The 72,089-nt window shown below is 45.5% G+C and overlaps 1 protein-coding gene across 1 annotated transcript; it reads left to right on the plus strand.

Moving 5' to 3' along the window:
* Positions 1-18,381: 18,381 nt before the first annotated feature.
* LOC101396000 (stimulated by retinoic acid gene 6 protein-like) lies at positions 18,382-56,308 on the plus strand (the record flags this gene model as incomplete). The annotated part of the gene is made up of 18 exons (XM_087419485.1): positions 18,382-18,471; positions 20,270-20,370; positions 21,287-21,417; positions 25,050-25,170; positions 27,042-27,087; positions 29,378-29,506; positions 30,366-30,436; positions 31,797-31,908; positions 37,761-37,914; positions 42,654-42,729; positions 44,914-44,995; positions 45,338-45,386; positions 45,853-45,970; positions 47,083-47,202; positions 48,464-48,627; positions 49,351-49,497; positions 50,187-51,405; positions 55,254-56,308. Coding segments are annotated over 17 exons (1,860 nt in total), but the record flags the coding sequence as incomplete, so codon positions are not given.
* Positions 56,309-72,089: the final 15,781 nt, after the last annotated feature.

Below are 72,089 nucleotides of genomic sequence, written 5' to 3' on the forward strand. Positions count from 1 at the left end.
TATTATATGATTTAGATTTTTCTCAATCAGTACCTTTAAACTTCATCATTGCTTCATTTGAATTGCAACTGAAAAAAATCACTTGTGTTAATTTTAAGTTAACACATATTATTCTAGCTTGTCTGTCTTTACCCACTTCTATCTTTTTATTTATTACTGTTATTTTTATATTATAGTATACTCCTAAAAATTTATTTTCCAGTGGTGGTGATAGGGGGTATGTTTTTCTCATGAGAAATTTTTAGATTTAGTTTTAACAGAAAGTGCAACAAATTCTTTATTGTATATGTTATTTGGAAAACAGTAATAACACATGTTCTGTAAATGTATGTGTAAAAACTGATTCTTCTTAGTACTCTTGGATTATTTTAAATTTTTTGGCATACATACATTGTTAGAAATGCATTTATTTTCTAAGGGAAGAGTGATTGCATAATTCAATATAATTTATGAAATAGTTTCATTATTTTCCCCCACTCTGGAGTGGGAGATGGAAAGGACTCAAGATGACGCATCAAAAAAGGATAATTAAGAAAAAATAATCAACAGATGGACAGGAAGCCCATAACTGAGTGCTTGATATTTCTGTCTCATTGTGCTCCGCTCATGAAAAATGTGCATTTAAAGGAATATTAGTGATTTTAATTTAGGGTAAATCTACTTCAGATAACTGAATTTTAGAACAGAAAAGTTGTTTTAAAATGATCTAATATAATCCTCTGTTGTACAAATAAGTAGATTGAAGCCTAGAGAAATGAGGTTGACTTGCCCAAGATAGCAGAAGGTAACTAAGTTCTGGGTCCCTTGATAACTGTCATTGGTTTTTCTTTAATAATATATGTCCATTTCTTTTCACAACATTGGGAGGTAGACAAACAGATATATAGGTGGGTAGGTAGTGTTGATGAACAGAAGTTTGACTGAGTGGGTTTGGAGATGTCATTGGCTTTATTCAGTGATTCATGAATCGGACAGTATCCCACCTAGTGGGTAGAAGGGCTCTCCGAGGAGCTGCACAAAGTGGAAGGTGTTATCAGCAAAAGAAAGAAAAAGATTGTTTCAGGAAGAGTCATCTTTCTTTGGGTGAAGGGCAGCAGGGGTCTTATCAGGCAGATCACCTCACAGGTGTTGATCAGGAATTTCCAGACTGATCCTTTTAAGGTCACATTCCTGGAGGAGTTGACATTACAATTAAGTCTTGGTTTGCTGTCCTAGGGGCACATGACTCCACCTGTGCCCTGTTGCTTTTTTTTTTAACAGTAGATATTTTTTATTAGGTCCTTCTGTGCAGTTTTAGAATGTAAAATTCAGAGGGGTTTAGGGACTGAAATAAGTCATGACTTGTCTTAAAATTCTTAGGGAAGCATATTTATTAATTTTAATATGTATAAGTTGTGCCTAATAGGTGCAAGGCACTGTTCTGTTTTCAGAAAATAAGTAGTGCTATGTAGGAAATAAATAGGATGATGTCATTTTTAGAAGGTGATGTGGTGGGAAGTGAGGTGCTTCTTGAAACCAAGTAGTCAGGTAAAGCATTTGTGAGGAGGTCATATTTGAAATCTGTAAGCTTAAACCAGCTGTTCAAGGAGCCGGTTAAGAGCATTTCAGACAGAAGAAACAGAAAGTTCAAAGGTCGCAGGCAAAAAGAAGCTTGTGTTCACCACGGAGAAGGAAGGCTAAGGTGACCGGAGCACACTGACCCAGACGGGAAGGTGAGAGGAGGCAGAGGTGGAGGCCCGGGGCTTTGTAGACCAGGCTAAGGAGTCTGCATTTTCTTCTAATAGCAACGGAATGGACCTTGTGGAGAAGACAGGATTAGAGAGAGGTCAGAGTAAAGTAAGGGGAAGTCTATTGTATGTTTTAGGCAAAAGATGATGGTGGCTTTGACTGGAGAGTGGTTGTAGAAATGTAAATATTTATATTGAAATTATGCATTTTCCTTCTTTAGAAAAGTCTAAGAGAATTAAAAGTAAGGAGGACTTGTTTTCTATTTTGCACCACCAATATCTAGCACATTGCCATACTCACAATAATGTGCAATAAATGTTGGTTGAGCTCAGTTATAAATATTCTCCATTTTAGAATTGGATGTAGATTTGTCATTAACTAATGCTCTGAGGTTTGGAAGCATTTAATTGTTTTTCCAAGTTGTTTTATGTTAAGGAGACACAACCAGCAACCACCCTGGAGCTAACTAAGCCTCCCTACAAGAGCTATGCCCATGACCTTGCCTTATTTTTAATATGAAGTGTACCATAATCTGCAGTGTACCCGCCTTTCCCTTTTGAATATTCATTCCCCAACATAAATAAAAGTTCCTGCTTCCCTTCGTTTGGGGACTCCATGGCTTTGGAAATGATTCCTCATGGCCTCCTATTTGCTGCAAATACACTTTACTTTGTGAGACAACTTCCACTGGTGTGGAGTCTCATTTAACTCACCAGTAGGTGAGCCCACTTGGTTCGGTATCAGGTTTCAAAATGGACCGAGAGATTATCCCGTTAGAATTTTTATTTTTGTTCAGGAAGATGCATACCATGATTCCCATATCAGTTCTTCACCAACTTACTGGTTATGGATATTCTTAGGGTATTTATATCGACAGATTGAGTAAATAACAACACTTCCTCAGCTTAAAAATAAATGTTTAAATAAAAAAAAAAGAAAGAGAAACTCCATGCTGCTTTTCAGGGACATCCTCCCTAGTAAGTTCAGGCTTTCAAATGGTTAGGGCTGTCTAAAGAGAAAATGGACTGCTCCAGAGGTAGTGAGCTCCCTGTCAGAGGAGGAGTTAAAGGATGAGTGTTGGCAAGGAGCGTGGAGGGAATCAAAGCTTCAAGCATTGGGTGAGAAGATCTTTAGTTCCCTCCAACTGAGCCATTCCCGTGATACAGTGCCTGACCCCGAGACCCACGGTGGACAAGGCATGGTTGTGATTAGCAAATAAATGTATACAGGGATGATTGCCTGCTTTTTATAAACACTGAGGGAGCAGTACTGAATGATGTCATTATTATGAGATTAATGTGTGCTTAACACAGGTCGGGATACACAATGGCAGAGGCACATTTACACGTGATCCACCCACCTTTTAAGTAGCGGGGAGAGCATTTTGTAAACATGACTGAGACTAAAGCACAAGACTCATTTTCCAACCCTGAGCCTGTGGTACCTGGGTGGAGAAGACATTCCAAAGCTTTGAAGGTGATCAGCATCCATTTCCTTTAAAACTGCCCATAGCCCATAGCCCAGTGACCTCTGGTTTCCAGTGCCAGTTAACACTGTGGGCAACACCTTTAGCCCATAGGATTATGGGAAAAAGTGCAGCTGAATCCTCCTGGTGGGGAAGGGGGTTGAGGCCCCTCTGTTGTCAGCAGGTGGTAAGCTCCCGTGGTGTGAATTTCTGCCTCCTCCGCAGTGCCCACTTAGAGTGGACGCGTGCACACTCAGCAGCTGCTGAAGTGGGTGTGAATGTCCAGATCCATTCCCTCCTCCTGTGACTCCAGAGAAGAAGGGCAGGCATTCCCCGCCCTCTGGGAGCTCCCCGTGCAGAGGAAGAGGAGAGGAGCTAACGTAAATGGCCATGGACTTGAATCTCAAGAACAGTCAGGCTATTCATGGAAGGCCCTCCTCCAGGCTGAGGGAATATGAATCCCTGTCTCCAGGCCTCTGGTGGGCTGTTCCAGAGCAGAGGGAGAGGAAGCCCCAAGAATGAGGGGTGGGAGTTATAGGGGGGCAGATTTCAATCCGATCCTGTGTAAGAGGGAACATGGCAAGACGTGGAGCCCTGCAAAGATGGGAACTCAGATGCTGAGTAGCCGAAAAGAATGATAGAGGTTTGCCCTCCTGCCGTAAACAACTATAAAACAACTGTTTGCAGTCACGGGGCAGTATTTTCCAACTCGAGGCTGTGGTCCTTGAGACGGGAAGCACACAGTGTGAGTACAGGCGTTCTCCCTGGGGAGGTGCCCCAGGACAGAGTGCAGGCAGGCGGAGCCCAGGCGGTCGTAGCCGCCTCCTGGACAGAAGAGGCCGAGATCAGAGTTCAGGCGAGGGCAGCTGGGATTTGGGGGGAGGCAGACACAAAAGAGGCAGGAGCCACAGAGAGGAAACCCCAGAGTCTGTAGAGAGTCTCCTTTGACCTTTGGCTGACCCTGTACTGCGCAAGTGCAGGGTGAGACCTGGAGGCCGTGAGCTGAGCAAAGATTCGGGGCTCAGACAGTGCTGATGGGATGCTGGAGTTCAGACTCATCCAGAAGGGGGTGCTCCAGCCCCACAGGACCCCTTCTCCAGGCTTAGCCACACCAGCCAAGCAGCCCCAACAGTGCAGAGGTCTGAGTTTCATCTTATGTGCTTCTAAGATTAGATAATCCTGTCCTTTCCCTTTGTTTTCCTAGCCCTGCTGCTGGTAGCTGCTTCCTGCAGTTGCTACCTTCAAGTTACCTAGTTAACAATTCTTTATATTAAATTTCTTTTTTCACTTGATTAAACTCTGAGTGATATATCAACTAGTATCAGGAGTGGTCCCAGGAAACAATCCTCAAAGGTGGGTCACAATCAGAGAACTAGAGAACTTAACTAGAAATAAGTGCTAATACTAATATAAATTATTGACTAAAATAATAAATTTATTTCTTGTAGCTACAGGGTCTGTATTACTGAAAATGACACATAAAACATAACTGTGTAGGTTGCATAATTAAAATGTAAGTCGAATTCACAGCCTTGCCAATTTCTTGTGTGAAAGTTAAGGCATCGATTAGGAAGGAGTGGGAACCTGAGACGTAGAATGGAGACATCTGGGTGGACTCAGATGACGCTGAGAATCTTGAGCCTCAGAGTTATTCTGAGCCTCCCTTGCTGGGGGAAGCTGTTTGCCAGTTATTTCTGAGAAGATTCACTTTCCCTTGTTTAAGGACCTTGTGATGAGGTCTCTCAGGGCAGTTACCTTGCAAGGGATAACTTTTCTCCTCAAGACCTACCCCAGCCACCTCTTGTGGCCACTCACAGTTGGCACCAGAGCTTCACATGCTTGAGCAGGACAAGGACAAAGTCTGATCTGGGAAGATATAGCTTCTATCCCAAAAGAATGGCAAGATTTTGCTAAATTACATTGCAGCAAGTTGGGGAATATGTGCAGGAATGGATTCTAAGGTGTTAGACCAAGGAGGACAGAATATAACTCTGTATTGAGTTGAATTTATTGATACAGGTATGCTTACCTGAGATTCTGGGTTAATGTGTTGGTCTGTGCAGCTGGAGGTGACTCCACATTTTACTCAGCTGTTTAAGTGAAACAGACTCAGTAATGACCTACAGTTCATCATGGTGAGAAGCCAGGACTTCCCTAGTGTGTTTTCAAGGAAGGAATCAAAAGGCTTAGGGGAGATGTTGGAATAGATTTATTATGGACAACCTGCACATCCACCCACCCTCTGCATTCCCCGAGGGGCCCAGAAGACACTGCCTTCCCTGTGACATTGGGAAATTCATCAGTGAGGGAGAACTAGTGTCCTTGAAGAGCTCTGTGGTGCTCTCCTCTGTTGGCCACATACGATGATGAGAGATGCCACCATTGGGATGGGCTCCCTGAGTCCACAGGGGATGATGGGGTTCCAGAAGAGCAGAGGCCACGTGGCAGCACTTAAGTGCCAAAGACATACAGGGCACATGATGGGCAGCAGCAGGATGAAGTGGACATTGCAGTGTTTTGGCCCACAGGGATCTTTGGCATTAGCTAGTCGTCGCAGTGTCCCTAGGAATGAAATAGTGAACATCCTACTAAAATGTTACTTGCTCTGTACAACAGGACAAACTCCAGGTCTGGTGTCCAAAAGCTGATTTCAATCCCCACAGTGGAAGACCAGGGTCTCTTTATCCAGTTTTCAGACCTAGTCTAGCAGGGGAGGCCAGGTACCCTTGAAATTCTATAAATCCTCCTGTAAGCCCTCCCCAGGGGACCTCTGACCATTTATTAGAGTGGTCCACTGTAGCCCACAGTCAAAGGGGGCTTACAGCGATCAGGGCCCACATTCAAATCACAGTGAGCCCCCCTGGTTACTTCCTCAGGTCCTGAATAGAAGAGACACACTTGACAACGGCCGAATCCCGGCATCAGTTCTGTGACCCATGGAGTAAGAGGCAGAGCCAAGTGGAAGCCCTTGGAACCTTCCTTTCCTATCGAGAGAGTTAAACAGTTGCCATCAGTTTCCTCTTAAATAATTGAAAGATAAGTCACCTTGCCAGAGCGAGGATTCATTTTCGTAGAAGACAGTGCAGCCTAGTCTCCTGGGAGGAAAGCATCTCCTGCTTTCCACACGCCTTTGGCCGTTCTCCTTTCAAAGCAGTGGTGTGTCCTTGCTGTGCTGAGGAGCACGTGCTCTCTCCAGCGCCAGTGTCCACGCGAAAGCAGAGCAGTTTCCTCTTATTCTCCAGCGTCTCCCCTGTCGGGGGGATGGTTCTCTGTTCATCTTGCTGCATCACATCCCTAATTGGTGGATTCGTGGATTCATTTTTCATTCAGCAGCTCCTAGAGGGCCCATTACTGCATGCCAGGCTGTGCAGGGGCCCAGGGGATGGATGAGCAAGCCAGGCGCTGTGAGCTCAAGACAGCGGCCTCAGCAAGGCAGATAGGCAGCAATTTTAGTGCAGAAAACGCTACTACAGAAAAGTGCTGGGGAAAACAGTCAAGGAGGCTTTCCGGAAAGGGTGCCTCCTAAACTGAGTCTTGAAGAGCCAGTAGGTGCTGCCTGGAAGGAGGGTGGGGAGAGGGAACAGTGCGTTGTCTGAAGGCAGGAGGACCAGAGAGAACATGGCACAGTCAGGAGCACGGAGAAGCTCAGCCCAGCAGCAGTGCTGCGTGTGGGTGTGGAAGGGCAGGAGGAGAGGCCCGGAGGTCAGTGAGGGCCAGACCACAGGCCTTCCCCGGCCAGCTGAGAAGCCTGGACACGTGGAATCCAGGCTTAGCCCTAGGAGCTCAGACCTGCACTGCCATCTGACAGACTGACACAGTAAAGGTGGAGGCGAAGGGGACAGCACAGACCCTCCGGGGAGCCAGAGGACATGTCTTTGAGGAAAGTTCCTCTAGGTTCTTCGTTGGTCCCATCAGCATCTTTTCCCAGGGCCTCCACCAAAATGCAGTTTGCATTGTGGCCACCTGTGCACATTGCCACCTTGTGGACAATGCAGGGATTACAGAGCTAGCAATGACATTGTCCTCATTCATTAGTTCAATGTATATTTCCTAATAATTCAAATGAGCCCAGTACTGGGATAAGGCACTCTGGGTCAGGAGAAGAGAACAGAAATGCATGCAGATAATCACCGAATGCTCAGAGCTGTGGGTCTGCCTGAAGCACTGGGGGTGGTGAGGGAGATCAGGGAAGGCTTCACAGAGGTGACATCTGAGCTGGGTCAGGTGGGGAGAAAGGGTGTTTAGAGACCACTTCTGACATCTGTACTTTCCAGGGGGGCGACTGCAGCACAGGATAGGCGGGAACTTGCTCAAAGTCACAGATCCCTTCAAGGCAGAGCTGGGGTGAGGACTCAGGTCTCTGGGTGTCCCAGCCCAGGACTCCTTTTCCTGTGCATGGTTGGCCTTCAGTTTAAATGGGTCCCCCTCCTGCTGCTCTGGAAATGGCCTTTGCAGGGTCTGATCTGCTGCTCCTGGTGGTCCCTGTGCAGCCCCACACCAGCAGTCTGTCCCGGCCCACCTTCTGCTGCCGCACTCTGTGCCCTCACTCTCTGCATTCCATCTGTGATAAATCGCATAACACCAAAACCCTCCCCAGAGAGGCCACTGTACTCAAGCCAGGATCTTGGCCAGCCTGGGAAGAGGGCACAGGTGTGTCCCTAGAGCATGTGTCCTCAGGGACTAGCATCCTTCTTGGCACACAGGTACCACCCGTGAATATTTGTGACTTGCATGGCTGGGTGAGGGTAGAGGAGGTGGATGGCAGCTGAGCGGTCAGTCCAGATCTCCTATGGACTTATCCAGAGTTGAGTCTAGTCTGGGAAGGTAAATTGCATTCTGGTCACGAAGGTCACTGAATACCCAGCTAAGGAGTTTGTCTTTATTCTGCCAGCAGGGGAAGCCAGGCCTGTCTGTGACAGAGAAGGGACAGGATGGGAATATAGGTTAGTTTCACTCTTTTTCAAAGTGAGAAAAATTATCCCTAGTCAAGGGTCATACTGCTCCAGAAAGCCATCGATATTACTTAATGAAGAAATTGCACTAGGTCTTCCAGAGATCTGGGTTCTTTCTAAATTTAATAATTAAGCCACATGTCTATAGAATAAATAGAGCCTGTGATAAGCTCCTAACACTGAGGAAATAAGCACGGCCTCTGTGATGCTCTGCTGAATTTCCTTCCATTGTGTCACCAGAACTCTGAGCCCTGATAAATACAGGGCTCAAATCAGTCACCTGGGTTCTAGTGTCGTCAGTCATCTCTTTCCTCACTCTCTGCCAACTGCAGCACATGGCTCCTGGAAAGAGGTCTCTAGAGGAGTGCTATAGGGCTCTGTTCTACTCAATATTTTTATCAATAACCTCGATGAACTCAGCAAAAGCATTCAAATACCCCAAAGCTTCAAAAAGGAATTACTGGACATTGGATTGAAGAAGCAGTATTCAAAAAGGCTTTCATAGATTAAAATGGTAGAGAGCAATCAAATGTTGAAATGTTTTATGGAGAAATGTTAAGTTCTTCATTTAGATTCAACACTAAAATGAGGAAGCACGAGAGAGGGAAGATGAAATCTGTCACACAGGATGGCCTCCAGGTTCAGAGAAGCCATGTTTGGAGCATGGTCACCACTTATTACTGTGGGTGAAATTTTCCCAAACTTCAGCATTTTAGAACAAATGTCTTAGCTTTTCTTCCTCTTTAAGGTGGCTGCCTTCCCGATCCTCCCCAGGGCGGTCAGTGGAAATTCATCAATGACTCTTCCTTAATCGTGTGAAGAGAGCAATTGTAGAATTGTGAGGGAAACCGCCATGATAATCCAAGAATTGAAAATATCCCTTTGAAGCTGGGCTCTGGAGCCAGGAAGCACCTGGCAGATGGGCATTCCCAGAAGAGAGAACATCTCCATGAGCCTGGAAGGAGAAAAGCTTTGCAGTTCTTTTTTCTGAACGATGTGGCATGGATGCACCAAGAACTGCTTCTTCCAAGGAAGGAGAGGGCCTGGTGTCAGAGAAATCACGTTTACAGTGTTTCTGTGTCTCTAGGCATCCAGTAAGAGTTGTGTTGTACCCGATCTTCACCTTTCTCTGTCTTTTTCATTTCTCTCATGATTTTCAATTTTGAGAACAAGCATCTGTGGGGTGTCCCTGTACCCCAGAAGATGTGCTGAATCAGATCTAGTGGTGGCTCCCAAGCCCCTCCTACCTCGCAGGGGAGCTGATACTCGACACAGTTAACCTGTGATGTGATTGTGTTCTCCACATGCTAGTCAGTACCCTGCAGAGGACAGGCACCCAAGAATAGCTAACGTTCATTGAGTGCTTACTGCATGTCTGTACCTAAGTGTTGATGTGCATTAGGTCATTTCAACCTCACATGTCCATGAAGTAGGTATAACTCAGCTAAAACTGAGGATCAGAGAGGTTAACAATGTAACTTGCCCAAAATTACACAGCTAGTAAATGGTGGAGCTGGCCCCAAAGTCCACACTGTGAACCAGCGCACCAGACTGCCTCTCTATCATTTGTTAAATGAACAGATAAAGAAGGCCTAAACATGTGCCATAAAAGAGATGCAGACCACGCCAAGAGAGATCAGACTACACCATGGTGATCAGGAGACGCTGCATGCCAGATATTATGCTTGAGGTAGGACTTAATGAACAGAAACGATGGAGATGAGCAGCAGAGGGAGGAGGTGTTGTAGACAGGAATAAGGGGGTCCAGGCGGACAAGCACAAATGGCCTGAATTTGTCAGTTATGGTGCCTGTTCCCTGCCTCCATGACCCTCTCCCGCTCACCACAGCTGATTAAACCAGGGGTGTTATGGACTGAACTGTGTCCCCTCAAAATTCGTATGTTGAAGCCCCAACCCCCACTATCTTAGAATGTGACTGTATTTGGAGATGGGGGCCTTTAAAGAGATAATTAAGTTACAATGAGGCCATTAGTGTGGGCCCTAGTCCAATCTGACTGGTGTTCTTTTTGTTTTTTTTTTATAATTTATTTATTTTCCCCAAAGCCCCAGTAGATAGTTGTATGTCATAGCTGCACATCCTTCTAGTTGCTGTATGTGGGACGCGGCCTCAGCATGGCCAGAGAAGCGGTGCGTCGGTGCGCGCCCGGGATCTGAACCCGGGCCGCCAACAGCAGAGTGCGCGCACTTAACTGCTAAGCCACGGGGCCGGCCCTGACTGGTGTTCTTATAAGAAAAGGCGATTAGGACATACAGAGAGACACACCAGGGATGCACATGCACGGAGGAAAGGCCACGTGAGGTCACAGTGAGAAGGCAGCCCTCTGCAAAGCAAGGAGAGAGGCTTAAGGGGAAACCAAACCTGCTGACACCTTGATCTTGGACTTCCAGCTTCCAGAACTGTGACAAAATATATGTCTGTTGTTTAAGTCACCCAGTGTGTGGTATTTTGTTATGGCAGTCCTAACAAACTAGTACAAGGGGCATGTGATTGAGCCAAAGATAGAAAGGCATAGACAGACTGGCCAGTCACCTACCTGGGGGAAAAGATAAACTGGGACAAATCTTTTCTCTTAGCAATTAGAACTGAAGGAAACTTTGGACAGGGGCCAGTGATCGTTGTGGGTAGAAGTTGAAAGGGTACCATGAATTAAGAGTCAGGACAGTGGTGAGTTGAAGCCATGAGAGAGCAGAAACCATTAGGAAGCAAAGGGGCTGAGCCACAGTGAGAACAGATTGAAGCAAAAATGCCCGTAGGGAGAGAGACAAGAGACAGAGAGACCCCTTGGCCACGAGAGGGGAGGGACCGTCCTCAAGAGTGGCTCCAGGTTCCACCACCTTCCCAGGCTGGGTCCCAGCCCTTGCAGGGGAGTAATAAGAAACCCCTTCAACTTAGGCAACTTGAGTGGATCTCTGTTTCTTGTTCTCGTTCTCTAAAGATCCAGAATAGCAATGAAAGCTTATGTTTAGGGATGAATAAGCAACTTTAAAAACCCCGTAGATGTGTGTAGAAAACGAGTGGAGATTAGGCTAGAAAAGAGGGTTGAAGCAACTTCTTGGAAGGCTTGGAACGCCAGGGTCGGGAGTGTAGACCATGGGAGGATGTTCAGCAAGGGCACAACATATCTGAGCTGTGCCTTCGGGAGATGTCTGAATGCATGGGGCATGAAGGCTGGAGGCTGCAGGGCCATTCGAGGGCCAGTCAGGAGGTGAAGAGGGCTGGATCTGGGGCTGTAGCAGTGTGAATGGAAAAGAAGGTGTGTTGACTATGAGAAGGACTAGCTGCTGTAACAAACTCCAAAGTATATAATGGCTGTAGCAGAGTAGAAGTTTATTCCTTATCTTGTAAAGCCTCAAACAGCTATTCCTAGTCTCAAGTGTTGATCAGGGACTCAGGCTCCTTCCATGTTGTGGCTGCACCATTCTGAACACCAACACCAGGCTGGCAGAAAGGAAAAGAGGAAGTGAAGAAGACACACTCACATCCTGAGCCCTCAGACACCAAAGTGAAGGGATGGATAGGAACCATTGGGAGGCATAATGAATGGAGTGAGAGAAGGGGAGGAGCCACAGACGACTTGTGGGTGAGAAGAGTATGGCGGTGCCATTAACTGGCCTGGGAGCTGACAGATGCAGTGAATTGACAGACAAGGACACCTGGGGTCTAGTTCCCATTCGGCCCTGAAGATCATTTGGAAACAGGGTGGCCATTTAGAATCCATGGGCTATTCTGGTAACTGGGAAATCGTATCACGTTCTCCATCACATGGGCGAGGTTCAGTTTTAAACTTGTTTCCAGCCTCTTCTCTCAGCAAATGGGTGACCTTGTTTCCAACGAGAATCTTGAAGCCAGTGGTCCTAGCTTCCTAGTTTATTGCCTTGAGGCAGAGTCCTAATTTATTGCCTGTAATAATTTTTACAGCCAGCCAAAGAGGGCTCAGCTGCTGGGCAAAGCTCAGACAGCTCAGGGGGCCAGTGCCCACAGCAGGGGCTGAAAAGAGACGGCAAGAGCCCAGGAGAGGGGAAATTGGAGGGAGGTGCCTGCTTCTGCAGCATGAGAAGGGGAGGAAGAACAGAAGAAAGGCCAGCAGTGTTCTGAAACAAGGAAGAAGGCCACCCGCTTGCTTTCATGTCTCTGGTCAATGTTTGACTGGATGTTTGCCTTTTCTCTGAGTTTTTTCGTGTTGTGAAGAGAACTGGGCAGTACACCAGAATATCAGAAGCAGTCATAATCAAGAGGCCAGAGAAGCCCAAGGAACAATCCAGAGAAGCAGACTGCTCACTGGGGCTGCCAGCTGTGCTTTTCCACCAAGATGCTTTCCACAAACACAAGGTGAGTTATAAGAGTCAGATGTAAGACAAGTCGTGCTGGACAGCCACGTGTTCCTGGCAGCTGCCCTCTTTGAGGCTGCTGATTAATGGAACTGGGAGAAAGGCATGGTTTAGCTAATTAGTAGGCAAGCTGGCACGGAGGAAGGAACCATCCAGAGGTTCCTGGGTCAGTGAACAGATTTCCGTTTGTCTTTAGATTGGAGCCACAGAATGGAGTGAGAAGAGCCCAGATGTGGTGTCAGAGGACCGGGGTTTGAATCCTGACACTGCAATTTATGTCAAATTTTAAAGCCTCAGTTTCCTCATTTATAAATCAAGTATAATAACCCCTGTCTTAACTAACCCACAGGTTTGTGAAGATCATATGAGATCAAGAATGTGAAAGGACTTTGAGATCCTGCCCAGATGTTAGGAATTAAGAATTCTCACTCAAACATTTAAATGTTTAAGATCTAAGAACTGAGAAGGCTACTCGAAAATATGCAACAAATAGCACCATCGCTTTCTGGTGTCCTAGTGTATCTGTTTAGATTGTCAGGGATGCTACAGAGGACGCAAGAGAGAAAAGGACTCATGAGAACAGAGACAGGCTTGGAAAAGGAGATCCCTGGGAAGGAGGGGAAGGAAGGAGGAAGCCTGAGAGCGGTGGATGGAAAAGGACATGTGACAGGAAATAGACCAGAGGGTGGCTTGAAGGACAAGTGGAGGGCGAGGGGAGTCAGCTGGGTAGGTGAGGAACGTGAACCAGAGAGCCTGCGAGAGTTTGTCTCTGTCTCCCCTCTCTCCAGCTGGGCTCCTTGCACTAGGAGGGAACCGCTAAGAGGGAGCAGGGGAGTGATGTGGACTTTTAGGAAGGTCCCTCTGGTCAAAGGGTGGAGAGCGGATTGGGCGGGCAATGCTGGAAGTAGGAGACCTGGCGGGCCTCAACTTCCTGAGGGAGGGCTCCATGGGATTTAACCGACATTCCCTGAGCCTCTCTGTGCCAGGCACTAAGCTGGACTTGGGGATCAGAGATGAGTCAGCCACAGCCTGGAAGGTCGGGGACCTCCAGGAGCTGCGAGGAGCCATGGGAACTGACAGCTGGGGCTGGGAGGGTGGTGACAGGCAGGGGAGCTGGGCTCCCAGCCTCACCTCCTCCTGGGCAAGTTACGAAACCTCTCCTGGCTTCAGTTCCTCATTTTGAAAAGAAGATAATATCTACTTCACAAGATTCTTATAAAGATTAAACTGGATAATATAAAATAACAGAGTGCCTGGGACATAGTGACCCACAATAAAGTGACATCCATCAGTGAAAGCTTTAACTTATTACTCTAGAGCGATAACGTTAGGACCAAGGGAAGCAGAAGGATTGTGGGAACAGAGACCCCCCGCCCCCAGCAGGTGATCAACATGGGGTGTTGGAGAGAGGAGTGGGGAGTACAGACACCCTGTGCTCTAGATGCACCAGCCGGAGAGCACACCTCAGATTGGCCCTCATAGCTTTTTATTTTCAACTTTTTTATTTAATGAAAGATTTGTAATTTTTACCTGATCACAAAGCAAACCTTGCGTGTTTTCACTTTCTGCTGATTTCATGGACATCTTCCCTTCAGAATGGTGTTTTATTGCTTTGGGACAATGTTCCATCTTTTCTCTGATTACAAAAGCAAACATTTATTCATTCACCATGTGTTTACTGCTGTCTCCTTTGTGTCAGGCACTGTTCTAAGCACTGGAGATAGATACACAAATGTGAAGCAGTATATCTCTATGTACTGCACTTGGAACATCTAAAAACATCATAAAGAAAAAGGAAGTAGAATGACCTCTAATCCTACCACCAAGAAGGAACCACTATTCACAACTTGGGATCATGTTGTTTTATAGTCTTCTTTCTTCCACTTAACGGTAGATCATCAACACATTTCCAGGGCATCATCATTGGAGAACGATCTTCTCCATTTGGGGATGCTGTTTTGCTGCTGTCCTATAGATGCTGTTCACCCTTCAACAGATCTGTTCCACCAGCCTGGACACACCAGGAAGCAGTATGGGTCTCAAGAGACCAAGAAATGGGTCTCAGTGGCCTTCTAACTTGGGTTGACTCCAGGCACAATTCATCTGTTCACCACAGTGGCTGCTGGAGTGGAAGCATAGCCCAGGGGACCAGACTCCACAGTATGGACCCCTTATTTAGAGAGCTACACTGTCGACCCTCCTTGAGTTCACCTGCTGCGAGCTGCTGCCAGACTAACTCTCACCCAGCCCCTCCGCCAGGAGACAGGCCCAGCCGCGAGTCTGCGTAGGCAGAGTCACCCATAGAAAAGAGTCCAATGGGTCTGTAGATATTGACTTGAGAAATTTCCTTTCTTTATTAAATGAATTTCCTTTCTTTTATTGATTAAATGAAGAAATCAAGTTTAGTCTGATCCCATTTTTGCTTAAAACTGTATAGGTTATAAATAATTATGGGAGGAGAAAGGACTACTTTATACATTTGTAACTATTTTGAATGTTTTACAACAGCATATATTACATGTAAATGTTATACACACATATGAGGGAGAGAGAATGAGATGCCTCAACATTCTAGTACTTATCTTCTGGCACCTCTCCGATTATTTCCTTAGCATATATATATTTTTAAGAATTAAAAAATTTTTGATAGAGTTTTAATCAGCACGCCTGGCTCGTTTCAGCTCACTGGCATACCTGGGGGCAGAGATTACTTCAGTTTCTCTGACTTCTCTTTGTCTGTGATGACCAAGGTATAAAGGTATTGGCTACACTGAACTTTAAACTTCATTTTTATTTTTCTTGGTCTTGACAGATTTGGCATCCTTTGCCCGGCTGTGAGCAGAAAGTCCTTGATTTCTTCAATTTCTCGAGGCATGGCTAAGAGGCACACAGGAGAGCGCAGGGCCAGCACCTGGCCGTGGATTACCCCCTCCTCAGCTTATGTTTTTAGAAGCAGAACTCCTAGACGTGGAATTGCTGCATTTTAAAGGTTCTTGGTATATACTGCAAAATTAACCCTGAGAATGGTTGCACCAGTTTACACTCTGACCACCAGTCAATGAATACCAACCTGTGTTAACCTTTAATAATGCTTGGTAGTATTTTTAGTCATTCCCAATTTAATAGATAAGACAGCATTTCATCTTCATTTCTACTTTTATTACTAGTTGAAATTTTTAGAATTTATTGAATATTTTTATTTCTTTGTTGGTGGCTTACTATTCTTTGGACATTTTTCTTCTTGTGGTGTTTCTCTTTTAACTTTTATTTCATTTTTTCTCTTCCTGGTCATTTGTTGGAGTGATTGAGTTTTCTTTCTTTCATATACATTTTTAATATACTGGTTTACTTTCTATTTATATTCTTCCGGTAGTTAGCTGTGGATTTTTAATGTACTTATTTAGAATTATATTTTTCCTAGAAAGCCCAGAAAGAGAGAACAGGCTTCTCTGTCACCCTCCCAAACATGCCGAGCACTTGGCCATCGCTTTACTCCCCTCTGCGTCCACGCCGGGTCCTTCCCACTGCTCCCTCCTCTCATGTGGGATGTCGTCTGCTATTTTAGCTCCTAATTGGCATTTCAAACATTTCGTTTTACAGTAATTTCTTATCTAGATATTTAACAATGTTTTACTAATTTCTCTGTTGTTGCTTTTAAATCCTTCTCCTTCCTCCTAGATTCATTTTTCCTATTACTTGAGAATTTCCTCCAATATTTCTTTCAGAGGGTCTTTTTGAGTTCTTATCTTTGTAAAAATGTACGTAAACTTAAATATATCTGTTGAAATCCTGTGCTCAGGATTAACAGTAAGTTTGGCTAATTTCTTTGCTTATTGCTGCTTCTTGCATCCTTTACTTCTTCCTGGAGTTATTCTCCTCGTAGAGCATTTCCTCTGGTAGTTACCTCAGAGAGGTTCCATGTTAACTTCATTTCCTCAGGAGTGGGTTCCTCAGTCTGTTGAGTCTTGAGATCCATTTGTGGTGTGATCTTTCCTCGGATGTCTGCTGGCTCTTCATTGTGTGCTCGTCTTTGTGATGGAGCTTTCCACTGGGATGCTTGCTTCACGGCGGGGTGGTAGCTGCCCCACGGCTAGTATGAAGCCTGCTCTCCGTGCAGCGGGGTGCAGGTGGGATGTAGTGCTAGATGGGGTACCTCAGGAGCGGAGGTTCCTGGTCCCTCGCAGGTGCCACCTTGGCCGGGGGCACCACCTCCCTCTCCATGACCCATATATACTGCTCCCAGAGACATAAACCTCACTGCCCCTGGCCTGTCAGCAGGGGTGGAACATGTGGGTCTCTGTGGGACCCCAGTTCATCATTCTGTGGTCTGTTGGCAAGCCCGTCTGGCTCCAGCCTCTTGCACTGTGGGTGTAGAGCATATCTTGTGTGGCCCCGTAGTCTGTAGCCATGTTGGCTGATGCTTTTTCTCTTTGATCTAGTCCCAACTGCTCTCCATCATTGCAGGTCTTCTAGTAGTTTCTGTGTCCCCAATAGCTTCCCTTCTTGCTTTCAAATGTAGCTATGTTTTCTTTCTTTCTTTAAAGAAAAACACATCTTTCCTATCATTTTGAGGGTTTTATATGGGATGGGGAGACTGATGTATGTGTTCAGTTTACCTTCCTAAAAGCAGAAGTCTGACTTGTACAGTTCTATCACATTTCTGATAGCTTGAGTCCCCACCACTGCTAGGATGTTTCAGCCCCAGAGTTAGACATAACTGTGGAGTACTGGGATCTTAAAGAATTATGGGGGAATGTGCCACACTCAGGGGCTCCCCCGGAGAGTGCTCTTCCCTGAGACTTCTGAGGGAAATTCGGAGCTGGCCAAGGAAGGACGCCCAGGGAAGGGCTAGATGGATGCTGCAGGAGCGAGCAAAGATCGGGAGGTGGGAGAGAGCGTGCTCTGGTGGTGTAGTGGAAGTCAGAGCAGCGAGGATGAAGTGTGAGGGGAGCCCAGAAAGGAGGAGGTCCCTTTCAAAGAGAAGCCATGAAACTGCTGTCACATGTTTTAGACATGAGACCCCAGCAGCCCCTGCAGACTGTGAAGCCTGGAGAGGACAGAGTCCACAGTCTGTAGTCCAGATAACTACTGACCTGCCCCAACACCCCTGCAGTGGATCAGGAGTGAGCTGATGCTTCGTGACCTCTGATTATGGAAAACTGTGTCCAAAGGCTGATTTCCTGTGAAGTTATTGAAGCTTAAGTCTCAGGCCCCTCAATTGCACAGGACCCGACCGCGGCTCTGGGAGGGTGGCAGGCACATTAGTTAAGTGTTTACATGGTAATATGTTTTCCTTGAAATATGAAAAAGTGAGATATTTTTGTAGTTTTATTTAAAAAGGACATCCAGGGCCGGGCCCGTGGCTTACCGGTTAAGCGCGCGTGCTCCGCTGCTGGCAGCCCGGGTTCGGATCCCAGCCGTGCACCGATGCACCGCTTCTCCGGCCATGCTGAGGCTGCGTCCCACATACAGCAACTAGAAGGACGTGCAGCTATGACATACAACTATATACTGGGGCTTTGGGGGAAAATAAATAAATAAATAAAATTATAATAAAAAATAAATAAATAAAAAGGACATCCACATTATATAAGCTTTGGGCCCCACAGAACCTAAATCTGTCCTTGATGTGTCATTAAAGAAAGGGAGGAGTTAGATACAGTTAGCAGGGCAGTCGGATAGATAATCAAGCTGGAGAAAGAAATATGAAAGAAGATTAATTCACTTAAGGGAGACACGTCACAGGTGAGCAGCACTGGCCCTGAGAAAGCGAAATTTAAAAAGATCAGATGATCTCGGTGGGCCACAAGCCAAATTCCTGATGGTGGTGCTCACAGCTAAAGGGTCAATGACTGCAGCAGTGACTGATGATGTGAATGTGTTTTTTGGCCGTTTTTCAGGACCAGGCAGCTAAATGGCACCTGTGCCAGCTCAGTGGATATGGAGCTCTTTCTCCATTACTCTCTTCTCCCATCAGTAAGTAAAGGCAGGGGAGGGGTGAGGGGCAGAGGGAATGGGAGCTGGGCTGCTCCCCTACACAGGCTCCCAAAGAGGCCTGAATGGGTCAGGGGAGAGACATAAGCTGAGCTTCCTTCTAAATCTCATCTTGCTCTCTTACATTATGCACCAAAAACACAGGCAGAAGAAGGCTTTTAAGGGCCCAGGAGTCAGGGACACTGGCTTTTAGGGGAGTCAAAAAAGGCTTTTCTGAGGAAGCAGTGATGGAGCTGAGGTCTGTTGGAAGATGTAGTAAAGAGCATCTCAGGCAGAGGGGCGATCACGTGCAAAAGCTCTGTGAAGAGAGGAAGAATGGAGACTGAGGAACAGAGAGGGCCGCCATGGCTGGAGTGGAGAATGGAGGTAGAGGTGTCTGGGCAGGTGGGCAGGGCCAGGCCAGGTGGAGCCTGGTGGGGCTTTATTGAAAGTAAAATGGGAAGTAATTGGAGTGTTACCAGCATGAGAGTGGTGTAATCAGATTTATGTTTTGAAACGATCACTCTGGTTGCAAGGTGGAGATCAGCTTGGAGGTGGGCAAGAGAGGTGGCAGGAAGACCCATTAGGAATGCTTGCAGGGGTCCAGGTGAGAGGCGATTTTAGCTCATCTTAGATGGTGGTGGTCAACTGGAGATGTTTGAGAGGTAAAAACAATAGGACTGGGTAATGGGTTGTATAGAGAAGTTAAGGAGAGGGAGAGGTTGAGGATGACTTGGGTTTCTAACTTGCACAGCTGGAAGGATGGTGCTATCTGCCATTCACTAGTTAAGGAAAATGAGACGAGATCCAGGTTTGGGGTGAATGAAAGAATAGGGCAGGAAGGAAAATCATGAGTTCCATTTAAGACATACTGAATTTGAGAAGCTTCAAACACATAAAAAGGAAATGGCGACTATGTAGTTGGATGAACAGTTATGGAGCTCAGGGGTCAAGTCTGAGTTGGAGATTCATGTCTGTGAGTCTTCTTTGTATTGGTGGCCATTGACAGCATGGACATGGATGAGACCACCGAGGAAGAGAGGATCAGGTAATAAGAGGAGAGGTCCTTGGACTGAACTCCAAATCTAGTGATTGGGTAAAGAATGATCCAGCAAAGAAGACTGAGAAGTAATCGAGACAAACCAGAAAAGCATGGTTGATGGAAGCCTAGGGAGGAGAGTGTTTCTAGGAGGAGAAAGGGGTCAACACTGTGGAATGCAGCTGAGAGGTCAAGCCAGATTTGGGCTTAAAGTTTACATTGGATTGATCAACAAGATGGTTATTAGTGACTTTGGCCAGAACTGTTTCTGTGGAGTGATGAGGGTAGAAGCCAGGTTAGTGGGTTGAAGAGCAAGTGAGAGGTGAGGAAATGGAGACAGCAAGTGTAGACAATTCTCAAGAAGTTTCTAGTAAAGGGAAAGAGAAAAAAGGCATCAAGTATGTGAGAATATGACTGAATCCACGGGAGAAAAAGTAAAGAAGGATTTTTAACCTGACAGTATTATCCCCTTTTTACAGACGAGGAAACTGAGGTTCAGATAAGTTATGTCTCCCTTCCAGCCAGTATGTAGGAGAGACTAGATTTTAACCCATGTCTGTTCAGGGCAACGCAAAGGAAAGCCCAGTACAAAAGATTCTGGAAGCTCAAGGGTGTGTGCAGCCAGCTCCCTGAGTCTGGAGTTTGAGGATTCATAGACATTCTGAGTGCTCTGTTCACTGACACACTCTCTTTCAGAAAGGGCATCAAGGTCACGCCGAGGATCAATATTCCTACTGACACTCTCATCTTCTCTTCCTATAGCTTTTCATCATTTTGGTCTTGTCCTTTCTCCAAAGACGAGAGCACTGTAGACAGAGAGGTGACACTTCTTACCTCCTGGGGAACCACTTTGGAATCATCATGTGAGTTGAGCCAGGGTCGATCACTACTGCTTGGGGTACCCTGTGTTCGGGGCCAACACCAATTCTAAGGCCAGGATAACTCCCAGTTATCCTGTGACAGGGAACTCTGTCCCTCCTGCTCGCTTAGGTAGCCATCGTGCTGAGTGTGGGAAGGCCTTTCCCATAGTGAGCTGAGCCTCCTTGAGATGTTTTAAGCACATCTGGGTAGCCCTGGGTGTGGAGGGTGCAGTGGCTTGGAAGCCAATTCTGAACTCTCTGAGCTTTGGTTGGGTTTGGGCAGGGAGGGCAGGGCTGTCCATGGTGGGGTCCAGTGTTGGGGGGACTGGCATGACTTTCTAGAAAAGAATTGTAATCTAACTGGCTCATGTCCTCAGGGTCACAAATCCAAAAGACAAGACCAAGCATCTGATTGACCCATCCAAAGTCAGGTGGTCACCCATAGTCCAATCAGCTGTGGTCAAGAAGGGGCGATCACATAGAACTAGCAAAGCCAGTGATACCCAGACCTGCATTAGGGGGTTTGGCAAGAAGAACTCTCACAGACTGTGCTGGGTGCAGGGCAGGCGCCCCCAGACCTGATGGGACCTGCCCCGTGTTTTGGTCTCTTGAGTCATACTGCCTGTGTCTCTCATGGATGAATCTCATCCCGTTTTGCTTATTGTCATGGCTACTGGAGTCCTTGCTTGGGTTCCCCTAGACTTGGAGCTCCCCAAGGGCAAGAATTTTGTCTTCCTCACTTCAGTACCCTGAATCCATGCCTAGCCCCCAAATTGGCACAGAGGGCCTCAGGAAATGTCGGTTGAAATGAATAGTTTACTACCCAGTCATCCCTCCTCAGGGTGGGGTGGATACTTTGGAGATGAACTGTGGGAATGAGTCACCTCCTAGCCTCACAAGCTGTTTCTCTTCTTCACAGACCTCTGGACTTCGTGGGCACCTTTAGTAACCGATGGTCCTATGGAATCGCCTTTGGGGCCACAGCCAATAAGGTCATGTTCTTGTTCTCAGAAAGCTACCAGCCCCTGCAGGTGCCGCAGTGGGCTCAAGGTACAAGGGGTGCCTCACACCTGCTGAGAATCTCGCCGGGGAAATTCTTGCTCTTAGAGATTGCATGGCAAGGTTCTCTGGGATGAGGGGATAAGCGTTGTGAGCTGTCAATGTTCTTCCTGGCCTGTTACTTGCCCAAGGTCAAGGTCTAGCCCACCAAGTCTCAAAGCTTGTTTGTGGGGACTTGCTCCCAGTTAGATTCAGAGGTCCTTTAGACAGTAGAACAAAGACTCGGGAAGTAGACTCACCATCACCCACCCCAAAAATCTCTCCTGAGTCAGAGCCATGGCTGTCTTCTTGCTATCAATAAGCCCTCAGATACTTCCTCAAAGAACAATGACTACTTCTTTGGCCATTGGTCTGAGGCCTCTTCTTTCCCCATGCTTCATGCTCTCTCTGAAGGAACAACTCTAATCTACATGTTCAAATATCCCTAATACAATGACTCCCAAATGCTCTCTGTCCAGCCCAGTTCTTTCTCATGGACTCCAAGCCTGTATGAGCAAATGCCTACCAACATCTCATTAGTTTTCAGGGAAATGCAAATTAAACCAAAATAATACACCACTATACACCTGTTAGAAGTACACAATTTGATAAGTTTTGACAAATGTTTACATCTAGGAAATCATCACCACAATCCAGATAATAAACCCCAGAAGTTAACTTGTTCCCTTTGTAATCTCCCCTTCCCACCCCTATCCTGTCACCACCACCATCCCCAGGCAGTTGTATAAATGGAATCATACAGTATAAATGAATATACTCATTTTGGTGGGGACAGGAGGGACTGGTTTCTTTCACATAGCATTGTTATTTTGATATTCATACATGTTTAGCATGTATCGGAAATTCACTCCTTTTTCATTGCTGAGTAGTATTCCACTATATGGAGATACCACAGTTTGTTTATCCATTCACTTGTTGATCGGCATTTGATTTATTTCCAGTTTTTTGCTATTACAGATAAAGCTGTTGTGAACATTACAAGTCTTCATATATACTGTGTTTCCATTTTTCTTGAGTAAATAGCTATGAGTGGAATGACTGGATCATATAGATCATGTACTAAGTCATACTTTTTAAGAAACTGTCAAACTGTTTTCCAAAATGATTGTTCCATTTTAGATTACCACCATCAGTGTATGAGAGTTCTAGTTTCTCTATACCCTTGACAACACACGGTCAGTCTTTTTAATTTTGGCCATTCTAAGAGCTGTGTAGTGGTATCTTATTGTGGTATTAATTTGCATTTTTGTAATGACTAATGATATTGAGCATATTTTCATGTGCTTATTTGCTATCCCTATGCCTTTTTTGGTGAAGTGTCTGTTCAAATCATTTGCCTATTTTAAAAAATTGAGTTTTTTGTTTTCTTTTTATTGTGTTTTGAGAGTTCTTTATATAATCTGGATATAAATCCTTTATCAGATGTGTGAATTGCAAATATTTTCTCCAAGTCTGAGCGTGTATTTTTATTCTATCAATGGTTTCTTTTGAAGAGATGACACTTAAAATTTGATGAAATCCAATTTATTCATTTTTTTCTTTTATGGATTGTGCTTATAGTTTCATATAAGAAATCTTTGTCTAATCTAAGGGCACTTAGATTTTCTCCTATGTTTTTACCAGAAGTTTTATAGTCTTATGTTTTTCGCTTAAGTCTATGATACATTTTGAGTTAATTTTTTTGCATATAGTGTGAGGTGTGGATTGAAGTTCCTTTTTTTTTTGTGAGGAACATTAGCCCTGAGCTAACATCCATTGCTAATCCTCCTCTTGTTTTTGCTCAGGAAGATTGGCCCTGGGCTAACATCCGTGCCCATCTTCCTCTACTTTATATGGGACGCTGCCACAGCATGGCTTGACAAGCGGTGCGTCGGTCTGTGCCTGGGATCCAAAATCGAGAACCCTGGGCTGCCAAAGCAGAGTGCACACACTTAACAGCTATGCCACCGGGCCGGCTCCCTGAAGTTCCTTTTTTTTTTTTTTGCTTTTGGATATCCATTTGTTCCAGAACTATTTGTTACAAAAACCTGTCCTTTGCCCTAAATTGCCTTTGTACCTTTATCTAAAATCAATTGGGTACATTCGTCTGGGTCTATTTCTGGACTCTGTATTCTGTTCCATTGATCTACAATGTGTGAAGGTTCCAGTTTCTCCACATCCTAGCCAACACTTGTTATTTTCTGTTTTTTGTTTTTATTATTATAGCCATCTTAGTAGGTGTGAAGTAGTATCTAATTGTTGTCTTGATTTGCATTTCCCTGAAGACTAATGATGTTGAACACCTGGCTGGGCCAGAACGTCGTGTCTTACGTCAGGGTTCCCTCGTCTGTTTTCACAAAGTGGTTAAATGTATGTACCCTCAGTACCTCCTCATTCTTTCTGAGTCGGCTTCTTCCCTCCACTTTTGTCTGGACCCACTATTTCCCAGCTCCTAATGCTCCTATCTTTCTCATTGGAGCCTTTCTGCCAGCAGTGCACCACCACGTGGGGCTCTGTCCCGGGAGGGGACTTAGATACTTAATACAGTGAGTTCATGGCCCCAACAACTCCAGCACGTCAGACCTTACTAAGGTCTGCTTATTCTCACCTGTGAGTCATGGCCTTTAGCACCTTGCTCAGTTTCAGCTGTTATTTCGGCTTCAATTTCCTGTATCTGCCGGCAATTTTGGGTTCTTCTGTTCTCGGGCCTTCACATCCTGTTGTCTTCCCTCTGCTTCCTCTCACTCACATGTTGATATCAAATGGGTCTTGTCACCTACATTTGTTGTAGATGTTGTCTGTGGGTTTTTGGTTTCGCCATCTTAGTTGCTCTATCGGCTTCCATAGCAGGGAGAGTTCAGGTAAATTAAAAAATTATGCTGTTGAGGCTTCTGTCTTTACAGCAATTATTCCTTTGATATTGCCCTTTCCTGCCAATCTTCCACCACTCAGATTCACACCAATATTGACCAGACCCAACTGGCCATCTCCCATCCTTTGAGTGAGGAATGTCCTTCCTTCCCTGCTTCTCTCCATCTTACAAACTCCTGCTTATGTTTCATGGCCTTGCTAAATGTCACCACCTCCAGGAAGGAAGCCTTCCCTGATACCCAGACCCCAGGTAAGGTCAGTGGCTTCCTCTTCTTGTCCCCACAGCCGGTTGAATATGCCTCTGGTACAATACATATCACACTACTTACTTTCCTCTCCATCTTCTCTATGGGACTGTAATCATCTCAAAGTAAGAAACTTGTTCATTCCTCTTCTGTCCTTAGTGCCTGGCCCAGGACCCAGCTCAAAGCACACACTTAGTAAAGGTCACCTTGCCTGATTAGATTTTCCTGGATCCTGCTAGACCATCTCAGAGCTCGTCAGTGGCCAAATTACTATCATTGCCTTCTGTATAATGTGCACGATAGTTTACAAGAGGTACCTGGCATGGAGGAGGTCCCAGGCAGGGTCTGTTGCATGAAAGACATTCATGCATTCCTCCTTGTGCTGAGCTGGGGCTCGTCCACTCATCTCCTTGGGTGGGTCCTGAGGTTCATGACTGCGAGTCAGCACGAAGCCCCATAGCTTCCCTAGGACTCCCCTGAGCTTGTGAGAAGAGGGACTTACAGCCTCTCTGGCCCTGTCTCTCCCAGCCTTTGTGCTTCTGATCGGAGGTATCGAGGTCGGCCTGTCCCACTTCCCCTTCTTTGCCTGCCTTTCTTCGGAGTTCCGGCTAGTCAGCTCCATCCTTGGCTTCAGCTACTCTCTGATCTGGTAAGACAGACTCCGCCCGCCTGGCCTCCTGCAACTCCTTGGCCATGGCTGAACTCTGGACAAAGGGCTGGGGGTGACCTGAGAGCTCTTCTTGGAGGGCACCTTAGCCCAGAGCTGAGGCCCAGGGCAGGTGGGCAGAGTGACTGGTCCAAGGTTCCACTGCGGTCCCTCTTTGGGACTGCACTTGAGGCTTCAGAAGGTCAGGCCAGCATTCTGTCAGGTTCACACAAGGCCACTCATGATTAGAATATTCCCAGAGGAGCCGGCCCTGTGGCGTAGCGGTTAAGTGTGTGCGCTCCGCTGCTGGCGGCCTGGGTTTGGATCCTGAGCGCGCACCGACACACCACTTGTCAGGCCATGCTGTGCCGGCATCCCACATAAAGTGGAGGAAGATGGGCACGGATATTAGCCCAGGGCCAGTTTTCCTCAGCAAAAAGAGGAGGATTGGCGTGGGTGTTAGCTCAGGGCTGATCTTCCTCCCCCCGCCCCCAAAAAAATAAATAAAAAGAATATTCCCAGAAGTCAGGAATGTAGAGAAATTCATTTCCGTCAACTGCCAAGGGTCCCTTGGTGGAAGCAGGAGTCCCGTTGGATGCTGCTTCTCCGTCTGCCATGGCTTCCCTGGGAGCCCAGGAGGAAGTGCCTGTGCCTCGGCTTGGCCTTCAGGGCCACCACAGTCTGGCCTCTTCCTGTCTCTCCACCCCTAACAGTCTCTAGCACACATACAAGTCACATAAAACCCCTACATTCCTTCATCCATCCATGTATTCATTCAGCAAACGTGCTATTCCATCCCCACCGTAAGCCAGGGAGTATACTGGAAAATAAGACAAGCCCTTGTGGATCATGCATTCTGGCCTCTTGTCTGTGTTTTGCTGTTCCCCGTGTGGATCATCTTCCCCTACGTGGCCCAGTAATAGATATTTGTTCATCCTGCGTGGGTCGCTGCCCCCACACATGGTAGGCCTGATCCTCCTGTTGAGCTCTGCCCTCAGCGCTGGCACCAGACCCAGCAGAGAGCTGGCCCCCGGGCATATTTGCTGACTGAATAATCCCACCAACAATTCTGCTCTCCAGCCCGGAGGAGGCTCATTTCCCTGCCGGCATCCCAGTCGCTGGGCCGGCTCCCCCCACAGCATTTTCTATGGGGCAGGGTCCAGGCCCAGTGTGTGGGCCACTGCAGGGGGCTCACAAGCAACTGACACACCAATGGCTACATTTCCAAAGATTCTAAGTGGCTCGCTTTTTAAAAATTAAAAGAGAGTATTCAGGGTTAGACATGGAGCAATATCATCGTATGAGCCTCTAACAGACATTTTGACCAGGAGAGGAAAGGGTGGCGGGAATTGCTCAGCAGTTTGGGCACCTTGGGAGTGTGACCCAAGCTTGAACACGGCCAGGAAAGTGTGTGCAGTGGGGGTAAAGCCTTGACCCCATTCCTCAGGGCAGTGTTTTCACACACGGCCGCGTCCAGGCAGAAAGAGCCTCCGCCCCAGAGTCAAGAGACCTGGGTCTTGGTCCCAGCTCTGGGTGTGACTCTGGACAAATCCCTTCCCCTCTCTGGGCTTCAGTCTTCCCACCTGAGTGATGGGTGGTGGGGAGGATGAGATCTCTCAGGGTCTGCCTGCTCTGCCATGTGGATTCTGGGCTTGTGTCTGAAGTGAGGGCATGTTAAATGAATTCAGTGTGTGCCAACTTTGACACCAGCAGGGTGCCTGATCTGGGTGGGATGCACACGGAGGCCTGGGAACCAGCCCTCCCAAGGAGGATAGGGATGGGAGGCAGCTGCAGGCTGGTGGGATCTGGGCTATTTTCACAGGGACTGTGCTGGGAGGAACCCCAGTGCCCTAAGCCCTGTTTCTGTCCTGCAGGTTTGCTGTCACCCTCTATCACATCACACAGTGTCCCCATGGGCAGGTGAGTCCTCGCTGGGCTACACTTAGGGCATTCAGTCCTATTACCATGGCCAACTTGCTGCAGGTGAGTCCTCGCTGGGCTACACTTAGGGCATTCAGTCCTATTACCATGGCCAACTTGCTGTGTGCCTTTGCACAACCTTTGCCACTCTCTGGGCCTCAGCTTCCTCGTGTGTACAAAAGGGGATTTGGAGCCATTCATGATGCTTCCATTGTACAGCATCTTAGGTTCATCAAGGTGCTCGTTCACAGATGGATGTTCTCTCATTGGTTGCTCACAGCAGTCCCTCAACATGGGGAAGCTTTCAGCAAACCTATTTACAGGTGAGGAAACTGAGGCCCAAGCTTATTAAGTGACTCTTAAGAAGCAGCAGATTTGGGAGTTGAGACCAGGTCTGGCTGATTCCCAAGCTCATTTCTTTCACTCCTTCATGTAGCCTCAGTTTCTCTGTCTATAAAATGGGAGACTCAGACTAGATGAGCCACTTACAGCTTTGCTGTGCATTGTTCTCAGAATTGGGGAAAACTAGTTTGTCTATTTAGCCCTGTACCCCACGAAAAGGAGAAAGAAAAAAGAGGGATGTCATGCGGCACCTAGAAGGGTTACCAGGCAGGTGGGAGAGCACAAGGAGGCCACCTGGGCTAGGAGCCTACAAGGAGCCTTGCGGGAGCCTCTCCTGGCCTATAGTAACTGTGGAGGATTAAAGGGTGTGAGGAAGAGTCTGGGGCACTGGATTGTAAAATGAAGCTTAGAGGTGGGCCCTCCCTCTGCGTCTCTGCACTAGGATTGAGAGCATTCTGGCAGACCTCTGCCCAAACCTCCTTCATACTGCTTGCAGTGTGGGATTCCACATCACAGGAATTTTCGTTAGAGTCTTGGAGAGCTTCAGTCTTCCAGAGGTTCCTTTGAAATTTGAAATATTCATGGTTAATTGGAGGAGAGAGCAGGGTCTGACTCCTATGCTCAGAATCACTAACATTAAGAACTGCTATGTGCTAGGCACTGATCTAGGCTCAGTCCCAAAAATTAATCGTTGAGTCCTCAAGACACGTTGATGACAGTGTGGCAGTGCCATCCCCAGTTCACTGATAAGAGAAGGAGGCTCAGGGGGTATACAACTTACTAGTTAAAAATCATGGGACCGGAATCCAGACTAAGGAAATAATAAAGATTTGGTCTCATGATTTCAAATATATTCATGGAAACATTATTAATAAAAAGAGATACTGGAGAGTCTAAATGTCAAATATAAGGAGAAAGTTTAAATAGAGTTTGGTTCATCTAAATAATGCACTATTATGTGGCATTAAAAGTGGTATTTGCAAATAATTTTTAACCATGTGGGGAAATGATTATGATATATACAGACCTATATATTTGTTACAATCTCAGTTTATAATATATGAATATGGACACAGGTAAAGATGAAAGACACTGAAGTATTGACAGTGGTTATGTCTCAAAGCATATGTTGGAGAGGAGGATGAAGGGAAGACATGAGCCCCCACATCTCAGCATATCTCTGTCCTGCACCCTAACATCACAACATCAAACCCTGATTTCCCATGGGGGGAAATACTCTGGAAATGTAATAAACATTACATGTTTATAAACATGAATAATAATAAACATGAAACCAACTAGTAAATTGTGAAAGACAAATCACAATGTTATTAGTCTTAAAATAGTGAAAAAAACCTTTTTTTCATCAAAATGAAACTGAAAACACAGAAAAACTATGAGCATCATCTTGAGAGACCTGTTATATGTGGGAGCTTGTGCTGCTCCCAACATGATGGCAATAACAGGCCCTTTTTTCCTTCCTCCCTCCTTCCCTCCTTTCCTTCCTTTCTCTCTCTGATTCTCTATTTCTCTCCCTCTTTCCCCTCTCCATCCCTCCCCTCTTTATCTCCCCCACCTCACCTTTCTCTCCCTCTCTCACCTTCCCTCACCCTCCCTCTCCCTTCTTCTCCCTCCCTCTCTCCCTCTCTCTTTCCCTCCCTCTCATATTTTCCAAAAGCATTTAATACCTAATCAGAAAAAAACCATGGATGCCCTTTGTATAAAATAAAATGCGGGTGTTGAGACTCAAATCCATGGCTGCCAGACTCCAAGTCACTGCTCCTTTGATGAGGTTGGGCTGGGGAGCAGGGATCCAAGCTCTGAGAGATCCAAGCTCTGGGCCTTGGTGGGAGCAGGCTGGGGCAGGTAGATTCTTGACCACAGCTTCACCAGGGGCCGGGCCCTGCCCCAGCTCGAGCGCGCACCCCGTGGTCTGCTTCTGTTGCAGTTCGTGGGGAGGTACGAGGCCATAGTGTTCTACTGGCCCTCGCTGCTGTGCCTGGCCTTCCTGCTGGGCCGCTTCCTGCACACGTTTGTCAAGTCTCTGAGGGTCCGCCTGGGCTGGGAGCTCCCGATGGTGAGCACCACGTACAAGCACTGTGTGTGCTCTGACAGGTTTGGTCTTCACCACAGCGCTGTGAGGTAGGCACTACTATTACATCTTCCATTCTGCATTACGAAACTTGGACCCAGAGAGGTGAGTTGCGTTGCCCAGGGTCACGTAGCTAGTCTGTAGCAGAGCCAGAACGGGAACCCAAACAGTTTGTTTGTTGAGGCTCTCTCTGAACCACTCACTCTTCTTCTTTTTCTAATTCCTTGAGGTATAAAGTTAGGTTGTTTATTTGATATCTTTCTTTTTTCTTAATGTAGGTGTTTACTGCTATAAACTTCCCTCTTACATATTGGCAACATGTAAGATTCATCTCATAGCAAATACAGTTTACACATTAAATATGTGTAGCAAAATAGATGACTATTGTGGAAAACTTATCACACTTGGATAAAGCATTTCAAAACATACCATTGACGTTTATTTCTTCAAATACTGCGAAATAAGAAATGAGCAAAAGAAACTCCTATTCATAAGAAGTAAAAACACTAGGTTTTGGAGTGTTTCATTCCTGAAACAATGTTTTGAACTACGATGGGAAATCACCAAATCTCAAAGGGAAAAAGGACTTCACGAAACAGTGCCTGTGCACTCAGTAAGCAGAAGAGTCACGGAAGGCCAGACCTCTGGCGTTTCATGAAAGCAAGTGCTTGGTGATCAGGAGACTGGACCTTGCCCCTCTCTTTAAGAAATGACAGATGTCTGGGAATGGCTCAATCCAAAAGAGCAAGTTTTACCCAAATTCCTGCCCTCTGTGATGACAGCCCCTCAGAGACCAAAACTCGAATTTGTGAGCCGAAGCATAAACCTCTCTCTTTTCTCACAGGAAGAAAAGCCTTTCTTGGAAGTTCACCAGGCCGAGCATGTCAAAAAGCTCCTGAGGAAGTTGCCCGTGCAGTAAGTCAAAGATGGATTTATTCACCCCTCGCTGTTTGCACCAACACTGATGGGCCCTGACAGCGTGAGAGACCCTGAGAGGACTGGAAGGGCACTTGTTTGCTAATAACAGAAACTCAACTCAAACTGGAGGAAAGACAAAAAGGAAATTTATGGCCTTACATGATTTAAAACATGAGATAGTCAGTTTCAGACACAGATGGATCCAGGGGCTTAACTGATATCATCAGAACTAGATCTCTTTCCCTCACCTCTTCTCAGCTCTGCTTTTATCTCTTAGCCTCATAGGTGGGCTTCCTTCCTATGATGGCTCCCAGAATGTCAAGTTATACTCTCCTGGTTTAAGCTCACAGGAAAAAGAAATTTTCCTTTCTAATAATTCAAACAAAATTCCCATGAATGTGTTTCATTGGATCAAACTGGAGCCCATGCCATCCCAGAACCAATTCCTGTGGCTGGGTGATTGGAGAAAAGTGATTGTTAAGTGTGGGTCACGTGGTCACCACTGGAACCAGGAAGTGGTTCAGTCTTACTGAACCACAGGACTGATGGTGGGGAGGAGTAGATTCCCAGAGAAAAACTCAAATGTCATTACCAATAAAAGAGGACATAGCTCGTGGCCTCATACAGGTCACCCCACCCCTGTCACTGCCACTATGTACAAGGGGATGTGCTCCAGAGAAGGGACGTATATAGTCCAAGGTCACACAGTGGCAAAGCTAGTACTTTGGTTAGAACTACATTTGGCTACATATGGCAGAAAATGCAAAATAATAGTGGCACAAACAAGAGAGAGATTTATTTCTCTCTCATGTAAAAGAATTCTGGAGGTGGGAAGTCTATACTGACCCTAGACTGTTCACCATGGCAGGTTACCGACCATCTGTCTTTCTGCTCCAGTATCTTAGTGGTTTCCATTATGAAGGCTGTCCATGGTCACAGATAGATGCTGGGGCTCCAGCCTGGACCAGCCACCATGTCTGCATTTCAGATGGCAGGCAGGAGAAAAGAAGGAAGGGCAATGGGGTCCTTCCCAGCTGTGTTGGTTCCATCTAAGCACCCTCCCCAAAGTTCCACACCACACTTCTGATCACAGCTCATTGGCCTGTACTTCTTAGTCCTGGTCACTCGTAGCTGTAAGAGAGGTCAGGAACTTTTAGTTTGGTGAACTGCTGCACTGAATAAAACTGAGTCTCTGTTCTTAAGACTAAAGGGAGAATGAAAACTGTGGAATCTCCCAGTGTTCTTTCTCTTCACTCCACTCTGAGACGAAGAGGAGGAGATGAGGTTATTTTCAGAAGAATCAGGCATTTGTTTACCAACCACAACCTGTTTTTTCTTGGTGTTTATTCACTCACAGGGAGAAAAAAAAGTCTTGGTTTCAAACCAGGGTATATGAGTGGGACCCCTGCTTTCAGTTCCCAAGCCGAATGATCGGAACCACTGTGTTGGCTTTTATCTGCCTGTACCTTGTAAGTAGATCTGAGCAAATCCTTTTCTGTTTCATAAATGGGGTGGGGCTAGGGCAAGGGCTGTTCTTAAAAAGCTGGATCAAAATTGAATCTCTGTAAATCAAAGAAGTACAATTCTTTGACTCTACCATTTTGACTCCAAGGACACTTTTACCCACCTGGTGAATGTAACTAGTACATATAATTGAATTATTTAAGGAGACTTCCAGCTGCCAATTCCGCATGTAAAGAGCTTGCAAGACACCACTCCATCCTAACAACAGGTAAAACCCTGAACTGAAAAATCAACAACTCTTCTTAGATCTATAAGAGAAATGAGGTCATGGGGCAAACCACTGCCCCTAAAATTGGAGAGACAGATAGGTGGATATAGAGAGTCACAACAGAATGGAGCAGAAACCCCATGGGAACCAGTGCCAAGGTAGGGAAATCTGAACTGTAATTGACACCATCAATCAATTGGATATTTTGGACATCCACAGACTACTTCATCAACAGCAGAATACACATTTTTCTCAAGATTACATGGAACATTCACCAATATAGACCACATCCTGGACCACAAAACACACCTTAACAAATTTAACAGAATAGAAATCCTACAGTGTCTGCTCTCAGGCCACAATGGAATTAAACTAGAAATCAATAACAGAAAGAAAACTGGAGAATCCCAAAATAGTGGAAATTAAAAAACATATTTTTAAGTAACATATGGGTCAAAGAAAAAATCTCAAGAGAAATTAAAAATAAATGAAAATGAAAACACAACTTATCAAAATTTGTGGGAGGCAGCAAAAGCAGTGCTTAGAGGGAAATTTATAGCATTGAATGTATACATTAGAAACAAAGAAAGATCTGAAATCAATCATCTAAGCTTCCACCTTAGGAAACTAAAAAGAGAAGAGCAATTTAAATACAAAGTAAGCAGAAGAATAGATACAATAAAAATTACAGCAGAAACCTATGAAATTGAAAACAGGAAATCAGTAAAGAAAATCAATGAAACCAAAAGCTGATTCTTTAACACAATCAATAAAATCAATAAGCTTCTGCCAGAATAACTAAGAAAAAAGGAGAGAGGGCACAAATTACTCATGTCAGAAATGAAAGAGGGAACATCACTACAGATTCCATGAGCATTAAAAGAATAAGAAAGGAATAGTATTAAAAACTCTATGCCCACAAATTTGATAACCATCTGGACCAATTCCTTGAAAGACACAATCTGCCACAACTCACACAAGAAGAAATAGACAATCTGAATAGGCCTATGTCTATTAAAGAAATTGAATCAGTAAGTAATGACCTTTAAAACAGAAAGCACAAGGCCCAGATGGGTTCACTGGTGAGTTCTACGAAACAAGTATGGAAGAAATTGTACTAATTCTCTATAATCTCTTTCAGAAGATAAATGCACAGTGAATACTTCCTAACTCATTCTATGAGGCCAGCATCATCCTAATACCAAAACCAGACAAAGACATTACAAGAAAACTGCAGCCCAATATCTCTCATGAGCATAGATGCAAAAATTCTAAACAAAATATTAGTAAATCAAATCCAACAATGTGTAAAAAGAATTATACACCACAACCAAGTGGGATTTATACCAGATATGCAAAGCTGGCACAATATTAAAAAATCAGTTAATGTAATCAGTCACATCAACAGTCGAAACAAGCGAAATCACATGATTATATCAATAGATGCAGAAAAAACATTTAACAAAATCCAACACCAATTTATCATAAAAATTTTTAGTAACCTAGGAATAGAGGAGAACTTCCTCAATCTGATAAAAATATACAGCTAACATCATACTTTATAGTGAGAAATAAGAAGCTTTCCCACTAAGATCAGAAAGAAGGCAAGGATGTTCCCTCTCACCACTCTTTTTCAACATTTACTGGAAATCCTAGCTAATGCAATAAGACAAGAAAAGAAAAGGAAGTAAAAGCATACTGATTGGGAAGGAAGAAGTAAAAATGTCTTTGTTCACAGATGACATGACTGAGTATGTAGAAAATCAAAAGAATCACCAAAAATCCTCCTGGAACTAATAAGCAATTATAGCAAGGTCGTATGGTACAAGGTTAACATACAAAAGTCAATTGGTTTTCTATATATCAGCAATGAACAAGTGGAATTTGAAATTAAAAACACAATACCATTTACATTAGCACCCCCCAAAAGAAATGCTTAGGTGAAAATCTAACAAAATATGTACAAGATCTACATGAGGAAAAGTACAAAACTCTATTGAAACAAATCAAAGAAGAACTAAATAAATGGAGAGATATTACATATTCATGGATAGGAAGAGTCAATATTGTCAAGATATCAGTTCTTCCCAACTTGATCTATCTATATTGGGATTGATCTATAGTGGGATTCAATGCAATCCCAATCAAAATCCCAGGAAGTTATTTTGTGGATATTGACCAACTGGTTCTAAAGTTTGTATGGAGAGGCAAAAGACTCATAATAGCCAACACAATATTAAAGGAGAAGGAGAAAGTTGAAGGACTGACACTACTCAATTTCAAGACTTACTGTAAAGCTGCACTAATCAAGACAGTGTGGTGTTGGCAAAAGAATAGACAAATAAATCAATGGACAGAATAGAGAGCCAAGAAATACACCAACATAAATATAGTCAACTTATCTTTGACAAAGGAGCAAAAGCAATACAATGGAGCAGAGATTTTCTTTTCAACAAATGGTGCCAGAACAACAATACATCCACATGCAAAAAAATGAATCTAGACACAGACCTTGCACCTTTTATAAATATTAACTTAAAATGGATCATAGACCTAAATGTCAAATGAAAAACTATAAAACTCCTGGAAGATAACATAGGAGAAAATCTAGATGACTTTGGGCTTGGTAATGACTTTTTAGATACGACACCAAAGACACAATCCATGAAAGAAAGAATTGACAATCTGAACTTCATTAAAATAAAAAAATTCTGCTCTGCAAAAGACACTGTCAAGAGAATGAAAAGACAAACCACACCTTGGGAGACAAAATATACAAAGAAGTCTTAAAATTCAACAATAAGAAAACAAAAATCCATTGAAAAATGGACCAAAGACCTTAATAGACACCTCAAAAAGAAGATATACACGTGGCACATTAAGCATATTAAAAGATGCTTTACAGCATATGTCATCAGAGAAATACAAATTAAAACAACAATGAGATACTACTACTACATACCTATTAGAATGGCCAACATTCAGAACACTGACAACATCAAATGCTGACAAGGATGTGGAGCAACAGGAACTCTCATTCATTGCTGGTAGGAATACAAAATGGTACAGCTACTTTGGAAGACAGTTTGGTGAGTTCTTGCAAAACTAAACATACTCTTACCATATGATCCAGGAATCACCCTTTTTGGTATTTACCCAAATGCATTGAAAATTTATGTCCACACAAAAACCTGCATAAAGATGTTTATAGTAACTTTATATGTAACTGCCAAAATGTGGAAGCAACCAAGAGTCCTTCAGTAGGTGAATGGCTAAATAATGTGTGGTACATCCAGACAATGAAATACAATTCAGTGCTAAAAAGAAATGAACTATCAAGCCATGAAAAGTCATGCAGGAAACTTAAATGTATATTACTAAGTGAAAGATGCCAGTCTGAAAAGGCTACATACTATATGATTCCAACTATATGGCATTTTGAAAAAGGCAAAATTATGGAGACAGTAAAAGATCAGTGGTTGCAGGGGTTGCAGGGAGGGAGGGGTGAATAGGCAGAGCACAGAAGATTTTTAGGGCAATGAAAATACTTTGTATGATACTGTAATGGTGAAGACATGTCATTAGACATTTGTCCAAATCCATAGACTGCACAAGACCAAGAGTGAACCCTGATGGTGACCTATGGACTTTGGGTGATAATGATGTTTCAGTATAGGTGCATTAATTGTAACATATGTACCACTCTGGTGGGCGATATTTATTGATAATGCAGGATGCTATACAAGTGTGGGGGCAGTTAGGACTATAGGATATCTCTGAACCTTCTTCTCAATTTTGCTGTGAATCTAAAACTTCTCTAAAAAAATAAAATCTTTAATAAAAAAAATCCACACAAAATCAAACTGATAATAGTTAAACCTGCACATGGTAAAATTTATCATTGACTAAAAATTGATGGGAGAGAAATATATTTGAAAACATTTTGATATGCAAAATTTGACCCAGGAACGTTGACTTGGTAGAGACAATGATACCTAAAGGAAACTTACAATAGCAGAATCTATAGTCAGCAAATTATGCCATGAACAAAAGTCATGTCATTTAAACATAAAATAATTGATCCTAATAAATAATTTCATTGGATAATAAAAATAAAAGGGGAAAAACTAGAATTTGTCTACTGTACTATATTTCAAAAAATGGATCAAAAATTAAAATGCTTTATTTTATTTTGCTCTTATTTAAGTTTGCTTTCTCAACAAGAAATTTTAAATGTTGGCATAATTCTGACTTCAGTATTTTATTAAGCACAGATTCAAAACATTTCATGTGGTCCAAGTTATGTGAGGTAAAATGTCTGAGTCAAAATGGAGGCATAAAAATAGCAAGGCCAAATTGTCTTGTGCTCATTTTAAATGTACTAGGATGATGCCTATATAAACTAATCCTGTGATTAAGTTTTAGTTGAATATATTACTTAGGTTATGCTGAAGTACCACATAAACCCCCAAATTTCAGTGACTTAACACCACATATATTTTTGCCCACATAGCAATGTTGAGTGGTGGTCAGGTTGGGAGGCAGCAGTTCTCCATGTGCTATTCCATAATCCAGATTCTTCCATCATGTGCCTTCATCATCCCCAAGAACCCTCACCATCTGCAGCCAGTGAGCAGAAGGGGAAAGTGTGTGGAGAAATGCATGTGGGAGGTTTTCAAAGGCCGTGTGGAAGCAGCACACATTCCTCCCATTCCTCTTCCTTTGGCAAGAACCTTGACACGTGGCCACATCTAACTCAAGGGAGGCTGGAAAATGTAGTCCAGCTTTGTGCCCAAAGTAAGGGTGAATGGATTTTAATGGACAACTAGAATTCTTTGCAACAATAAATAACTCACTTGGAGTTATTGTGTTTCTTAAATTTTATTGGTTATCTACTCTATGGCAAGCACTATGCTAAGAGCTGGAGAGAGAGTCTTGGCCTGGGAGAAGCCCATGGTCTAAGAGAAGGAGAGAAGATGGTATGAAGTACCTGCCATCTAAAGAGAGAAAAAGGAAAGGTGAAAGTGTTCTGGAAGGTTAGTGAATTATGAAGCTACCTGAAGACAACAGCATTTGAGCTCCACATTCAGAGATAAACAAGATTCGGCTGGTGAAGTAAAATGGCAGCAGGAACTCTAGAAGCATTGGCATGACGATAGAAGGCATGAGGACAGGATGGTGGGAGTGAGCAAGCATGATATGTGTACAGGAAGTGGTACCTTCTCCAATTTGGTTACCACCAAGATGCAAGAGGGGGAACAGTGAGAGATGGCTGGAATTGTCCCCAATGTCACCCCTTATTCAAAGTGAGCCATTCACTTCACTCTGATTTCACTAATGTTTGAAAAGTTCCTCGAGCCCTTGTGAGGCGTGGTCTTGTGTGCTGTAGGGTGAAGAACAGAGTGTGGAGTGACTCCTGTCTCCAAAGAAATCACAATCCTGTTCATCTCAGTATAGCCAATCTAGAGTCTATTTCAGATGAGTTACAAATTTTGAAGAGTTTTGGCCTCAAAACCAGAGACCCATATGTTGTTCACATACTGAGCTGGACTCAGGTGAGACCTTGAAACGTTTACTCTGTGTCCCCAGTTCATTGCCATTGAGTTCTACATGTTCGTGTATGTGAGAGATGAGCTGGATGTGTTTGAAGGTGAATTGGAGAGCTACCTCACCTCCGTGAACCGGACGGGGACCCTGACCCCAGTCATCCTGCAGGTGAAGGAGCTGATGAGCGTTGCCGAAGGTAAAACCATCATGCCACCTTTGTTCCTGCCACCTGTGTGGGAAACAGAGAGGGAATTGTAACTGCTGGCAGGTGCACACCTGGAGTGATTATTGCTGCTAGCATTGCTATTACCTGCATGAGGTGACTGGTGTTGGAGAAGAATGTGTTACAACTGATAATTGCCTGCCTGCATTGACTAGAAGGTCAGTGGGGTCAGGACACAGGCCATTTTGTAACACCTATTTGGGGCTGAATTGAACACGCTCTGAAAATTTTCTCATCTTAAATAGCCTATTTTGTTTTGATGCCACTGGGAAGAAGTAAAATCGTGATATATTTTTCACTTTGGAAAAAATAAAACATGAAGTCTTGACTTTTCTTTAAGATTATATGAAAAGTTTATTTGTATCTTTCAAATTTTATGTCTTAGTTCAGGCTGCTATAAGAAATAGACTGGGTGGTATAAACAACAAATGTTTATTTCTCAGAGTTCTGGAGGCTGCGAAATTCAAGATCAAGGTGCTGGCAGATCTGGTGTGTGGAGAGGGCCTGCTTCCTGGTTTGCAGGTGCCATCTTGTCTTTGTATCCTCACATGCTGGAGAACAAGGAGAGGAAGGAGGCTCTCTCATGTCTCTTCTCATAAGGGCACTAATCCCATCGTGAGGGCTCCATCCTCATGACCTAATTACCTCCCAAAGGCCCCATCTCCAAACACCATCACATTGGGGATTGGGGTTTCAACATATGAATTTTGGGGGTACACATTCTGTCCACAGCAGCCACATAACCTTTCTTTGAAAATGACATATTCTACTTATATGTCACTTGCCCATGGCAGGGGAGAGTTCTTCACTATTCCCTTATGAAAAAGGACCCTGGACAAGACGTCAGCATAAACTCACTCTGTGACTAGTCAGGACCCCTCTCCTGGCCTCAGTTTCTCACCTTTAAAATGGGGCTTGGATAGGGGTACTAAATGGTTTCCACAAGCCTTTGAGCTCTGATATTTGATGGCTATAAATTACCAAATGTTCCTTAAGCCATGAAACAAGTGATGCAAATGATATTTTTACTTAAGATTCATAAGCTAGTAGAATATCAAAACCAGAGGGGAATAGATCTACTATGAATTATTTGAGGACAATTCCCTTACATATATGTGATATGGAAAGTTACCTTTTACATGAACGCTGAGGCAGATACTGCTTCTTTCATGTTACCATATTTTATTGTTGCCCTTGAGCATTTTTATTCATCTTTAATGTGGATTTATGTTCAGCCTGATGAGTCCTTGAATATAACACTCAGCGAGCATATTCTAATCTTCAATTTCAGTAACACTCATTCCAAATCATACTTTTGTGTGTGTGTGTGTGAGGAAGATCAGCCCTGAGCTAACATCCATGCCAATCCTCCTCTTTTTGCCGAGGAAGATTGGCCCTGGGCTAACATCCATGCCCATCTTCCTCCACTTTATGTGGGACGCCGGCACAGCATGGCTTGACAAGGGGTGCGTTGGTGCGCGCCCAGGATCCAAACCTGCGACCCCGGGCCGCCGAAGCAGAGCGTGCGCACTTTATCGCTATGCAACCGGGCCGGCCCCCCAAATCATACATTTAAAATTCACATTTCCATCCCCATTCAGGGCAAGTCTTTAACTCAAACCTCAGTTTCTTGGTCTGGGTGAATTGTAGTGAATATATCACCATATTCACTGATGTTCTATTCCCTCTTTGACATATTTCTCACATGTTTAAGCACTTTGAGGATCAAAGCATAAAATTTTCACTCTATCTCGATCTGGGCTCTTCCTATCCTTCCCTTGTGAGGACGGCTCCCCTGCATCCCCAGGAGGTTGATTTATGGCCTTTTACCCACATTCTTTGTGTTGGTTGAGGTTTGGGATATAGCAATTGTCTAATCCTGGTGATGCCGGAACAAAGACACATTTGAAACTTGAAAGGAATGGCAGTCAGCTTTCTTTTTTCCTTCTTTTTAAAACAGCTTTATGCAGATATAATTCATATACCATACAATTCACCCATTTAAAGTATACAATGCACTGGTTTTCAGCACATTCTCAAGGTTGGGCAACCATCACCACAATCAAATTTAGAACATTCTGATCACCCTAAAAAGCAATCATGACCATTTGCTCACTCCCCATTTCTCCTCCACTCTCCCAGCCCTAGATAACCACTTTTTTCTGGCTCTATGGATTTGCCTATTCTGGACATTTTATATAAATGGAATCATACAATATGTGGCCTTTTCTGATTGGCTTCTTTCACATAGCAAAATGTTTCATAACGTTCATCTATGTCACAGCATGTGTCCGAACTTCATTCTTTTTTATTGCTGAATTTTATCTTGTTGTATGAATATATCACATTGTATTTATCCATTCATCAGTTGATGGAAATTTGGGTGGTTTCAACTTTTTGGCTTTTATGAGTAATACTGCTATGAACATTCATCTGCAAATTTTTCATATGTTTTCATATATGTACCTAGGAATGGAATTCTGGATCATAAGGTAACTATGTTTAACCTTTCAGGGAATTGCCAGACTGTTTTCAAAAGCAGCTGCATCACTGTGTATTTCCACCAGTGATGTATGAGGAGTCCAATTTCTCCATATTTTCACCAATACTTGTTAGTATCTGCCTTTTTTATTATAGCCATCTAGTAAGTGTGAAGTGGTATCTCATTGTGGTTTTGATTTGCATTTCCCTGATGACTAATGATGTTGAGCATCTTCTCATGTACTTATTGGCCATTTGTACATCTTCCTTGAGTAACGTCTATCGAAATTCTTTGCCCATTTTTAAATTGGGTCATTTGTTGACTTATTATTGAGCTGTAAGAGTTCTTTATACATTCAATACACAAATCCCTTCGAGAGATATAATTTGCAAATATTTTCTCCCACTCTGTGAGTTGCTTTTTCACTTTTTTGATGGTGTCTTTTGAAACACAAATGTGTCTAATTTTTATGAAGTCCAACATATCTTTTATCACTTGTGCATATCAAAGAAACCATTTCCTAACCCAAGATCACAAAGATTTACTCTATTTTCTTCTGAGACTTTTATAATTTTAGGTCTTACATTTAAGCCTACGATCCATTTTGAGTTAATTTTTGTAGATGGTGTGAGGTAAGGGTCTAACTTCAGTGTTTTGCATGTGAATATCAGTTGTCCCAGCAGCATTTGTTGAAAAGCATATTCTTTTCCTATTGAATTGTCTTCTCATCCTTGTTGAAAATACATTGACAATGAGGGTTTACTTCTGGATTCACAATTTATTCCATTGATCCTTTTGTCTATCCTTATGGCAGTACCACACTGTCTTCATTACTGTCAATTTGTAGTAAGACTGAAATCAAGAAATGTGAGTCCTGCAATTTTTGTTCTTTTTCAAGATTGTGTTGCCTATTCTGGGTCCCTTCATTTTAACATGAATTTTAGGATTAGCTCGTCAATTTATGCAAAAATGGCATTGAAATGTGATAGGGATTGGGTTGAATCTGTAGATAATTTAGGAAGTAGTGCCATGTTAAGAACATCCAATACATGAAACTGAGATGTCTTTCCATTAACTTAGGTCTTTGTTAATTTCCTTCAACAATCTTTGTAGTTTTCAGTGTACAAGTTGCATACTTCTTTTGTGAAATTTATTAACTATTTTATTCTTTTTAATACTATTGCAAATGCAGTGTCTTCTTCATTTTCAGATCATTCATTGCTAGTGTACAGAAATAGGTGATTTTTATATATTGGTCTTCTGTCCTGCAAGCTTGCTGAACTCATTAATTAATTTTAATTTTTTTGGTTTATTCCCTAGGATTTTCTGTATATCCATACAGATATATAGAGATATATATACAAATATGTATATAGTCATTGGTGAATAGAGATAGCTTTATTTGGTCCTTTGCAGTCAGGATGCATTTTCTTGCCTAATCGCCCTGGCTAGACCCTCCAGTACAATGCTGGATAGAAGTGGTGAGAGCAGACATTGATTTTCTCATTCCTGAACTTAGGGGGACAATAGTCAGTCTTTTGCCCTGAAATATGATGTTAGGTGTGGGGCTATTTGCAGACGCCTTTTATCAGGTTGAAGAAATTGCCTTCTATTTCTAGTTTGTGGAGTGTTTTTAATTATAAGAGGTGTTGGATTTTTTAAAATGCTTTCTCTGCACATATTGAGAATCAGCTTGTATGAAAGCTTTTACACCCACAAATCTTCCTTCCCTGTTTCTCCATCCCTCTCTCTCTAATACACAGAATCCCTCTAAAAGCAAATTAGATACAAAATATTAAAAACTTGTTGAAAGACGATGAATGAATAGTCAAGAACTCTTGATTCCAGTTATCCTTGTACGTGGTTGATGTTTAACTGGGGGTGGGTTACCATCCCCCCCAAAAGTGGCAATTAGAAGTTCAACTATTAATCGTTTTACAAGGATGGAAGCGACCTGTGATGTGTATACCCCATAATTTTCTCTTCCCGTTACTCACTGTAGATTGAAAATATTAATACCAAAGGAAGGATTGTGCAGGAAATAAAGTATATCAAGGGTGTGCGTGGCTAAAATGAAACGGAAATATAAGCAAAACTTTATTTACACAAGAAATGTGTTAAAGGAAGTATAATATATTTTGCCCAGGCCTTTCTGATGTGTTTCTGCATTTTGAAAATACTGTTTCTGGTTCATCTTCTGAAGCCTCTCCTATCACTTTTTCTATTTCAGGAGTCTGGGTGGTGACCATTTTGCCTGCCTCCCTTACGTGTGTGAGCTACCTGTTTCACATTTTGGCCTGTTACAGGTGAGAGGGCTCTGCGAGTCATTTGTGTCTTCAGCCAGGAAAGCATCTGACAGACTTTCCTAAGAATTCCCAAGCAGTGCCAGCAGTGGCCGCAGCAGAACCAGGAGTGTATGCAAGAGGTCCAGGACAACCACATCTACTAGTAGTAAGAAAAAAAACCAAACAACAACTATTGATTTGAGCTTCTGCTATCATCTAGACATTGTGCTAGAATCTTTTGATTGTCCCACAACCCTGAGGGGTACTTTCATCTCCATTTTTACAGCTCAGAAAGCTGAGACTCAACAACGTAACCCAAGCCATTAGCAGCCGATCATGTCTTCTGACCCCACAGACTTTGTCATTTCCTGTACACTCTGGCATCTCTGTTGGCTATCACATCTGCCCTGCTCTCCAGAACCAATCACACTGGGCTCCCAGCAGATGAATCTGGCTCAAGGGGACCTCACAGGAGATTGGGTCAAGGGGACCAGGTGCAGGAGGTGCGAGAACAGCAGTGCAGGAGGAGGGGACGGCCTTCAGCATGTAACCAGCATTTGCGTGCAGACAGCAGTAGAATTTTAGGTATCTACTGCTCCCTTTTCTGTCTCTCTGCCTTTGTCTCTGTCCCTCTCTCTTGCTGGCTCAGTCTCTACTCACACTCACTCACAGGAAGCACATGGCCAATCCCCACTGCCCCGGAGCATCCTGCCTTTACATGTTCTCCATCTGGCTGTCCAAAGGGTGGGTCTCTTGCAGATGGTATCCAAGAGAAGACTCTCCTGGCACAAAGAGGCCCCAGCTCTCCATCCCCACCCTAGCTTGCTCCCTCTCTGCTTTCTTCTCCCTGGACCCCGTGGGTGGACTGCACACTGCTGCTCTCCCCACCCTGTCTGATGTAGGGATATGTCTGCTCCTTCTTTCATTAGTCTGCAAGTGTCTGGGAGATTTTCAGTGAGGCATTTGACCACAACCAGGGACAACGACCCTGCAGAACTGGCTGTGTGGACGTGGGTGGAAGGCAACTGAGGTACAGGGAAGAGAGGGCACCTGTGGTGCGGAGGCCTCATTCCTGTCCAGGCTGGCCTCTCCCTCCCACAGCTGTTGCCTGGGAGTGATGATCCCTGCCCTGTCCCTTTACAGGACCATGGGGTAAATGAGATATTGGAGGGGAAAGCACCCTACAAACTGGGAAGCACTAGCAGTGTGCCACTATTTTTATTTTTCTTAGCATTATTCCAACCTACACACAGGCCTTTTTTTTTTAAATGTTACAAAAAACATAGTGTAAAGTAAGTCTTCCTCCCATTCAGACCCCACTTTGTTGCCCCAAAGCTAAATATTGGTATTAATTCTCTGAGCATCCTTCCAGACATTTTCTATGCAAATATATCTATATGTGTGTTCGTATTCCTGGTAGCACACTCTACTCCAGTGCTGCTGAACAGAAACACAATGAAAGCCACAGATGCAATTCTGAATTTTCTAGTAGACACTATTAAAAAGGCAAAAGGGGGGGGTGAAAACAATTTAATAATATATTTTATTTAACCCAACATAACCCAGATATCATCATTTCAACATGTAATAAATATACATCCCGTATTTCATACTAAGTCTTCCCAATTAAGTGGTCATGAGATTTCAAAACAACCTGGAAAATGCTGGAGATAAGATGTTAAGAAAAAAGGAGGACACAGAGGTGAATGTGGACTATAATCATAAGTATGCCAACCTAATCTTTATGCAAAGGGCCAGACTAGCACATGGGATTTCCTGGGGTGTGGGATTGTGAGGGGTGGTGGTCCCTTTTCATTTCCCTTTATGTTGTTATAAGGTGGGGCTATCATTAAAAATGGTTTTCTGTCTTTATCTGTTTTAAAATATTGTTACATAAGTAATACATATTCATCACAGAAAAAATCAGAAAATAGAGCAAAATGAAGAAGATAAAAGACACAGCCTCAACAGTGACAATCAGTCTCCATTAAGACAGGAAACTATATTATTTTTACAAAATATATTAAATTTAAGAGTTTTAAGGCTGATCAGAACCGTCCCGCGAGCTGTGGTCAATTCAGGGGGCCTGAGCTGCCCACCATCTCCCTCCAAAGGCCTTTTGGTTTATTAACCATTATCTATTGAGCTCTAAGTGCAGAAAGTGCCATAATTATGGACATTACTAATTTCCCACTTTTTCTCTAGAAAGCACATGAAGAGGTTGTGGGCAGGAGATAAACACTTTCTCCCTTTGAAGTTCCACAATCCTTCCTCGTCGGAGAGTGTGGTAAGCCTGCAGAGGTCTTTCTCTGCTGCGACACTAAGCGATTTGCCAAAACCTGCTCTCCTGCATCTCGGACAGGGGCAGGAGCTGGGGGAGGAAGAGCCCCGGACTGGGAGTCCAGTGTCCTCCATTCTAGTATGCTCTGCTGCTGAGTGACTCGGAACAAGTCACTACGCCATCCCGCCCTCCATTTCCTCATCTGTAAAATGAGGATGATCACATCACATGCCTCAGTGGGTTGGTGGGTGAACCTCAAATGAGACAGGGATACTGGACACGTGTGTCACAGGCAATCAAGGTTTTCTCCCCTCTGAGAGAGACCCCCCTTTTTTTTTTAAATCTCAGGTGGCCATTGCAAGGTACTCTGGCTGGCAAATAGCCTACATTCTGTGGGGTAAGTGCCATCACGTGACCCATTCAACTCAACACGCATTCCCTGGGCACCTGTGGAGTCCTGGTGTGGGCAAGGAGGAGAGAGGTGAGGCAGAAGCAGCCCCAGCTCCTCCACGAGGGACCTTCAGGAAGGGAGAAGCACACACATATAGATCATCATCACCATCTGTCCTGAGCCCACAGGGCATATATGCTAAGGGTGGTGGTGACCCAGAGCGGGAAGTGACTATCCACACCCAGGGTAGGGCACAAATGCTTTCTGGTGAGTTGACATTTGAACTGCACCTAGCAGGATGAGCAGGAGATCAGCAGGAAGAGAGGGGAAGTGGTGTCAGGCAGAAGAAACAGCATAAGCAAAAGTGCCAGGGCCCTCGATGAGAGGAGGATGGAGGGAGGAATGCAGGGAGGAACACGCAGGACTGGAACATGAAGGGGCTTGACTGACCACTGCCTCCCTTGGCCCACAGGCTACCTCATCATCCACGTGGTGCAGAGCCTGTGTGGCCTGGCCATCATGTATGGCCTGGTGTTGCCCATCATCCACAAGCAGGGCCTGGAGATGCTCCGAGGACTGGGCATCGGGACGTAAGCGCTGGGGCTTTCTGTCATTACCCAGGGCCTGGGGGCTGGTGGGCTCTTGCAGCTGCTCTCCAAAATGCCCCTTCCCTGTGGGCTGTCACCAACCTGTGGCCCCATGCTCTCAACTCTGATGCAGGGATGAACCATCATAGCAACTCACAGGGGTGGGAGCCTTACAGTTTACAAAATGGTTCCACTCTCACTGTTGAATGGAGTCCTCACAATTGTGTGTGTGTGTGGCGGGGGCGGGGGGGGGTGGATACAAGTATGTCCATTTTATAGCTGGGAAGATTGAGGTTCAGAGAGGTCAAGTGAGAGACAAGACAGTATAGTGGAAGGAGAGAGGGAATCTGAGCTTAGGTTTTAGATCACCTGTGTGACTTTGGGTAAGTTGCTTCTCTGAGCCTCAGTTAACCCATATGGAAGATAAAGGTGAATGCTGACATTACTGAGAATTTACTATGCGTCTTTTCTCTTAAGAAACCTTTGAGGTTGGGGCTTACGTTAGCCCCATTTTTTCAGATGAGGAAACAGAGGCACAGAGAGGCTAAGCAATTTGTCCAAGGACGGGGAGGAGGCAGGATTGGGAGCTAGGCAATGGAAACCAAAGCCTCATTTAACCCCACCCCACATTGGTGCTCGGAGGATGCAAAGACGGGATGTGGTACTGTCTGGGGACCTCCCTGCTCTGAGCTCCTTGGTTCCATCCTCCTCTAGAGCTCCCTGTGAGTCTGAGGCAGAGCCTGCCCTGTCCACTGTCCCATGGCTTTTGTGAGCTCTTCTAAAAACTCCATTCCTTTCTTGGATTCCCATGCTGTGAAACCACTCATCCCAGCTGCCCCCTCTGGACAAAAGGACATCAATTAAATCCTGGAGTTCTGCTCTGGAGCCAGAAGACCTGACTCTGTAGCTTTGGGAAAATCATCTCCCCTTTGTGAGCCTCAATTTTCATATCTGCACAATGGGCATGAAAATGCTCTGTAGGCAGAAAGCATAAAGCTCATGCTACTGTTGGTGTGGCGGGCTGTCAGCATCTCTCTCTTTATCACCCGGCATTCAAGAAGGGCTTGGGAAGAGTGGACAAGCCCACCTCAGGATGGTCTCACCCTATGTTTCAGCATCACCATAGCCATCATCCTGGGTCTCATGATCCTGCAGGTATGGATCGCTGCCAGCTTTTTCCTGCAACCAAAGATGGGCACAGCCGACAAGCAGAAGCCCTTGGCTCTCAACAACAGGTGAGGGCAGAGAAGGGAATGGGCACTGCAGGGCTTTGGCTTCAGCAGTCTCTCGTGCCTTCCTCTCCACCCGTGGCAGGGTCCTGGGCGGACTCGGCACTCTCTGAGAAGGTGAGGGCAGTGTCAGGAGTGGGCGCTAGAGCCAAACTGCCTGGCTCCAAGTCCTGGCTCCATCCTTTATGAGCTATGTGACCTTGTGTGACCTTACTAAACATCTATGAACCTCAGCTTCCTCATTTTACAAATAATTGTGCATACCTCCATGAGGTGTTCAGAGGATGAAATGTTAAGATACAATTTAGAACAATAGTGCTGGCCCATGGTAATCCTTTCCAATTCATTCATTCAAAGCCGTTCACTAGTGAAGGAAACAACATGGGCATTGAGGATACAGAGATATCCCTACATCACCTGCCTGTGAGGAGCTCACAGTCCACTGGAGCTGACAGACACAGACACACAGGGACAGTAGACTCCAGAGGGTATGGAAGAATTACTAGAGAAACATGAATAATGGAGGAGGAGAGGCAGGAGTGTTAACCCAAGTGCAGGTGGGTCATTTGAGCTGAGATGGGTAGGATGGACGGATTCCTGCAGGCAGAGATGAGGAGAGGGCATGGCTGGCAGCCCCACTGCATGAATGTGGGCAGGAAGCCATGAAAGGGCAGGACATGTTGGGAGGAGAATGAGAATCCAATATGGTGGCCGTGCAGTGGCCTTAGATGGTGAGGGGCAGGGAGTGGGCACAAAGTGACAATGCCAGAAAGGCCCTCTCAGAGAGGGCCCAGAAATTCAGTATGCAGAGTTGGGGCTTTATCCCAGAGGCAACAGGAAACCACGTGATCAGGTGGTCATGTGGGAAGTTTCATCTGGAGGACTGGGAGCAGTTCCAGCTGGGGAGGTCACTGTCACAACAGACAGTGGGAAAGCCACAACCTCTGCTAGAACCACAAAACCAGCTGTAGCCACATGAGATTTCTTATCATACAGGAAAGCTCAAAACCCAAGGATTCCATGAAACTTGACAGTTCTCAGTAACATCTGTCCAGCACTGGCTCAGTGCCCCTACACTGCTTCTGAGCCAGTCCTCACAGTAGTGCTGTGAGGTGGGGACAGTCAGCTCCTGCTTACAGCACGAGGTCACACAGCTAGGAGACAGGAGATGTAGGATTTGACACAGGTCTGGGGGGCCCCTAGCCCGCCTGCCTAGCCACCTTCTCATACTGAAAGGGTGCTGCCCTCTGCCTGCTTCCGTTTGTAGGAAAGCGTTCCACAACTTCAACTACTTTCTGTTCTTCTACAACGTGCTGCTGGGCCTGGGTGCCTGCCTCTCCAGGCTGCTCATCAGCTGCATCCTGGGCACGTGGCTGATCGCCCGCATCGACAGGACCATCGTGCAGAGTGGCTATGAGGGAGCAGACATGGGTAAGTGGCCAGCCCCCGAGGGCCATGCATCTGGGGAGGGCTGGCCTTGCACCTTTGTAGAAGCTGCCTGGAGGTCGGGTATCAGAGGCCCACAGGTCACACTCTTCACTTATATTTAGAGCTTGTCTTCCCACGGAGGCTATGAAGCTGAGTAGGAAAAACACACTCATTCAGAAGCGAATTCAGGCTATTATCAACACCTCACATTTGACAGACCTTTGAGGTATCATGGAGGGCAGTGAGAGGTAGCGGAATTCTATCCAAACAGAAGGTAACGTATGAATGCACAGCTCTAAAATTTCTGAGAAAGAACACATCTCAGAATTACTGGTATTCTTAGTTGGAAACAAACTTAGTTAAGAAAACGGTCTGTTCGGTTGCAATACTCAAAAATCAGCCACTTCTGTGGAGCAGAAATGGTTTTTGTTCTGTTTCTGGCCCGTGTCCATTCACTCACTCATCCATTCATTATATGACCGATGCCTTCTCCTATTAGCCACAGAGGCTCCTGGCCCCTTTGAGCTTCAAATTCCCCATGGAATGGATAGATTAGGATGTGATCTCGAAGAACTCTTCCAGCTCTTTCTACCTTATTTTCTAGATTCTCAGCAAAGACACGGGCACCATTTAGGAACAAAGTGATGCTGCAGTTATGTTATAAAAAGCAAGAACTGGGCCATCCTGGGCTGTACTGCCTGGCCTGACTTGTCTTCTGGCTTTCAGGGTACAGTGCATGGATTGGCATGCTCTATGTGGATCATTATCATACCAACCCTGTGCTTGTCAGCTTTTGCCACATCCTGATCACAGGCCACAGGGAGAGGAGGCTGCAGCAGGCCATCAAATACTGGTACCTAAATCAGTCAGCAGGTAAGTCTCCTGTCTGAATCTACACTGGGGTTGGATGAGAGGAAAAAGTACCCTAAGCCTTGTCTGGGATTCCTGAGATGTCCCAGGTTACCCTTCCCCCCCCCCCTTCCTCCACACTCCATGCCCTGGGAAACCTTCTACCCAGGAGATCAGGAGGCTTACCCCCCAGTCAGCCTGGCTATGGGACCCCTGAGGCCTTGTGTCCTTGTCTTTCTGACTGGGTTCCTCCCTTTTTCTGGGAAATGAGCTCTAGTTCTGCTAGCTGAGTCCTTCATTCCCCCATTTGAGACCCCACCCATATCCCAGGATGCAGGCCAGATGCCCTCCAAGATAGCACTCAGTTTTGCTCACCACAAGCTCTCCCGGCCACCAACTCCTGCCCCCTCAAGGCTCTAGTGTCTCCTCCCACCCCTGTTATTCTGCTCTGCCTTCTGCTCGGAAGCCCATCAGTTAGCCATGTCTTGTCAGCAGCGATCTGGACTGTGTTCATCACTGTTCCCAACGCTGCAGATACTCAGCTCTGTGGGACAAACTCGCACCCCTCCAGCCGCCCTCATGTCCCCAGGAGTCCTGGTCCAGCTCCTTCTCCTACTCCTCACATCTACTGGGCAGCTTTTCCTACAGCCTCTGAGGAGGACAGAGACAAGCTGCCCCCTCATTCCAATCCGTCTACTCTGATTCTATCCTAGGTCCCCGCATCTCAGCCAGGTCCAGGACGAGGTGGCTCCTGCTGCAGACCCTCATCAACAACCCCAGACTGGTCATGCTCAGAAAATCGAGAGCAGGTTATGGTTCCCAGGAGTTTACCCCGATTCCAGTGACGTGCTTGGAATGCTGACGCTGACCTGCAACTGTGCCACCAGGCCATTCCAGGATCACTGCCGCTGAGAGAAGGCCCAGGCCCCCCAGCAGCTGTCCCCTGCAGTGTGATGGGATGCACAGCTACTGTCCATGCAAATGGCACACAGCACTGGCCAGGATGGCACCTGGGCTGAACAAGGAAGTCTCAGGTCTAATTCACTCCCTTGGCAAAAAGATCAAGAACTAAAGAGAATTTCTGTTGAACAGACTTTGCCCAATAATGAGCTCCACTATCCATGGTTAGGAGGCAGCCTGGGGACTTCCATGGCGAGAAGCAGTTAGTTTGACCACAGGACAGAACTTTGTGCCACTGAAGAAGGTGGTAAAATTTCTATATGAGGAGAGTTTAACCGTTTGACGCAGTTTTTCTTGGGAAGAAAGGGTGGCCTTAATCCAACGGGGTCCTCATTGCTTCCTCCTTTCCAGGTCCTACGGTGGTGGGAAAGAAGGAAATCCATGATCCCAGCCTCCAATCTGGGAGAGTGAGCCGGCACACAGTGAGCTCTCCCTGCCAGGGCCACTGGGAAGAGGGACAGATCCAAACTGACCAGGGTCTTGGTCACAAAGAAGATGCACAGATTCCCTCTGACAAGGGAGGATCACCTGGGACAGCTGCCTGTCTGAGGAGGCAGAGATGGGGTGGGCAGGCATTCTAGGTGGGGGACAACAAGAGCAGAGGTGTGGGAGCCGGAAAGGTCCACGCCTGTTTGAGGAGGATGAGCCCTCTGGTGTTTGCAGTGCAGGGCACTGGGGGCTGCTTAGACCATTCCTCCTTAGGCCCCGATGCCAGGCTGGGAGGCCTGGACATCTCTTGTTGTGCAGAGGGCCCAGTACTGACCCAAATTCTTCACAGCTAAGCCTCAAGTCTCTGAGGGCCTGGAACCTGTACAAAATCTGACCATTTCAAGTCACTCATGAAGCCTGTGCAAGAGCCAGGAGGCTCCACCAACAGGGTGAGAGAAATCCCTGTCCACCTCACAAGTCCCAGAGCCACTGCAACTCAGTAATCGTTACTGAGTATCTCCTGTAAACCAGTCGTGTTGCTAGGTGTGTCTGCCATACTTATCTCTCTTAATACTCCACAACTAAGCTTTGTCATTCTGCTTTTAGAAACTGAGAAAACTAGGAGAGGTGGCCATGAGGGCAGGGTCTGTACCTGCCCCCACCCAGCTCCTGCCTGGCCTCACCTCTCATTCTTGCTGAGCTGCTCCATGTCCTGGACCAGGCCCCAAGTCGCTCCTCGGGCTTGGGTGCAATGATTTGCAGCCACCTGGAGCAGCAGAATCTCTCTCACGACTTTGTATTCCCAGGGCAGAGGGAAGGACAGAAAATGCAGACAGGGCCTGGGTGGGGGATGCTGCAGGGGCCTTGTTGGGGTGAGGGGTGAGGAGTGAGGAAGGGCTCGGTCCTGCGTCTTTGCTCACATGAGAACCCTCCTTCCCTCCAATTCCATCCAGGTCCAACCTGTTCTCACGGATGGGTGTAAATAGCCCCTCCTCCAGGAAGTTGTCCTTGATGCCAGCCCCTTTCCCTCACCCGCCAATCCAGTGCGTTTCCCACTTCTCTGTCACCAAACTCTCCCAATAAATGTAAGACGCAGGGGATGGAGCAGGGAGGGTCCTGCCCAGCGGGTCTCTGATTTCCACTGCCCTACCCTCCCCTGCAGTGAGTGCCACAGCTGCTCACCTTAGTCCTTTTCTGGAGGTTGATCCGATTCTCCTGAGAGGCAGGCAGCCAAAGTCCTTCAGAAAGAGCCCCCTAGCCCATAACTAGCCCCTCATCCTCAGGTCTTCTCATGTTGCACTACCACCAGCGCCCTCAAGGGGGCAGCACACACAGAAAACAGGCTTGGACCTAGGCCAGGCTCTGGGCTTCAGAGCTGGGGGGACATGGGAGCTGAGGCTCAGGGATCTTCCAGCCCAACCCTCTCTGATGACAGATGGGGAGACTGAGGCGTCAGGCAGGAAGAGACTGCTCGGCTACTTCTGTGCTGTCTGACTTGAAGCAAGCCAACGTCTCTCCTCTCCATGGGTCCCGCCTGGGGGACAGGCTGACTCCAGCCCCAACAAAACCTCCTGCAGCTTTGCAGTCAGGCGGCTCTGCTGCTTCACCAGCCTGGGGAACTGGGACGGGTGTCTTATGCAGAGCCTCCTTTCACTCACAGGGTGGCTGAGAGGCTCTCAGGACAGGAGGTTTGCCAAGTGCTGAGAGCTCAGGGCTCAGTATGGGAGCTCTCTCCTCCCAAGCCTCAGGATCCTGGCCCCCCTGCTCTGCCCCCAGGCTCACTCACCTCCAGATAATCCTGCATCACAGTGTCCAGCATCACTAGGTCAGTGAGGAATGTGCCAAGGAAAAGGACAACACCCTGTGCCATCGGGGTGGGAGTGGTGATGAGCCCCACTCTCAGGTGCCTCCACGGCCCCTCCCTGAAAACTCCTCACCTCAGCCTCCTGGCCCACCCCAGCATCCCCACATGGAGCAGCCTAGGCCCCTTCCCAGCCTCCCCCCACTCCCCCCCCCGCCCCAAGAACAGCAGACTCCTAATCACCTCCCAGGGCCTGCAAATCACAGGGTATGTGGTCTCTGGCCTCTCCCACCCCCAAATCCATCCTGTACCCAGCTCTTCCAGGCCCTCCTCCTGGTCACTTCTAATGGAAGATTTCAGGCACTGTGGAAACAGGAGGCAGGGCTGGAGGAGGAAGGGTCCTCCTCTCTTGGTTTGGAGAGCTGCAGCTGGGAGGGGGAAGACCCCTCGCCTCTGACCCTAGAGCCCCTCCCCCACAGCCACACTCACCTGTGGCTGCTGCCACTTCTTGTGGGCTCTCTGGGGTAGCATCTCCCGGATGGCAGACTTGGAAGGCCCCTCCTGCCAGGGTCAAGGACAGGGTCAGTGAGCCCATCCCTCCATCCCCCCACTTCCCCCCAGGACCCCTAACCTCGGACCCTGGACATCTGATCCCAGTCAGCTGGTACCAACTTCTCTGCCCTTCAGCGTCCTCTGATTCTAGAACAGTCCCAGCTTCAACACCCACCGGTGTGTGGTCATAGGCCTGTGGCCTGGCCTCCCTGGGCCTATTTCCTCATCTGGAAAGTGTGAGAACTCCACCTACCTCACAGGGCCTCCTGAGGACTCAATGCCATATTACTATCATCACTGTTCTCCCTCCCACCTCCAGCACATTCCTTTCTTCCCTTGTACCTCATCACCACCCTGTGAGGCCTGCACCACAGGATCATCACCCTTCATTTTCCAGATGAGGAGACAGACGCCCAAAGAGGGGCAGTGACTTGCTCAGAGGCCACAGAGGAGGCTGCTCCCCGCTCTAGCCAGAGGCCCTATCCCAGCTGCCTTCACCCCACCCCAGCCCCACCACTGACCAGAGTCCTGTCCTCTGGGCTCTCAGTGAGTGTCCAAGCCCCCAGTCTGGCTGAGCCATGGATGGAGAGGGATGGGGTGTCTCGGGAGGTTGATTGAGAGGCTCCTGCTGTCCCAGCCCCATGGGAGTCTCTGCCCCCCCCAGGCTGGGCCCGAGGCCATGCCAAAGGCTTCACCTCCCCAAGGTGCCCTCAGAACGTTCCCCTGAATAGCACTTTCTTCATGTACTCAGGAAGGGGACTCCTGAGAGCCATCACGACTGACAGGGTAGGGGGTGACCAGGGCACAGGCTGCTAACACTTTGTTTCCTCTTGCACACGAAGCTTCTGACTTCATTCAGAAAGGACCCATTAAGAATCCATCAGTTCCCCCGACTCTTATAAAATATAGGGCGTATGTCATTGCCAACTAGACACCCAGGTGAGAATCCCAACTGCGACTGATCAGCAGTGTTGTCCACCTCGCCTGTGGGATTCCCCTACAGTGCCCATCCCTAGGGCAGGCAGGGTGCCCTCCTTGGAGATGCAGTGAAGATAGGAGGAGCAGCAGGGGCCTGGACTCCTGGGGACAGGCTGGACTGATTGAGGGAAGAAAGGAACCCCTACCCACCCCAACAGCCTGGAGGAAGCTAAGTGCCAGCAGGATGGACCAGCATGGAAGCCAGACACCTGCTGATTCTGCCAGCTCAGCAACCCTTCCTGGAACAGCCCAGGCACCACCACTCTATGCCATTACCAGGGCCTCCCCTTCAACTGCCCTCAACCTCCTTTCACCTGCTCATGGATCAAACAGATCCCTCTTCCTGTTCATCTAGACAAGACTGGAATTTCTCAAAGACACTTAATGAGAAACAAAACCACATCTTGCCTATTCGCCCTTCCTCCCACCCCTCCTCTCTTTCCAGACCTCCAGTCTCCACTCTACCTTGATGAGCAGCTCCCTGCTCAGTGAACTGTCTTTGCTGCACAGCTTTTGACACTTTCGGGAGCACTTCCTGAGGGGAGGGGAAAGGAAAGAAGGAAGGAGAAATTTTGGAATTATGGGAGGGGTGTGAGTACAAATTCCTTTTATTTGAGAACCCAAAAGATCCAAACTGTTCGGATGAGGGTTTCCACTGGGTTCCTCAAAGGGCTCCGTGGGCCTGGGGAAGGGAGCCTTCATGTTGGTCACCTGGGGCCTCCATTTGCATTTCTTCTGAGCAGCTCTGTTTGACCAGTTTGGGTTTCAACTGGACACAGAGTTTGTTGCTATAAAGTAAACACTTGAAACTCTCCAATTTGGCTCAACCCAGTCTCTGATGCTTAAGGAAACTGATTCCTGAAGCAGAACTGGTGGCCTAAGGTCCTAGGGAGGCTTAGAGACCCCAGCCCAGTCCCTGTCCCCAGGGTTCACTGCCTCCAGAGAGATCCCAGCTGAAAGAGGGGGCAATGCCAGCCCTACGGCAGATTTCTCATCCACCCTGGTGCTCCAATGGAAAGAGGACTACCCACCTGGAAACTTCTCCTCATGTCTTTTTCAGACAGTGAATGGAGGTGCTCTGCAGAGCAGAGAGGATGGTGTGTAGTGAGAAGTTCCTGAGGATTCAGCACTCCTGCAGAAGGGAAGACGATGAGCTGTGAGGTGGGGAGCTGGAGCCCCATCTGCTCTGGCTGAGCCTCGCCTCGCTGTGCACGCGTGTGCACTGGATCAACGGCTCTGCTCAGGATGTGAGTTCTTTGCCATCCTCTCCACCTTCCACCTCTGAGTGCCCAAGTCCTCTGGAGCCCTGCGGGCACCGCCAATGCAATCAGGCGGGTCCACAGGGCACTGGATATGGTGGGCCTGAAGAGTCTAGAGAGGAGGAAATCACTTTTATTTCTCCCCCAGCTTTAGAATATATTGTCAAGCTTTTAAATTTCACAATTTTGTCATATTATGACTGAGGTTGAGCATATTTTCCTATATTTAAGGCTATTCATATATCTTTTTCTGTGAACTGTGAGTTCATGTCTTTTGCCAATTTTTCTACTGTGTTCTTTTTCTTATCAATTTCTAGGAGCTCTTTATGTATCGGGGATGTGAGCCCCTTTGTAAGGGATTGCAAATATTTATTCTCAGTATATCATTTCTTCCTTTTTTATGTTTTGTTTTGCTTTTTAGGTGTTTGTGTTTGTTTGTTTTGCTAGGTATTGTTAAGATATCACTTCTCCCCAAATTGATCTATAGATTCATATAATCACAATAAAATATTGTGCAGATATAAGCTTATAAAATATAAGCAGATATCTGGTGGACACTGATTTCAAAATTTCCGTAGAAATACAAATGGCATAATGACGTTTCAGTCAATGATGGACGGCATATATGACAGTGGTCCCACGTGATCAGTATCATATAGCCTAGGTGTGTTTTAGGCTATACCATCTAGGTTTGTGTAAGTACACGCTATGATGTTTGCACAATGACAAAATTGCCTAATGACACATTTTTCAAAGCATATACCAGTTGCTAAGCAACACGACTACAGTTATTTCTCAGCTTTATAACTGACATAAAACATTGTATAAGTTTATGATATATGACATGAAAATTTGATACACATATCTATTATGAAATGCTTACAAAGTAAGGTTCAAGTTAGCACATCCCTCGCCTCACATAATTACCATTTTTTGTTGTTATGGTGAGAACATTAAAGCCCTATTCTCATAGTAACTTCCAAGTCTACGGTACAGTTTTGTTAACTATGGTCACCATGCTGTACCTTAGATCCCCAGAACTTATTCATCTTATAACTGAACATTTGTCCCCTTTAACCAACATCGCCCCACTTTCCCCACCCCTCAGCGCCTGGCAACCATCATTCTAACTCTGTTTCTATGAGTTCAATGTTTTTAGATTCCACATATAAGTGAAATCATACAGTATTTCATTCAGTCTTTCTCTGTCTGACTTATTGAGAGGGCAGTGCTAAATCGACTAACTAGAAGAATGGTAGTGCCATTTACAGGAATTGGGAAATAAGAAAGAGGGACAATGAAATTGGGTTTTGTACATGTTGAATTAAAGATGCCTCTGGGACATTCAGGTGTTACGTTATCCCCTGCTTACAACTCTTCAATGGCTTTCTACAGCTTTCAGCATAAAGTCCTCCAAATCAGTCTGTTTTACCACAGCCTGTGAGGCCCTGCTGGCCTGGCCTCCCTTCTTTACTCTGTGTTCCAACCACAATGGCCTTCTTTCAGTCTTTGTCTGCCATGCTCCCTCTATTTTGGGGACCTTTGAACATTCCTTCCCATGGGATTAGTGCCTATTCATCTGTCAGAGCTCAGCTCAAGGACCAGTTCCTCGGGGAAGTCACTGCTGACTCCCCAGTCCAACTCAGAGTGCTCACAGCACAATGTTCTTCTGCTCCAGAGCACTTACCTTTGTCATTACATATTCGATAGGATGATTATCTGATCAATGTCAGTTTCCTCCATTAGATTGTTTTTACCCTGGACAGTGCCTATCTGCACTGCCTAGCAACGTGTCTGGAAGAGAACAGACAAGTAATAAACATTTCCCAATTAATTAATTGTGGAGAAGTCTTTTTGATTTTTCAATAAAGCTTTAATACACATAATATCTGATGATAGCCACATCGTCTTTCCAGAAACAGCTCTTGTATGCACTACAGTGCTGCAAATTCCTACACTGCCTGGGTGCTTGCCCTGCTATCAATTGTTACCACAGAAACCCAATCCATATTTTTGAATTTAAAAACTGATAAGAAAGGAAAGATCCCCTCTCCCCATTTGTAAAATTAAAGTATCTGACTAAGGAATATTTACTTTGAATAAGTAACTGTCTTTTAAAGAGCAACGGCAAAGGAGATTTATTGAGGAAAGGTTTATTGATCAAATTTGGGAAATCACTTAAGGTGTTCATAACCCAGTGGACGAATAATAATAAACTGTGATTAAAAAGTCCTTTTTATCCCTGATCGCAAACAAATATTGGACAACTGGGGAATGGTTAAATTATGGTGCGATGGAAGACCAAACAGTATGAAAAATATTGAGGTAGAAGTCTACTTATTGATATGAAAAGATGTTCAAAATATATGAACATATTAATGAAAAAAGCAAGTCACAAAAATGCTCGTTATGATCTAATTTTTCTAAGAATGCATACATATTTTTCCATCTTTGTTGATCTGTATTTTCTAATTTTTACATTGCACATTAATTATGTAATAAAAAATCCTAGAGCTGGCAACCTGGTGACTTGTTTTAGTTCTGGATCTGCTGTGACCCAGAACATGTTGCTTTACTGCTTTAGGCTTCAGGCTTCAGTTGTCTATCTGTTAATGAGTGTGCCTGGAGTATGTAGTCTTAAGCATTTAGAATGCTCATGTTCTTTTTCATGTTCTTTTAAGAGTCCATGTGACCTAAGGAAGGTATGCAGCCTGGGTCGGGGTGGGGCTGGGGTGGAGAGGACAGAGTGTGTATGTTTGAGCTTTTGCTGAGGCTGTGGACCCAGGGGCCTCTTGAAGACGCTGAGCCTATAGTCCCCAGACAGTGCCCACACACCTCAAGAGCACCAGCTGTGCTCTACGGTTAGGTGGGAAAACAAGTCCACAGCTTAGTGAGAGGAACAGGCACAGCAAGAGGGAAAATGCAAAACCAACACACAACCCTTCACTGCGGACCTTCCTCACGATCAATTACTATTTCCAAGGCCACAGTGTTTTCCTCAGAAACCTTCCGTGGTAAGTTTTTCAGATTTCTTGACTGTGACCCATAAGAAACAGAGTTTACGACGTGACCCTGTACACACAGTAATAAACACGTGTTCATAGATCTATAACTGAACCCAACGTTTTGGGAAACAATCCTACATTTACTACATGTGATGCTCCCTGATATTTCCTATCCTCTCTCTCCTGTTTCATTAGAACAATCCTGACAGTGACTCCCTAACATGATTTCAGGACTTCCTTGTGGGTCTGGACCTGCAATTTGAAAAACACAGCCTTAGGATCATTTTACATTTTTGATTAGAGAACTACATCTTGTCTTTTGATTTAAAGATGGTTACCTCTAAAAGACAAGGACAGCATTGCAGGGTATAAGGTAAGCTTTCCCCTTGACTGGAGTGATGCAAGAATGGAATTCTCAAGCTTCTCTTAGAGTCTGTGTGGTTGGAAGGTCTAGCAGAGATGGACAGCTACTAATATATCTTTGACTGAAGAAAACCCTCCTCTATATGAGAGGCTGATCCTCTTTGACCTGTGGGCATATGTAAAAATATATTTATTGGAGCATTTCTTTACAGTGATAAAAAGGTGGAAATAACCTCAAGAGGAGAATTATTGAATAACTTGTGATATATTCATGCTATAATAAAAAGAGAAAAAAACTTTTAGTGCAATAGGAACACAAAGATCAGAGCAATCAGGTGGATCCTGGGGCAGGTGGCAAGGTATGAATCAGAACTCCAGGAGGAGGAGAGAAATAGTGGACTGAAAAAGCATATCAATTATAACATATATTTATATCTGGAAAGCAAATATTAAAAGCCATCACCTTTTTTTTGTAACATGGACTACAAAATAGCACAGTTTGACAGTATCCTCAAGGTTCCTAGGTATATACAGAAGGTGCTAGCTCTCCAAATAGTTGGGGCACCCCCTCCCACAAGTTGTATTAGAAGTTTTAGGGAGCAATTATAAGACATTTATGTTTATCAGCAAGAAGGCACGGGTTGGGGAAAAACGTTGAGAAACACTTATTTGGAGACCTGGAATAACCATACAAAATTCACTTTTTCAAGAATGATTCACTGGAGGAAAATAAATGGCATGCATTTGGTTCTTATGGGCTTTTTCAGATAATGTAATAAGAGTTCTGAACACAGGCCAGCCAACTAGGAGGGTTACTCTGTAAGTGAACTGACTCATTAATAGTGTATCAGCAAACTAACCACAGGCATCTCCCGACACACTGTAGTCCTGCCACAACCATCAGCCTCTGAAGGATAACCAGAATCACTACTAAGCTATCTCAGTTGTCAGTCATATCATTGCAGTGGTTTTGGGAGTTCATCCTTAAAGGAAGTTCCGTGAAGACTGAAGATGACATCCACTAGCAAAACAAACAAACATAAACAAATAAAAAACCACTTTCCAGTCCTGACCACTGGATCTTGGAGTATTGCTATTCCTTTTACCTGAGATGGTTAATTTTCTAGGCCACTTTATGCCCATAAGGGCAGAAAATGTAGAGAAGAACCATTAAAAAGAAACTATCAAAATCCAAAGAAGACCACAAGTCATTCAGAATCAACATGACTTTGCTGTTGATATAAACTGTGAGGACACAACAGAAGTAGGTTTCAAGAGTGAGGCTAAAACCCTTAATGCTTAATGGAGAGGATCAAACCTGGATATAAAGGACACCTTGATTAAAAGCAAGTGTCCTGAAATATCCAGGATGTGCACCTGGGGTGTTAGAGAAATTAACAAAATCAGCTATAATTTCTAGAGAAACAAGTGGTAATGATTAGTGATGGGCAAAAACACGTGCCTAGAGAGAAAAACCTGGCCTCTCCTCTGCTGGGAGAAGTCCTAGGAAGAAGAGTGAGTTGAAAGGAAATCAAGATGCAAAGATCCCACAAATTATGCCTAATGACTACTTCTTTGGCTGTTGGGTGGAATTGGGGTTTTCTGCCGCCCTAACAAGGATGAAGGAGGGATAAAAAGACATTGTCCCAAGAATGACGTGACTGTCAGAGACTTTGTGGCATCTAGGGAACACGGAAAAAACCTCAGAGGGCAGGAGCAGGTGGCGGTGAATAAGAGAGGGACATGCAGCTAGAATAGGACCGTCCGACTATATGATCTGGAGGAAATGAAAACACATGACAACCAGAATCTCCCTTCGGGTAAGAGAAGCCTGTCTAGATGTGTTTGTCAGGCAGTAAGACATATGTGGGCAGCTTGGAATGTGTGTGTGCAAGACACCCATTCTCTGCAGAGTACATGCTTACAACACAGTGAGATTATGTATAAGGGCAAAGCAGTGGAAGTAAGAGGAGGGATTACTCCACAGCAGGAGCTGGTGGAGAAAGAAGGAAGGGGAAGGCAGCTAGGGAACCTCTTCCCAGCTCTCTATAAGGATTCATAGCTGCGATGAGCATGGGGAGCACCCCTCCTAACAGGCAGGAGTCTCCTCATTCGGCATGCTAAATGTGAAGTACATTTACTTGCTTTCATCTGACTCTTGACGTGGGAATGGCAGCTGTGTCGAAAAGGCTCCAAAGCAACTAAAGTGACTGCTTGGAGGTTATGAGCTTCCCTAGGCAGGAACAAGGCAAAGAAAACCTCTGAGGTGGGGAACAGAGGAAAACAACCAGAGACTGGGATGAGCAGGTGGAAAAATGAATCCCAGTATTTCACTGAGATCAAGAGGGAGAAAAACCTAGATGGTTCCCACTGCCTTCCACAGAGCATGTGTTCTATAGATCTTTGTTGAAGGAATGTTGCAGAGATTACTGGGAAATAAAAAGTTTGAGATCATGGTGTCAGTACCCTTTTTCTTCCTCAAAGTTGGGCAGAGAGACTGATCAGACCAAATCTTCATAACTCATTTCTAGAAACTACACAGTCACCAGCTCATCTCATCACATCTACTCTGTTTCCCCAGAGGTGGACCCTGACTGGTAATTCAGGGCTAGCAGGGATGAGAACAGGTAACCAGACAGCAGTTATGGGTGATTCCTTCGACCACAGGGGAGAGCTACAGAATTCCGGAATTTAGCCAGTTTCCACAACCACAAGGATAAGAAAAGAGAGACTAATATTACCAAAGTCAATAGTCCCTGCATTTTTGACAGGTCCTGTGGCACTGTGGCCTGGCCCACAGGAGGGCGACTGCCCTAAGGGAAGCTTGAAAATGTATCCCCTCCTTTCTGGGTTTGGGCTTCAGAAATTTAGCACAAGCAGCATCTGCACCTACGGGTGAAAAATTTCAAGGTGGGTGACAATTGGCTTCAGAAAGCATGTGCCTGAAAGACTGTCTGAGAGCCTCAAAGAAAGCCACACACCTAACATAGAAGGTGATCAGCCACAAGGGTATGGAAAACCAGCAGAACCAGGGTCTAAAAAATGCAGAATGCTCAGCATAGACCCTAAGCTGACTGTGCACATTAACATCAATCATGAGACTTTAAACAAAAATCATCAAAAGGAGTCTCCTTACCCTCTGCTGGTCCTTGAGGAAATTCAAGCCCAAAATGGTCCAGCTGTTCTCCAGTGACTGGTGTTCCTTCAGGAATCCAGTTCCTCACCACAGTGCTCTTGGAGCTTGTTCCTTGTCAGTTCTGTTGCCCGGCAGTAGCCTACAGACTACTCTTAGTCTTTAATGTCTACAGACCCTGAAGGGGTCTACCTGGCACCTCCCTGTCTTCCTCCATTCTCTGCTGTTTATCCAGCACGGCAGCACTGGCTTCTGTCAGCCCAGGAAGACATAGTCACACCAACTGCACTGGGCTCTTTTGGGGTTTCCAAGGAGCAGAAGGGCTAAAGACTGAGTAAAACGGTCTTCCTGGACTCAGCTCAAGAGAATGAGCCAAGAGGAAGGTGCTGCTGTTGTTTAATATTTACTGGAAGCTCACAAAGCTCTAATATACCTGAGGACAAAACTATGGAATGACCTTTAGCCTCAGAGGCCCTGCAATGAGTCTTCATGAAAAGCTACAGTGCTAACCTCCCACAGAAGCAGAGCGACAGTTAAGGAACACCATCAGCAACTGGCTGGTGTGACTGCACTGAGCAAGCAGAGCTTTTCAGCAAGATGGAGAGGCACCCTCTGTTCTCTGCTCTGTGCTGCAGAAGCAGATTCACCCCCATTTAATGCACTTATTATACCATAATTATCGCGACTTGCTTGTTGATTCTACAAACATTTGCTGAGTGCAGCCTACTATGTATCAGGCACAAATCACGTGCTTAATAACTGTTGGTAGAATGAACAAATGGAACCTCACTCAGCCTGTAAGAATGCAGTGTATGTGTGTGTGTAGGGGGCATAAGTGTAGCATCAAAAAAAAAAAGGTGTTGCTTGGGCTAAATTTTGAAATATGAGTGGGAGGTACCCCAGTGGATAAGGAAAAAAGAAAGAGCCATTCCAGGAAGAGGTTAAAGAACAGGCCAAGGCATGGAGCTTTCTGGGGACTCCATCATGGCTTAGATGGTATGAAGCCAGCTAGGTGCAGGGAAGAAACAGGCAGGGAACTCATGCCTTCACATAAGAATCAGCCCAAAGAACTGTTTTGAGATGGTATGCTAAAAATATTTGCTTAGAAGGGAATATGTCTTTGGATTTCAGGGAGAAAAAAAAATAGCCCAGAGAATTGGATTTCTGAGGCCAGGTAACAGGATGGCCCTGACAAGGCCCAGTGAGTACACTCCTTGGTCTTTCGACCAAGAGGAAACTCCTCTCCTTAGCCTAAGAGCTGGTAGGTGGTGACTGTAGTGAATCACTGGGGCTTTCCCTCTGAGAGACCCATAAACCTGATTTTGTTGGTAGTGCCCTTCAGTGAAGTCTAACTCCTAGCTACCCTGTGGACAGCAGAGCAGAACCCTGCTCGGTCTTTTTGTACCATCCTCTCACCTTCCGCTATATCAGATGATGGTCTGCTGCTATTCATAGGGTTTTCATGGGCAATTTTTTCGGAAGTGGGTGGCCAGGTCCTTCTTCCTAGTCTTAGTCTGGATGCTCTGCTGAAACATGTCCACCATGGGTGACCCTGCTGGTATTTCAAGTCCCAGTGGCATAGCTTTCAGCATCACAATAACACACAGCTACCAAAGTATGACAACCAGACGGGTGGTGTGGCTCCCTGATAGGAAACTAATCCAGGCCACAGTGATGACAGCGCCAAGCCAGCATATACACTGTTGTTTTAGTAAGAAGACCCCAGTACGATGAAACATTTCTCAAAACCAAATAAAGATCATGTATGGAAAAGGGCTTTGTCAACTGTAACATGATATCCAAATATAAGGTAATGTCATTATTATCATAGCAAGCCAAGAGTGTGGCCAGTTCACTCAAAGCACATGGGCAAAAGCAATTTTCGCAGGGCAATGGCAGGAGGGCTGAGAATGTGGCTGCCAGAGGCAGCACTGGACAGCAGTTGCGGTTCAGTGATGCCTGGGAAAAGGCATATTCTACAGTGATTCCTGTGGACACTCTATAAAGCTGTAACTTTCCCCTTTCTTTTCTTACTCTTTATAGTAAATGATTAGAGAAATGCAGACTGATTCTATGTGACTCCTCAAGGGCAAGGAACTCTCATATTTATCCAGCATAGTGCCTGGCAAGTAGGTAGCACTTAGTAAATGTATGTGGGTCCCTGAGGGGATTGCTGGAAGAGGAGGAGGACTGAGAGGGATGTTATAATGAAAAAATAATCGTCTCCAGCCGGACACCGATGGTCTTGGTTTCTTGGTCCAAAGCTGGTAAGCAATTCCTGTCAGAACTTTGTCATTAAGATTGAGCGGTGGAGTGGATAATGATATCCCCATCAGAAATGAATAAATCACTTTGGGAAATAAAGATAGCAGAAACACTGAGAAAAAAAAAAGTTAAAAAAAGTTAAAAAATGGCAGTAAGTACATACTTATCAATAGCTACTTTAAACATCAATGGACTAAACGTTCCAATTAAAAGGCATAGGGTGGCTGACTGGATAAAAAAACAAGACCCATATATATGCTGCATACAAGAGACACACTTCAGACCTAAAGACACTCACAAACTGAAAGTGAAGGGATGGAAAAAGATACTCCACGCAAATGGCAATGAAAAGAAAGCTGGGGTAGCAGTACTCATATCAGACAACATAGACTTTAAAACAAAAACTGTAAAAAGAGACAAAGAAGGGCATTACATAATGATCAAGGGAACAATCCAACAAGAGGATATAACACTTGTAAATATCTATGCACCCAATGTAGGTGCACCTAAATATATAAAGCAATTATTAACAGACATAAAAACAGAAATAGACAGTAACACAATAATAGTAGGGGACTTTAACACTCCACTTACACCAATGGATAGATCATCCAAACAGAAGATCAATAAGGAAACATTGGCCTTAAACGACACACTACAACAGATGGACCTAGTAGATATATACAGAGCATTCCATCCAAAAACCGAAGAATACACGTTCTTTTCAAAGGCACATGGAACATTCTCCAGGATTGATCACAGATTAGGCCACAAAACAAGTCTCCATAAATTTAAGAAGATTGAAATAATACCAAGCATCTTTTCTGACCACAACGGTATGAAACTAGAAATGAACTATAGGAAGAAAATCAGAAAAGCCACAAACACATGGAGACTAAACAAAATGCTACTGAACAACGACTGGGTTAACGAAGAAATCAAAGAAGAAATCAAAAAATACCTGGAGACAAATGAAAATGAAAATACGACATGCCAGAATTTATGGGATACAGCAAAAGCAGTTCTAAGAGGGAAGTTTATAGCGATACAGGCCTATCTCAACAAACAAGAAAAATCTCAAATAAACAATCTAACAATGCACCTGAAGGAAGTGGAAAAAGAAGAACAAAGAAAGCCCAAAATCAGTAGAAGAAGGGAAATAATAAAAATCAGAGCAGAAATAAATGAAATAGAGACCAAAAAAAAATAGAAAAAATTAATAAAACCAAGAGCTGGTTCTTTGAAAAGATCAACAAAATTGACAAACCTTTAGCTAGACTCACCAAGAAAAAAAGAGAGAAGACACAAATAAGTAAAATCAGAAATGAAAGAGGAGAGGTTACAACAGACACCTCAGAAATACAAAAGATTATAAGAGAATACTATGAAAAGCTATATGCCAACCAATTCGACAATCTGGAAGAAATGGATAAATTCTTAGAATCATACAACCTTCCAAAACTGGATCAAGAAGAAGTAGAGAATTTGAATAGACCAATCACCAGTAAGGAGATCGAAACAGTAATCACAAACCTCCCCAAAAATAGAAGTCCAGGACCAGACGGCTTCCCTGGTGAATTCTACCAAACATTCAAAGAAGACTTAATACCTATCCTTCTCAAACTCTTCCAAAACATTGAGGAGGGGGGGAAGCTCCCTAACTCATTCTATGAAGCTGACATTACCCTGATACCAAAACCAGACAAGGACAACACAAAAAAAGAAAATTACAGGCCAATATCACTGATGAACATCGATGCAAAAATCCTCAATAAAATACTAGCAAATCGCATACAACAATACGTCAAAAAGATTATACACCATGATCAAGTGGGATTTATTCCAGGTATGCAGGGATGGTTTAACATTCGCAAATCAATCAACGTAATACACCACATTAATAAAATGAAGAATAAAAATCACATGATCATCTCAATAGATGCAGAGAAAGCATTTGACAAGATACAGCATCCATTTATGATAAAAACTCTGAGTAAAATGGGCATAGAAGGAAAGTACCTCAACATAATAAAGACCATATATGAGAAACCCACAGCTAATATCATCCTCAATGGTGAAAAACTGAAAGCCATCCCTCTAAGAACAGGAACCAGACAAGGATGCCCACTGTGACCACTCCTATTTAACATAGTACTGGAAGTCCTAGCCAGAGCAATCAGGCAAGAGAAAGAAATAAAAAGGATCCAAATTGGAAAGGAAGAAGTGAAACTGTCACTATTTGCAGATGACATGATTTTATATATAGAAAACCCCAAAGAATCCACCAGAAAACTTTTAGAAGTAATAAACGAATATGGTAAAGTTGCAGGATACAAAATCAACATACAAAAATCAGTTGCATTTCTGTACACTAACAACGAAGTAGCAGAAAGAGAAATTAAGAATACCATCCCATTTACAATTGCAACAAAAAGAATAAAATACCTAGGAATAAACTTAACCAAAGAAGTGAAAGATCTGTACACCGAAAACTATAAAACATTTCTGAAAGAAATTGAAGAAGACACAAAGAAATGGAAAGATATTCCGTGCTCTTGGATTGGAAGAATTAACATAGTTAAGATGTCCATACTTCCTAAAGCCATCTATAGATTCAATGCAATCCCTATCAAAGTTCCAACAACATTTTTCACAGAAATAGAACAAAGAATCCTAAAATTTATATGGAACAACAAAAGACCCCGAATAGCTAAAGGAATCCTGAGAAAAAAGAACAAAGCTGGAGGTATCACACTTCCTGATTTCAAAATATACTACAAAGCTGTAGTAACCAAAACAGCATGGTACTGGCACAAAAACAGACACACAGATCAATGGAATAGAATCGAAAGCCCAGAAATAAACCCACACATCTATGGACAGCTAATCTTTGACAAAGGAGCCAAGAACATACAATGGGGAAAAGAAAGTCTCTTCAACAAATGGTGTTGGGAAAACTGGATAGCCATATGCAAAAAAATGAAAGTAGACCCTTACCTTACACCATACACAAAAATTAACTCCAAATGGATTAAAGACTTGAATGTAAGACCTGAAACTGTGAAACTTCTAGAAGAAAACATAGGCAGTACGCTCTTCGACGTCAGTCTTAGCAACATCTTCTCAAACACCACGTCTGACCGGGCAAGAGAAACAATAGAAAAAATAAACAAATGGGACTACATCAAACTAAAAAGCTTCTGCACAGCAAAGGAAACCATCAACAAAACAAAAAGACAACCTAACAATTGGGAGAAGATATTTGCAAACCATACTTCTGATAAGGGCTTAATCTCCAAAATATATAAAGAACTCATGCATCTTACCAACAAAAAAACTACCAAGCCAATTAAAAAATGGGCAAAGGACCTGAACAGACATTTCTCCAAAGAAGATATACAGATGGCCAACAGACACATGAAAAGATGTTCAAAATCACTAACTATCAGGGAAATGCAAATCAAAACTACAATGAGATATCACCTCACGCCCTTCAGAATGGCTGTAATTAACAAGACAGGAAACAACATGTGTTGGAGAGGATGTGGAGAGAAGGGAACTCTCATACACTGCTGGTGGGAGTGCAAACTGGTGCAGCCACTATGGAAAACAGTATGGAGATTCCTCAAAAAATCAACGATAGAACTACCATATGATCCAGCTATTCCACTGTTGGGTATTTATCCAAAGAACTTGAAAACACCAATTTGCAAAGGTACACGCACCCCTGTGTTTATTGCAGCCTTATTCACAATAGCCAAGACTTGGAAGCAACCTAAGTGCCCATCAAGGGACGAATGGATAAAGAAGCTGTGGTATATATACACAATGGAATACTACTCAGCCATAAGAAACGACGAAATCCAGCCATTTGTGACAACATGGATGGACATTGAGGGTATAATGCAAAGTGAAATAAGTCAGAGGGAGAAGGCCAAATACCGTATGATTTCCTTCATTAAGTAGTAGATAATAACAACAATAAACAAACACATAGGGACAGAGATTGGATTGGTGGTTACCAGAGGGGAAGGGGGGAGGGAGGAGGGTGAAAGGGATAATTCGGTACATGTGTGCGGTGATGGGTTGTAATTGGTATTTTGGTGGTGAACATGATGTAGTCCATGCAGAAATGGAAGTACAATGATGTACACCTGAAATTTTTGCAATGTTATAAACCAATGTTACTGCAATAAACAAAAATCATCCAAAAAAAAAAAAAAAAAGAAATGAATAAATCACTTTGGGAAATAAAGATAGCAGAAACCAAGAGCACTGCTGGAGAAGAGCATGTGGGACTGGAAGATAATAGATTCTGTAGCTGAAGAGAAAGGAAACTATTTGCATAAATATGATCCACTTAGGAACAGGTGTACTGGAAAAAAATACAGGGAGTGTGGGAAACGGGCCAGAGAAGGTCCCACTATTCGTGTTCAAGTAAAAGGAAGCACTGTCAAAAAGATGGCAAATGTAGGAGGAAGAAAACCATAATAACGTGGTCAGAGAAGATGTGGAAGATTAAAGGCTGAAAAATCCAGACACATTTGTGTAGACTCAAGTGAAACTGGGTGAGCCATTCTCCCCTTTTATTTCCCTGTGGAGAGAGCATTATTTGAGAGGATTAAGGCTACCTGGTGACATCCTTCACACCCATTCTGGAATGATTTGATTTGCAGACTCATGTTGTGATTAGGGGAGAGTTAGTATTCTTAGGATTTTTGTAATCTTAATGCTGGACACCAAGGAGGTGATATCCAAGGTCTAGTATTTGGGGAGCACCTGGAGCCACCTAGCAATTTTTCCAGGCTTATGAGTGAGTGTGACACCAAGAGCCCTCAGTGAAAAGACCAGTTTAGGAATAAAACCCCAATGACAAATCTCTGAATTGGAGCAAAGATCATATTTGCAGGCTTGCTCCTTCTGATTTTCCTTAAAAAATATACATATATCTTTCTTTATTTTACTGTGTTAAGCTGATGAGAGGGGTTTGACCTGAAAGGGGATTATAAACAGCTTTGTAATGGGGAGGAGGTGCTTAACCAATATAAACGTTTGTCAGAATTTACTCCATTGAGCTGTGCCTGAGGTGCCACACCCATGTTTCAGGCAGCCATCAAGTTAAAAGAAAAGCCAGCAATTGGTAAACCAGGTTCTGTTTTCTCACAAGCCTGATCTCTCTTCTCACTCTGTAACCCTAGGAGCCCAAGGAAGCCACTTCTATTAAAGGAGGAGGTCACTAGGTTTGGCTGTGTGGAAGAAGGGAGGCAGGGGAACAGGAAAACTCTCCCAGAATGACTCTGTGGTGAATTCCACTGCTTCACTCCCTCAGCACTCCATTTGTGGACAAGAAACCAGAGTCTATCCTTGGTCCCAAATTCACACCCATGGGATTCAGGTGGAATGAAGCGTTACCACGGCCGAGGGGACGAGATGAGGGTGCATCGTTATGTCAGGCGCAGACCCTTTGCACTCCCCAGACAACGCACTCCCAATAAGCCTTCCCTGGCTCTGCACCTTTCCCTCTCTCCTCCTCGTCATTCAGAGGCACTGCTGGGCAGAAGTGTCCTAAGTGGTAACTGTGGAGCAATGTCTGCTGTGCATGTAGTCAGATGGCTACAAAGACACTGTGGATCGTGCTTCCTAAAAGTGATCCTGTCTCTCCTTCCTTTCTCAAGGACTCTGCAGCAGGGAGGGTGGTCTCAGAACACTCCATCCTCTGAAGGGTTCCTTTAGTTCTCCAGAGCAAGTCCGGTCAAAGACCACACCCAGAGGCCTCCCCCAGACCCAATTAAGTCCAGAGCCACCCAGGGGCATGGTTAGCGGGGTTGCCAGTGAAGGAAGCCACGCTCCCAAATCTGGGGATTCAGTGGAAATCAGTTCCTGCAGCAGTCTCATCCCTAATTAAACTGTCCTCATCCACCTATTTAATCAGCACATTTACTGAGCGTACACTATTGCAAAGCCCTATGCTTGGCACCTCAGTGCAACTTATTAACAAATATACACTCTTGCTTCTGCCTCCCCTTGATACTTTTCCCCATAAAAACGTGGAAAAACAGATTTAATGATCCCTGATTGTGACCTTGGGCAGGCTGTTAAACCTCCCTGAGTCTCAAGTGCGTGAGAGAATTTCCTGAGGCTGTTGTGAGGATTATATGAGATGTGAAACATCGCTGGTCCAGTCCTTGGCACGTGGGTGCTCAATAATCCTACTGTCCTTTCTTCCTTCCTTCAGAGGCCGTTCTTGACAGGACCTGCTCCAGTCAGTTGGCCACCTGCTCTTACTGCTTTCTTCCTGAAGGTCAGGCCCAGGGGCTCAAATCTCCTTTCTTTGCTTCAGAGGCCTCACTGGTCCTCCCCTTCCTCATGTCCTGTGCTCCTACAGAAGTTCCCGCCTCCACTGAAATCCAGCTTGGAGCCAACTGGGATCCCACGGAGCACAAAAATCCGAGCAGGAGCAATGGACAGAGGCAGCGGCCCCACAGGGCCCCTGCCTCTCGACCGCGTTGGAGGGACACAAGTTGGGGCACACTGCGCCCTAAAAGAGATCAAGGCCAAAGGAAGTCCTCCGGGCATACGGGAAGTTTCCCTGGCCTGGATCCCACGGCAGGATCCCCTCCCAGGCAGCTCCAGGGCACAGTCTAAGGCCCTCTCCTACAGGGGTCCTCTGTGGGTGGGGTCCATCCCCCCACGCAGGCTCCTGAGGCTCCCCTACGTTCCCAAACGGGTTTCCACTGAGACAGCTCGAGACCCCCCCTTCCCTCCCGCAGTTACACAGTGGGTCTCTCGGGGACGGTGCCCTCCACGCTGGGCGGCCCGCAAACGCAGAGAGCGCCCTGGGGGTCTCCATCCACACAGGGGTCTGCCACGGGGGCGGCGGCCCCACCGCCTCCGGGACTCCCCCAAGGGGGAGAGGCAGGACACTCGAGGTCCGTCCACTTACACAGGGACCACCGCGGGGGCTGCTCCCACACAACACACCTCAGAGCGCTGCCCGCAGGCCCGCCCCTCAGGGCGCCTGCCGGCTCCCCGCCGCTCCCGCCCCCGCTTACCGGGACCATCAGGGTGCGGGACGCGGGTCCGGGGCTGGCGGACTCCACACCGCGGGCCGCGCACCGCGCAGGGCCGCTCGGGAGCCGGCGCGCTGAGGCCGAGGGCCGGGAGCGGTCCGCGCGGGCGGCAGGCTGAGACGGCGCGCGCCCCGAGCACACCCACGCTCCCCGCCCCGCCGCGCGGCTGCGGCGCATGCGCCCGCCCGGCGACCTCCGCGCGCCCCCGCGCCCCGCCCCTGCGCCTCGAGGCGCGGCCCGGGCCCCTCGGCTGGCGGCCGCGCGCGGGAGTGCGGCGCTGAGGGGCGCGGGCGCGGCGGCCGGCTCGGACGAGCTGGAGGTCCGCGTGCCCACGGGCGCCCCCGCACGCGCCCGGCTCCGTGGCGCCCGGACTGCTCCGGCCCGGCCCCCGCGGCAAGGTCAGTGCCCGCCCGGAGGAGGCGGCCGGGAGGGGCTCCGCGGGGCTGCGGCCCTCCCTGCCCCGCCGCACCTGCCTCGGAGGTGACAGGGACTCATCCGGAGCCTCGGCCGGGCTCCACTTCTCCGCCCAGGCCCACGACCCGGGCGTGGGGGCGCTCACCTTCGCGGTGCACTGCGGGGTGTCCGGGTGAGCCTTCCCGAGTGCGGGGCGCGCCCCTCTTCCTGTGCGCTGCTGTCTTCGGCTGTTGGCCCGTCACCTCCAGCAGCGAGGCAGCACTGGAATGTGCCCGCTGTGCCGCGGGCAACCCCTCGGACCGTCCGAATAGCCCGCTGGTCAGGAGCCCCGAGTGCTGAGGGCTGTAACGTGCGGTCCTCCAAACTGCGCGCTCTGAAGAGGGCAAG

The sequence above is a fragment of the Ceratotherium simum genome, chromosome 29 (assembly GCF_057802395.1).
Source record: "Ceratotherium simum simum isolate JZ-2026a chromosome 29, ASM5780239v1, whole genome shotgun sequence".
NCBI classification, from domain to species: Eukaryota; Metazoa; Chordata; class Mammalia; order Perissodactyla; family Rhinocerotidae; genus Ceratotherium; species Ceratotherium simum.